The sequence below is a fragment of the Pyxicephalus adspersus genome, chromosome 11 (assembly GCF_032062135.1).
Source record: "Pyxicephalus adspersus chromosome 11, UCB_Pads_2.0, whole genome shotgun sequence".
NCBI lineage: Eukaryota > Metazoa > Chordata > Amphibia > Anura > Pyxicephalidae > Pyxicephalus > Pyxicephalus adspersus.
The window spans coordinates 23,727,998-23,800,086 of record NC_092868.1 but is presented as its reverse complement, the minus strand read 5'-3'; the positions used below and the strand labels follow the sequence as shown (position 1 = coordinate 23,800,086).

At 40.6% G+C, this 72,089-nt stretch overlaps 1 protein-coding gene and 1 long non-coding RNA gene across 2 annotated transcripts in view; both read right to left on the bottom strand.

The window, feature by feature from the left end:
• The window catches only part of LOC140340358 (galactoside alpha-(1,2)-fucosyltransferase 2-like), a 10,133-nt gene extending 5,174 nt beyond the window's left edge, over positions 1 to 4,959 (bottom strand). The window contains exon 1 of the mRNA XM_072425484.1: positions 1 to 4,959. This exon is cut by the window's left edge and continues 161 nt beyond it. The gene's annotated coding sequence lies outside the window, so the exon portion shown is untranslated.
• Positions 4,960 to 30,663: 25,704 nt separating this feature from the next.
• On the bottom strand, positions 30,664 to 66,786 carry LOC140340959 (uncharacterized). Its single transcript, XR_011922771.1, has 3 exons — positions 66,667 to 66,786; positions 52,587 to 52,649; positions 30,664 to 31,286 (listed from the first exon to the last, which is right to left on the bottom strand). It is a non-coding gene; the product is annotated as an uncharacterized lncRNA (long non-coding RNA).
• Positions 66,787 to 72,089: the final 5,303 nt, after the last annotated feature.

The window sequence follows — 72,089 nt, the reverse complement described above, 5'->3', positions numbered from 1 at the left end:
ATTCTGGGTGTGGCAACCTGCTTTTCCTGGTTCCCTCTAAGATAGAAAAGAGTACAAGAAAACTGGTTTCATGTTTTAGTTCCCTTTTGTCTACAAGATAAGCATCATTAAATACAAAAGAAATATGACTCAAGGAAATTGAGTTCAGGGATTTTAAATACCAGTAAAAAGTGGAAATGCGTCAAAAGTACAGGTGCATTTTTCATGCATCAAGCCCCATTGAGAGCCTATTCAAAATAAATAGGCACATTATTGTATGCACAATAACAAATTATTGTTGCATTATTATGCTAAGGTATGAATAAGTCCCAAAGTAATTACCTAAATTATGTTTATTTCTGTTGTCAAAATACAAGTGTAGTATTAGGCCTACCTATAGAAAGGTATGACACAGTGGACAGTGGATTATGTTTGTAATCATTATCACCTAACTGCATAAATGCTTTTTTCGATCTGTTGTATTTTTTATAACTAAACATAGTTACTGTATCAGTTTTATAAATCTCTACAACACAATAATCTGACAGAAGTTTCAGCCTGTACCCAATATATGCTAAAAGTCTTTTGTCTGCAATTCCATTTTGATTTTAAATTTACTAGATTGTATACATCAATAATCACATTCCTTTATTCAGGTAATTCAATCAATTAGAGTTGCACATAATATTACACAGTATTTATATAATGCTGACTGCTTTACAAAGTCCATTGTCATATCATTAACTGTCCCTCAAAGGGGCTCACAATCTAATGTCCCTACCATAGTCACATGTCATTAACGACATCTAAGGACAATTTTTTAGAGAAAGCCGTTTAACCATTTTTTTGGGATGTGGGAAGAAACCCACACAGACACGGGGAAAACATAAAAACCCCTTGCAAATAGCATCCTGGCCAGGATGGCACCTGTGACCTAGTGCCTCAAAGGTCAGAGTGCTAACCACCGAACCAACCATGCTGCCCATGCACATATGCAACAAACATATATTCTCAGTGTGTTTTTTTTTTGGGGGGGGATTTCCATAATGTAATGAATGACCAGAGAAACAATTTTGATTTAAATAAACTCATCAGCATGTCACATATATGGACTTTATTATTATATCCAAGCCTATGACAAAGTTGAATAATGAAACTAACTGAGTAGGACTTGAGGGACAGATCATCACATAAGGCACACGTAAAAAAAATTGTTGCAGATTGTCTTAATGTTTTTACCAATTAATCTTTAAAATTGTATTTGAGATGCTTTTAATTAGGAAGTCAATGTAATCTGGCGAGTTTTCTTTTTTGAGCAGTGTAGGATCACATGGAATATTAGGATTGTTTTTCACATTCAAGGGATCAGTTTCAGTGGCAATTACAACACACAACGTTGTTTAGGTGAACGAGAGACTTTATTTACAAGAGATACTTTAATGAATTATATATAATGCAAGCTGAATCACATTTTCTTATATTATTTTTTTGAGTGAAGTTAAATCATTTTAAAATCACATTCTTGTTCATGTTAGTAGAGTTCAGTTAGTAGAATTTACAGATATAATTTATTTTATTAGGTGAAATGTGAACTGTTTCTATGAGACATAAGTAATTTAGGTACCTTTTTTGGTTATCGCTAAATTAGATGCTGTAATAAAACAGTATATATAAGTTTTTTTTCAATTTATACCAGGACATTGTTTTGGTAATACATTTGTTGTATATAACTCTTTTCTATCAGGACACACCAGCAGGGCTATGCAGTAGAGGTACTGTAGAACTGCAGAGTGTGCACTGATAGTGCACTGGTAGATTTGAGATTGACATATCATCCCTTTAAAACCAAACATATAAGCATTAAATTAGTGGCTGAATCATATGGTAATCAGATTAAATTACTTTCTCACCTGGATTTATTAAGCTTGGAGCCTGTGTAATACATGTGTATTCAGTTATATTGTGGATTCCAATGTGCTAGTGAGGACTGCACAAGGAAGTTTTTGAGAATTCTGAAAGTTTGCACTCCACCCTATGAGGTATTTGTGTGCTCAGTTTTGAAGAGATAAGGCAGCACCCAAAGTTGAGTTCATCCTTAGAAAATTATTTACAATGCAGCACAAAGTATTTCCTGTGTAAATCAATAGCCAGTGTATTTGCCAGGTAGGAAAGATATTTAACTTTTAAATTTGTGGGCTGCTCAGGAGCCACATTACTAATTTGGTACTTAAAATTTAAAGTATGGACACTTCATTTTGACTCTTCAAAATGTTAGTAATATTAGAGGATGAGTGCTCTACAGTATCTGTGCATACTGATTCGGCGTGGCTCATCAGTGTCCCTTTCAGTTGCAGATAGCAGAATTCTAATATCTGTACAGGGCTTTACCCCACCTGATACTTCTTATCTTATCATCTTTCTGATCTCTTCCCCAGCTTGTGCTTACATTTTAGGGTGTCTCATCCTCAAGGCAATTAGGGTAGTCATCTTAGGCCAGGGGTGGGCAAACTTTTTTACTCAGCGGCCACAACCGGACCTAACATTTGCCACTAAACGTGATGTCATGATGGCATAACCCTGCCCACTCTCCCATCGCAGATCTGAGCCTGGGATGGGAGAGTGGGCGGGTTGTTCCACCCACTTCCCCGAGCCCGGAATTTTAAGCGGGACATGGTCCACGGCTCTGGCCGGTGCAGCCCCCAGCGGGGTCCTTCTCCTGACCGTAAAGAGCCGCAGATCGCGGCCTGTTCTATCTGACCTGTTGAACTCTCTCTCTTCTTTAGCGGAGCTGCTGGAGTAGAAAGAGTTTGACGGGCCGCATAAAAAAGCCTAATGGGCCGTATATGGCCTGGGGGCCGTAGTTAGCCCATGCCTGTCTTAGGCCCTCTAATTTCTAAGGCACCGTAAGGTACAACAGAATTCTGTTGACACTGTCTTTATCAGCATCATGTTAATATGCCCCATTACCTCAGATGCCCTCAGGTGCCATATACTGAACCTCCATAAAAGGCCCCTGAGGGTGTCTGACTAAATAGTGCAAGTCACATTACCCAGGGTAGAGTATTACGTGATGCCTAATGCTCTCTTTGACACTGACACACATATTCCACCTGCAGGTAGACTGTTAGATAATTGTTAGATAGTCCCCAGGTGCCAGTTATGGAATCATCATTTTATACCTGTGCAGCACTGCCATTCAGTCCAGGAGTCAGATATATGGATGATGGCGTATGTCAGAATCCTGCACCCTCTAAATGCAGTCGCTTCCTTTTACCAAGAGAGCACTCTTCTATTGTACATTATTATATTGTGCCCGAAATATGGGGGTCTTGAGCATAATAAATTTGAATTGGGGTCCTAAAGGCATTGTCTTGAAGCCTGGAATCCAGATCTGTGATTATGGATTATGGCATAGGGAGGGGGATGAAAACTGCTCTGTTAACCTGGAGGTTGTGGATGATGGCATTGAAGCTGTTTTGTCCATTGTATTGTGATGAGATTGTACAATAGAGACTGTATGGCCAACTTAAATGACCAAAGAAAAGCAGTAAGAATCTTGTAACTGACAACAACTGTTAAACAATATCCTGATGTAACAAACTGCTTCAAAAGCTGGAGCTTTTGGATTAATAAAACAAGTAACCATCAGGTACTTTGAAATAGAGAGGCCTGCATTAGCACAAGCTATTTTGCCAATATAGGTTTTTTTCTAACATACAATTCACCAAGGCCCAAGGACAAGTTAAAGAAAGGAGATGAATTGAAAGGAGAACTAACCTACTAGCTGACCAAGGTGGCCAGGAGATGCAATGAAAAGTTTTCTGGGCTGCCCACTATTTTATTGCTGGATGAAATGCATTGTCTTAACAGCACAGTAATGGGGTCTTGGTAAGGAGGTACTAATAATATGGGGTGGCATGGTGTGGCCAGGAGCAGAGCTTAGTAAAGTTGTAAATTTAGGTGCAGATTTCTAAAATATACTGTTTAGCTTTAGTATGGGAGGATTAAAGCAAATAAATATTTATACCTTCCTCAGTTCCCCCACCTCTCACCTCCGACATACAGCAAGTCTCATGAAGTCACATCTATTCTTCAATCATCAGTCTCCCCTTCTTTGATGTCATCAGATCATCAGTGGTCCTACATTATTTATAAGGATATTGAGAGCCCTATGAAGAGTACCACCTTTTAAATATTTATATGAATGTACAGAATCAATTATTTTTGTGTGGGTTGCCGTTCCCAACCAGTGGGGTCAGGATATCAGGTCCCAACCAGTATATCAGGTCCCAACCAGTGGGGTCAGGATATGCAAACATATTTTTAAACTTCAGTAAAAAAAACAAGAAGAATACTTTTTTTTACCAGGAACATTTTCTGTTTATGGCACAGCAACTAACAACAGTATAATCGACTGGTATAAATGACATTTCATATCCTCTGGAGGAATACATAGGGGTTAAACATAAAAGAAACATTTTAGAGAACCCTTCATGTCAGTATAGTTTTATTATGATCTTGATAATGCTACTCATAAAACATCATTGTTTACCATAGAGCACCAAGTGTATTTAAATAGTGACATAGTGACATTTCCTGTAAAAACATCTTAATATTGACCTGCATGAAAACCTTTTAAGTATTGAAAGCCAGGTTAATCTGAAATTAGGGTAAACTAAAAAGCAAGTTTAATAACAAATAAACAAACATAAAGGCATGGAAAGGTGGAATCAACAAGGTTCTGGAAACACTTGTCACTTATTTTGGTCTATGCTGCTTTCTTAAGAGGTATTTTTTTCCTCCGACTAAGGGCCTGATTTATTGAAGCTCCCCAAGGCTGGTGAGAATACACTTTCATCAGTGAAGCTGGGTGATCCAGCAAACCTGGAATGGGTTTTTTGTTAATGTCATTTGCTATTTGCTAGCAGATGCTTTGAATCCTGTACCAGATCCATCCCAGGTTTGCTGGATCACCCAGCTTAACTGATGAAAGTGTATTCTCCCCAGCCATGGAGAACTTTAATAAATCAGGGCCTAAGTGTTAAAGGAGTGAAGGAAGGATTTGTGGATAATTTTATTTATGCAAAGTACTGACCCACTATGTGCATGTTGCAGAGTTGACTCTGTGGTGCCTTTTAGCATAGTAATTTAGTAGTTAGCAGTTATAAAAGAGCTTATGGGCTTCCTCTCAGATTGATCCAGTTTGATGAAAATCCAACTTCAGACTACCCCTTCCTATATATTCTCCTATCCCTTTTTAGGCCCCTTGACTGTATTATTCTATTTTATTGTTGTTCTATGCTGTTTTAAGTACATTTTCTAAATAGTAGCTTCATATGTTGTGTCTTCTTCCTCTTTGTTCTTCTCCTGGAACTAGTCTGTTCTGGATATTACAGGGAGTAGCACTAGTATGATGACATCTGCATGACTCTCTGCATTATTTACAGGGTGGGCCATGATAGCTTTGATCACAGTATTTATTTATTATCATTGAACCCAGACAGCTAAATTGAACCCAGACAGCTAAAGACATCTTGTGGCATTGAAGAGGCACAGATGGAGCAGTTCCTGAGTAAAGCTGAATATAGCAACTAGAGAATTGTTTTCAGGATCTTGGGACCCTCTAAAAACATAGCTAGCCCACATCTGTACTTAACCATTAGCATCTGAAAATGATGCAAACAACAGTTAAGACAAAACAAGTAGGTAGAGGACTGTCAGGGTAGGAGTAGGCCCCCAAATGGCACCAACCATTTAGTTCTTGCTTGCTTCACAAATTTTGATGACAAGATTATAATTTTATTATTAGGCATACCTAATAGACTGACTTCTAAGTAGGTATTGTGGAACAAAAAATGCCATGAAGTGCATCAATTCTGTAAATTACACTTGATTACATATTGTATAAGGAATATCTATTAAAAGAGTGTATACCTACCTTCTTATTGTGCATATGTTCTGTCTGTGGTTTAAGTAAAAAATATATATTTTATATGTTTTCCTGAATTAGATCAGCCACTTTGCAATTTCTGGGCATAATCAGCGGGACGGGAGTCCCAATGTGTCCACAGGGAATCCTTATAATCCTATGTCATTATAGCGGGCATTAGCTGTGCGGGACCCGCACGGACCACGCCCACTCTGATTCCAAGAACGTGCTCTGTGCGGGGCCCACACTGACACCCTGGTGAGTGTGTGCTCATTTTCAACTCACCAAATCTGGCCCTCTTTGCAAGAAGTTTGAACACCCCTGGCTTAGGGTGTATTTTTCTATCAGGTCGGAAATGTAGGTGGAACAGGAGCTGTGGAGGGATTTGAAGTAAAAGCACAGGAGCTTGAATTTGATTCTAAGACGAAATGGAAACCAATGAAGAGAACTACAAAGAGAGGCAGCAGAAGAGGAGTGGTGGGAAGGATGGATAAGTCTGGCTGCAGAATTCATGATAGATTTTAGAGAAGGTTGGGTTAATGTAATACCAGAGAGGAGGATGTTACAGTAGTGCAAACGAGAGATAGGAGCATGAACAAGTAGTTTGGTGGTCTCTGAGGACAGGTAGAGGCGACTTTTGGAGATGTTGTGAATGTGAAAGTGGAAGGACCTGGAATCAGGTAATGCCAAGACAAAGTGCTTTAGGCGAAAGACAAATAATAGTGCTAATAACAGCTAAAAGTATATCAGCGGGAGTTTTCTCAGCCAGGGTTCTTTGAAAAATCACCAAGGGCTCTATTTATAAGTTATTCCCCTGTAAATTCGCTCTAAATTTATTCATCATATTTTTTTTAGTCATTGTTTTATTAGGAACTGAACAGAGACGTGTAGAGAGTTTCAAACACCTGTCAGTGAATTTCAGATGAATTGACAGGAATAATTTATAAATAGAGCCCCCAGAGATTATTTAGGCAAATACCAATTCATCCCTCTCAGTAACCACTGACATCATAATGATATGTCTGGAGGGTTGTATTACCTCTGGCCAACAATGTGAGGGGATTCTGTTTACACTGATCACTAATATTAGTGACCTATGTTGACCAAAGTAAAAAGACCTTTAAATGCTAAACACCTGTATAATAAAATCTCAACAGTCTGAGTTTCATTTCTGACAATTATTATTATTATTATTAATAATAACCAGCTAAGCGATAAGCCCGACCTTGGTACGGGCTTAAAAAAAATTACAATTATCGATAAACCCGAACTTTTCTCACTGTATGAAAATTCAGTGAGAAAAGTTTGGGTTTATCGATCACTTACCTGGTCCCGCTGCGATCATCCATCGTCGTGTTCCAGCGTCATCCTCCAGCGTCGGGTGCCCTTTCCGGGAAGAAGAAGCCGGCCGGCGGAGAAGAAGAAGCCGGACGGCTTCTTCTCCCTCCGTGCGTGTACGTCGGCGCTTACGATGATGTCGGCGCGTGTGCGGGAAATTCAAATTGAAAGTCATTCAAACACATTTTGTATTACTGCCTTTCTCTGACCCTTGCAAACTTGTTGTTAACTGCCCAATGCTTGTAAGCCTCTAATTTATTTCCTCCTTCGTAAACATTACTTAAGTATAATAACTGAACACACTGTATTAAGAATTTTTTCATATGTTTGTTGTATTTATGTTACCCGAAAAAAATATATATATATAAATGCTGTTAATACTTACATTGCACATATTTTTTGTAATATACTACATAATATTATGTAGTTAGGTTAAAGACACACCCAATTGTCTAGAAATCTATGAAATTTACAAAGAGATGAACCCTGATGGATTGAGAATTCTGATTTTCCTGTTTGAAAACAATTTAAAGAATTTACAAAACAAACAGGTTGGACAAATGTTTAGATATTTTGATCAACCTTTTCTTAGAGCATGACAAAAAGTTTTGCTCATCTCCACCAAAAATGAGATGTGTGAATTGACTAAAGAGTTGCAAATGTTGATGTAAGTCTTTTGAACCAGCAATTGGTGATTTAGAAAAAAAAGGGTAACATTTATGGGGAAAAAGCTAAATTGAAGAGAGTGAACAGATTTTTCAGTAGTTTAAGTTTGCAAATGAAATATGAAGGTAAATTGAGATGATATCCCAAGGCAAATCTGTTAGTAAAGGATAATTACTTAGTACAGATAAACATGTTGATATTTTACTATAAAGCAATATAGCCAAATCAGAGAACCAAAGGAGGCATACTGCATACTGATTCCTTTAAAAATTCACATTTTTGCAGGACATTGATTTTTTAAAAATGAAAAAGGGTTCTTATGATGAAAAGGTCTTATTTAAAATAAATAGGTTGGATAGGCAAATTCTAAGGGATTCAATGAATTCAGAGCAGAACCTATTAGAGCTATTGAAACACATGGACCCGGAGATTTCTCCACCAAAAAATGTTTTAATGAAAGTCAGATTTATAAACAGACTCTATTGCCCTGATTCATCAATGAAATCCTTGCTCGCTGGATGCACGTAAGTTCGCGCTTCCAGCGAGCCGGTTTCCCGCGGTCCGGAGTCGAGTGCGCTCGTACACTCGCCCCCTCACTGCCAGCCGGATTCCTGCCTTGATAATAATGAGCAATAGGGGTCGCGAATCTGCCAATTAAGGCGATTAGATTTCAGCTGCTATATATATATATAAATATATATATATAAATATATATATATATATATATCTCTCTATACACACACATATACATAAGAAGCAAACAAAAGAACGTGTGTGTGCTTGTGACTTTTGTGGGAAAATCTAGTCCGATGGCTTCGCGCGCGAACAGTTGCAAGATAGTCGGGATTTACCCACGAGCGGCTTCTCCGATCAGGCATCGGAAGATTTTATATAGGCGCCTATGTAGAGGAGTTGAACTCGGTTAACTCTTGCATAACAGAAAAGAAATGAGTGATTTTAAAATATGCTTTTTTTTTTAGCGCACATACATGTTTTAAACATTTGAACAGCACAAACATTTTCGCCAGTGTAAAGCTGCCAGAGATGCGCGGCCCTGGCCGCGAGCTCATTCAGTTGCTGAACTGAGCGACGGCTTACGATTTCGGATCGCGAATACGAATGCGCGAGCGAGCTTACGATTTTGCTTGATGAATCAGGGCCTCCTTTAGAACAATTGGAGGGGTTTTAAATTACCATCAGGAACTTTTTTTTGTTACATGTGGTGTGAATTCTCTGTACACACATATCAAGCAGCAATTCAAATAGTAAAGTATGTAAATTTTTTACAGTTTGGAAGGACCTGCCACTCTCTCTATTGGGCAGAAGTCACCAAATCAAAATTATTAGTTTTACCAGACTGCTGTACCTAATGCAAACTCTGCCATTGCTAATAAGACATATGTATATACAGAAACTGGAGGGGGGATTTTCTTAAATTCCTATGGAAAGGGGGCAAACCTTGCGTAAGTTTCTGGAAAAAAAAATTTACCTAAACTTAGGCTGGGGGGAAACCTACCCAATATACGCATATGCTACTTGGATCCTTTCAAGCCCTACACCTCTAAATAAACAGAACATAGTCCTATGGGACATGATTATAACGTGGCAGGAGACAAAAAGGATGCTGGGTCCAGGCCCAGTGTCACCCAAAATGCCCATCTGTTCCTCCGGGGCCTATCCCAAGGTGGTAGACTCCAGTACATTCCATTTGTGGTAAACAAGAAGGATAACCTCGCTGACTGATGTATTGGACCCCAATGGTCAACTAAGGGGCTTTCTATGGGCCATATTGGCTTCTTGAATGACCTTCCACTCACAATTAGGTATTAATCGTCTCTTACAAGAAGCTGAGCGTTGCAAATTGCTGTCATGGCTTTAATGCTCCATTAGGGAACTAACTACCCTCCTCTGCCCAATAAATTGATTTGGGCCTCCTTGAAAGAAAGAACATTGGAAGACACATGGCTAATGATACAGGCAGGCTAGCAGAAAACATTAAAAATGGTATGAAGTGAGAGCTGGAGAAACAGTTTAAAATGATACACAGAGCATATAAAGCTTTTGAAATCGCTCCTAGCATAGATTGACAAGACATGCCGAGGGTTTGTCTGAAATGTGGCATGGAGAGTCCTAATTTATTTCAACTAATATGATCCTGCCCAATCATTCATGATTGAGAGGTCAACCCCTTCTGCTTATTACATGCCGGGGCACTGGAAAAGTCCTGGCAAACAGACATACTAACTAGATGCAATCTAGTTAAGTCGTATAAAAATTCATTGAGGGTGTTTCTCTGGGACAGAATAGCTGATCTTAGAGTACACAGGAATTTATGTATTGGGTCTTCAATATAATGGCTATCTGCCAAGTAAGGTGTACCTTGTTCACTGTATTTTGTATTCTGCAACTAATGTTTGCTCATTTCAATATGTATAAGACAATATGGTATTAGTATACCTAAATGTAAAGGAGATACACGATTGGATGGAACAAATGCTAGTTTGAATGTTCAAAGAGTTATTTTATTTATTTCATTTTTACATTAGACTGCAAGACAACAATGTATAAGTTGTAATGAAATATTTAACCCTTAAAATATGAAATGGTAAAAAGTGGCAATTTTCATCTAGCAAAGGATCAAGAAATCAAAATCCTCCCCTGAGCCAGTAAAAAAAAGATTTTAATTGGGATCCATGTGGAAAATCAGGCGTAGACTGTAGTGGCATAGCAGATGTAATATAGAGAGACGCTCCATATAATTTCCTTTTTTTTTCCCGCCAGACTAAAAGTGTATCGTGAAAAAGCAAATTAGTCCTGACCTCCACAGGGATATGTCGGAACGGTGTATGGAGCAGTCTGAGTAAAGACCAAGGTAGAACAGTTGATGTTTTCAATTTGACATCAGTATAGTAAGAGGAGCCATGCCACCAGTCCCTAATATGTTGTAGCAAACAGGAAAGATTATATTTCCTTATATCTGGGAAATTTAGACCCAGTTGTTCTTTGGGGTAAACAAGTTTATGTCTGGCAATACGCGGTGTCTTGCCCTGAAAAAAGAAGAAAAAGCCGATTCCAATTTATTTACATCCTGGTGCCTGAGCGGGAAGGGTAAATTTTGAAGTGGGTAAAGCAAACGGGCAAAACTCACCATTTTTATAAGGTGACATCTCCCCATCAACAAAAGCGGAAGCATCTTCCAAGTTGTTAGCTCAGGTATAATTTTGTGTATTAAGGGCTTGTAATTCAAATGGTACACGTCCGAAATTTTATGGGTCACTTTAACCCCCAAATATGTGAAATAAGGGTGCCCCACTGCCAGGCCTATTTGTCTCGCCCAAGAGTTTAAAATAGAGCAATGAGAAGATTTGAGAAACATTATCTCGCTTTTATGGTAGTTAATTTGAAACCCCGATAGAGTACCAAAAAAAGTAATAGGCTAAATCAAATTTTGGAAATCCCTTCTAGAATTATCATCCCACCAATTTCAGTAATAATTGAGCTAGGGGATCAGCCAAAATCTTGGACAATATCTTTACATCATGATTAATAAGTAAAATAGGTCTATAAGAATATTTTTTGCTTTTTATGTATAACTTTAATATGTGCCATATGGCCTGACTCTCATTATAGAGAGATGTTAAAGGGGATGACACATTTTTCACTAGGATTTTGTAAAATTCAGACGAAAACCCGTCAGGACGCTTGATACCTTTTACAAGCTCTTTCCGGGTTATTTCAGCAATTAAAAAGGCCAGATCCTCTTTAGAGAGTGTTGGTAACTTTACCTTATCAATGAAATGTTTGCTCTGAGCTAAATCAGCACCTGAAGAACAGTATAATTGTTCAAAATAAGTGGCAAAGACTTCAGCAATCTCTTCGTGGGTTGAGTATTGAATATCTTGAGAACTTTTAATTCGAGATATCTGTTACAGAGTCCAATATCCTTTGGCTAAATTGGCCAACAATTTACCTGACTTGTTGCCATACTTAAAGAATTTATCTTACCTGTACGATCTTATAGTTGCATTATACTGTTTAATCCACAGATCACAATGTCCCTTGGCTTGTATCCAATTAACACGATCTGGAGCAGAAAGAGTGGAACAGTACTGAACATGTGTCTGTCTCGCTTGAGCACAGGACTTAATATAATTTTGTAACATAGTTTTCTTCAAGCAAATGACATATGCCATGATCCAGCCTCTGAATACAGATTTTGCAGCATTCCAAAACAGCATTGGATTAGATTCATGAGCCTCATTGTGATAAACATAGTCCATCCACCAACTTTGCAGATTATAATGGAATGTCTCGTCCCTAGCCAGGTGAGATGGGAAACGCCATACGAAAGCAGTGGGGCTTGAGGAACCATCATTGAAATCCATAGATACTGTAGCATGGTCAGTAATGACAGGAGGGTAAATATCTGTATCATCTAGCTTCAGCAATAGATTCGAAAAAACTAAATTATAATCTGTACTTGAAACTGTAGCGTGAACAGCAGAAATGTCAGTAAAGTCTCATTCCAGTTGGTGAAGATGGCGCCAAGCGTCAGTTAAGCCCATAGCTTATAGATGTAGAAGAAGCTTTAGGTGAAGGCTTTCTATCCTCCAAATTGTTTACAGTAGCTAGTAGTCACCAGCTACGATTTTTGGAGATCTAGGTAATTGGGATAAAAGAGTGGTCATCTGTGAATAGAAATTTCGATTTTCCTGGTTCGGGCCATATAACGCGACAATTGTCAAAGTCCTGGAGGAGAATTTAAGGGTGATGGTGGCCCATCTACCCGTAGCACAGTCCTGCTGCTTTGTCAACACTGTGTATTTGAGCCTTTTGTGTAAAACAATTAAAATGCCAGCCTTACAGCCATCAGCAGGGGAGCCCCTCACCAACCCACTGCCTAGACATCAGCGGGATGGACGGTAAGTGAGTCTCCTGGAGAACGACTAAACCTGCCTTTATTTCTTGAGATGACGTAAGATTTTGGTACGTTTTTGGAGAGAACGAAGACCCTTAATGTTCCAGGTGACAATTCTCATTTAGAATGGGTCCCAATTAAAAAGAATGTAGAAGTGATGAAATCATGTCAGCATTAGATGTCCGGCCATCCCAGCCCAGCAGCCAGACACCTTTAAAACACTCAGCGACTTAAATAGGTAGTTTCAAGCTTGTTAGAGGCAGACAATGCGAACCAAAAAAAAAATCACAGAAAAGGGAACAAAAAATCAGAAGAGGTAGTGACAATCGAAACAATGTTGTGGTTTAGAAAATAAATCTTTTCTGGACCTCCTTTTTTCCTGATATGTGAACTTGAAAAAAACTTAGAAATATAAGTATTAATATCATAGTAACCTTTGCACTTGTTGAGCAAAAAAAGAACAGCTTCGGCTCTTATATCTGGTGACCTAAATAGTAGATAGTATTAAGAACATATAAACATAACTGCCAGTGGTACAACCATAGCAGCATAGCATGGAGAGAGGAAAGGCCAACTGTAATAGCACAACAATATCTCCTCAACAGGAAATTAGTATTAGTTCAATACTGAGCGAGTATTAGATGGATGTGGGAGGGAAGGTGGAACACGTAAGTTAGAATCAGAACATAATTGATCAAAGTTAACAGAGAAATTAGAGAACAAATCTTTTACAAAATTAGCAGCGTCTTGCGGTTCTTTGAAGTTTCGGACCTCTTGATCAGGTAGGAATATTTTTAATACAGCTGGGTACAGCTAGTAAGGCAAATTTTATACTCTTGTCTATAAGCGATTTGCATATAGGAGAGAAGGCTCTACGCTGCTTGGTTGTTTTAGGAGAAAATTAGAGAAAATCAAAATCCTTGAATCTTCCATTTCAAAATTATCAAGGGAATGATATGCCTTTAAAATTTGAGTTTTGTCATGGAAATCCAAGTATTGCATTATAATTGGACGTGGGATCGGTTTGTTTCTCTGAGGTGCACCAATTCTTTAGACACATTTCACTTTCAAAGGGGTTTTAAGGCCAAGGGTTTTCCGCAATGCAACCAAGCAGAATTTCTGTAAATCCGCTGATTTAACAGACTCAGGTACTCCTATAAGTCTTATGTTAATCCAATGAGTTTGGTTCTCTGTCAGTTAACTTGTCTGAGAGTATGTTATATTGGTCCGTCGTCCACTTCTTTGGGTCCGAGTGGTCAATAGATCATCCTCTAGTTAGCTAATTCTTTGCTTTAAATCAAAGATTTCTCCTTCATGCTTAGCAAGAGATTCTGTGATAGGTTGTAGCTGAGAGGCGATGGTATCTTTAACAGTGGAAAGAAGGGTAGACTGCAGATGTTTAGTGACTTCTTGAGCTAGCTTTTGATAATCTAAAGAGAGGGAGGGGGCAGGGGGGGAGGAATGTGGAGAGTCAGTCTCAGAAGCACGATCTGACACCGTCTCTCCCTGCAAGGCCCTCTTTATGGAATGCTTTTGATAAGATTTCTTCATGTTTCCAGCCGCGGATGAGGTGGTAAAATTGTCCATGTCACGCTGAACGAAGGAAGTAAAAACCAACTTGTTCCTATCCAGAAACCAGAGGCATAGCAGGAAGTTTAGCAGAAGATTCTGCACCAGAGAGCCAGAGCAGTCACACTCTGCAACCTCTCACATCGGGGCCAGAACTGGAAGTACCATTTGCCTTTTACAAAGAAACCATTTGGTACAGGTGCCTTCCCGAATAAGTAAAATATGAGTCGTAACCACAGGGGAAGGCGTGGCTTTGGGCAACCTGCCGCACCTAGCAGAGGGCATACTCCCCGGGAGTCCGCCACTGTAGGACAGCAGCAGCAGCCAACCGTTGGAGGCAGCAGCACAAGTTGTCAAACAGGTCTGAGATGTGTTTGGAGCACCAGTACATGGTAGATTTATTGAGAGGGCGTACTAAAATCATACAGCCACGTCACAATGAGAGTATTTTGAACTGGGTCTCGGGTCTCAAGTGCAGCAGGCTCTGTTCTGCAGCGGGCTTTTCTTCTGCAGCAGCAGCAACCAGCACAGCCGTGACAGGAGCAAAGACAGGAGTTAGCGTGGCTGATGTGCCTGTACCTCCCGATGACTGTTTCTTGTTGTTTGACGAACAGCCTGAGGATCTGTCATTGCGAATTTCAGAGCAAGAGGCAGACTTTGAGACCCTTGGAGAGTGTTGTCAGCATATGCTGGGCGAGGGTTCTGCATCAGTGGCTGCATTTGCAGAGGTTGGCTTAGATGAAAATGAGGATGATGATGACCCTAATGTCACCTGGGAACCACCGATGCGTGTAAGGGCTAGCAGCAGTTCCGAAACAGACATAGAGGAAAGGCAGCAGCAAAATACTGGGGATGGAAGGGGCCACAAATCTGCCTCATGTGAGTCCTAAAGAACACACAGACTAGGAAGCACAAGCAGGGAACAGTCAGAGACAATGTGACCATGGGGAAGAGGGAGCTGGAGCAGATGCAGGGCACCCAGCAGACACAGAGGCAGGCAAAGAAAAAGAGCAGCGGAGTGGTTGCATGCACCTCTCCAGTGTGGTTCTTTTTCACGCTGAAAGACGATAATGGGTGCGTAGCAATCTGCATCCTGTTCCACAGGCAGATTCACAGAGGACAGGCCAGATCACATTTGGGTAAAATATCCCTGCTTTCCCACATGCGCATGAACCACAAACCAAAGTGGGAACAGTACTTGCATTCTCTTGAAGGAGGTGTAGCCACGTCATTGTCTCTTCTCTTCTTCCACCTCAATTGACTCCTTCCATACCTCCAACTGTCATTGCTACTACGTCTCAGGAGGTTGGTGACAGCCAGACTTCAAGCTGCGAGGAAGTATCAGCTTTTGGCCGCAGGTTTAGTGGCGTCAGACGACGTTTGTAGTCGAAAGATGGGTACTCCAGTAACCCTTTCAGCTCCCAGTCCCTTCAGCCCACTCTACCGGAGTTCTGCGCAAGGCATCGGGCTATGGGCTCAACCAACAAAAGAGTCATCGAACTCCATTCACGTCTAGCCAAAATATTGGCCTTGCAGCTACTGCCGTACAGCATTGTGGACTCTTCAGCTTTTCGTGACCTGATGGCCTGTGCCGAGCTTCGGTGGAATATACCAAGCAGGCATTACTTCTCCCGCACAACTTTTCCCAGTTTACATGCACATGTAATGGGTAACCTCTCCTGGGCATTGGCATTCTCGGTGTCTAGTCTAATCCATGTCACCCTGGACAGCTGGTCAACCAGGCACGGAGTAGGATGCTACCTGTCCTTCACCGCTCACTGGGTGGCCTTGCATAGCTCAGTGGGTGATAGTCTGCAAAAGACATTGCAGCACCTGTTACCCCTGCTGAGGGGTATGGTGGGAAGGCATGGGCCACCCCAGTCCTCTCCCTCTTCCTCCTCCTTCTCCTTCATTCCTTCTACCGGCAAACCCTCTCTTTTCGACACTCCTCCTGGAAGGCCAGCAGCAGAGGACACTGTGGTTAAGTGGGCACGCCACTATGGCTCCCTCAAGCACACGCGTTGCCAGGCAGTGCTGAAACTGGTGTCCTTAGGGGAGAAAAGTCACACCATCAGAGAACTTCTGTCCGCTATGCAAAGAGAGGTTAAGGCTTGGGTGACACCCTCCAGGCTCACAACAGGCAATGTAGTGTGCTATAACGAGGCCAACCTTGTGGCCGCACTGCGCAAGGCCCGCATAACACATGTGCCCTGCTTTGCGCACGTACTGAACCTTGTGGTGCAAAAGTTTCCCCGCACATACCCAGGAGTGCAGGACTTACTGAGACAGGCTCGCTCCATCTGCAGCCATGTACGCCAATCCACTACTGCCGCTGCGGTGCTTAGCAAGATCAAGCGCCAACAGAGGCTGCCACCGCAGAGACTGATTTGTGACACTGTGACTAGATGGAACTCCACCCTGCACATGCTCCAGCGTCTGTGTGAGCAAAAGCTAGCCATCCGCCATTACTTGGTCAGCGTGGTGCATGGAGTTAGCAGGGCCCTTGGTACAGCCACACAACTGAGCTATTTTACCAGTGACCAGTGCAGATGGAGACACTGTGCAAGGTACTGGCCCCCTTTGAGTTAGCCAAAAACATTGTGAGTCAGGAGCTGTCATGCTGGAATGATGTCATTCCCATCATCTTTCTGCTTGATAATACCCTGTGTGGCCTGATGGAAAGTGGTGATGGGAGAGGAGGAGAAGAAATGTAGGAGGAGGATGAGGGTGACATTACACTCCAAAGCGCACAGCCAGCATCAGGAGGAGCAAGAAGGGACACTGGCCAGCATCAGGAGGTTCAAGAGGAGCAGGAAGATGAATATGATGATGAGGGAAACCATGTTTCGGCTGCTGGACAGGACCCGTCCAACCCGCATTGGATGGTGGGTGATGAGGAGGAAGATGTTTTGGCGCCTACTGAGGGACAGAAGGAGGATGAGCCCAGGGAACTCCTCTTTCATATGTGTGTCCACATGTTGCGATGCCTACGGAGGGACCCCAGCATTTGCAGCATCAAAAACCGGGATGATTACTGGCTGGCCACCCTTCTGGATCACCGCTACAAAGTCAAAATGTCAAAGTTTCTACCCTCCCCTGCACAAGAGAAAGGAAAGGTGACCCGCCTGAGGAGAATACTATGCGACTGGCTGTGTGAGGAGTTCCATGCACCAAATTCCACACAGGGAGCTCAGGCGGACACCTCTTCCACCGAATCCTCCTGTAGTGGCCCCAGCAGCAGCAGCATCAGTGGTAGTGGCAGCAGGCTACACACATCCAAAAGTGTAGGCCAAGGAAGGGGGGATTTTCTGGATGCCTGGGGAAACCATCTCGGCCACCTCAAACAAGTGAAGTGCAGGGGCATACCCATCGAGAATGGATGAAGCACTTGGTGCACAATTACGTTGGCTCTTTTCTGGCTGTTGGTGGTGGTGTTGATGACAGCAGTTATGAGGAGGATGCCTGTCCAGACAGTAGTGACGCCAATAATTTTTGGGTCAACAGACTTAAAATCTGCCCGCAGTTGGCACAGTATGCCATCAAGCTGCTTTCATGCCTGGCATCCAGTGTTCTGTCCGAAAGAACCTTCAGTGCCGCTGGCGGAGTGGTAATAGACAACAGATCACGACTGTCGCCGGAAAATGGCAATCACCTCACCTTTTTGAAAATGAATGAAAGCTAACAACGATCATATCCCTGCTGCAGATGTCACTGATTGACTGACACAAGGACTCACCAGGCCAACCAGGATGCCTCTGTGAACCCACACTGCTCCTGTGCTGAGTCTGTGGCTGCCTATCACCAAACACCCTTTCAGCTGAGCCTGCCTCGGTTGAATTTTTCCGCTAGATATTGCAATGTCCAGGGGTGGCATTCTCGCCAGTGTCATGCCTGCCATTGTGCCAGCTAGCAATTTACTTTACATTTCTGCTGCTTCCAGGAGGCCAACAAACTGCAGATGAAAACCCCCAGTGCTGCCACACAGATAGGTACAATTGCCTTTGCTTAATTTTTCAGCTAAGTATTGTAAGATTGAGGGTTGGCATTCATGTCATCCACTTCATGATGCAAACTAGCAATATCGTCTACCTTCCTAATGCTTCCGACACCACAGACCACAGCAACAGTGCTGCCGCACAAAACATCTTGGTCTGGCTCTTCTATGTTTAATCACAAATTTCCAATATTTGCATTCACACTTTGAGTTGGCATTGACGATGCACTACACCAAGCTCTAGATGCCAGTAACAAATGTGGTCCCCGCTCCATCTCAGGGCCCATCGCCTCCTCCTGATGCTGTTGTTGCTGCTGTCTGGCCAGTACTACATTCACAAAATTGGAATTACACATTTCTGAGTGTCATTGACGATGCACTACACTCAGCTCTAGATTTCAATTACCAATGAACTCCACACTCTGTCTCAGGGCCCACCGCCTCAGATGTCAGTTACCAATGAGCTCCATGCTCTGTCTCAGGGCCCACCGCCTCCTCCTGATGCTGTTGCTGCTGCCGCCTGTCTGTACTCCATTCACTATAATTGTATTGCACACTTCTGGGTGTCATTGACAATGCACTACACCCAGCTCTAGATGTCAGTTACCAATGAGCTCCACGCTCTGTCTCAGGGCCCACCGCCTCCTCCTGATGCTGTTGCTGCTGCTGCCTGTCAGTACTTCACTATAATTGTATAACACACTTCTGGGTGTCATTGATGATGCGCTACACCCAGCTCTAGATGCTAGTTACAAATGCGGTCCACACTTCGTCTCAGGGCCCACCGCCTCCTCCTGATGCTGTTGCTGCTGCTCCCTGTCAGTACTCCATTCACTATATTTGTACTACACACTTCTGGGTGTCATTGACGATGCACTACACCCAGCTCTAGATGCCAGTTACAAATGTGGTCCACACTCCGTCTCAGGACCCACTGCCTCCTCCTGATGCTGTTGCTGCTGCCGCCTGTCGGTACTCCATTTACTAAATTTTGTATTGCACACTTGGTGTCATTGACGATGAACTACACCCAGCTCTAGATGCCAGTTACAAATGCGGTCCACGCTCAGTCTCAGGGCCCACCGCCTCCTCCTGATGCTGTTGCTGCTGCCCCCTGTCAGTACTCCACTCACTATAATTGTATTAGACACCTTGGGTGTCATTGATGATGCACTACACCCAGCTCTAGATGCCAGTTACAAATGTGGTCCACGCTTCTTTTCAGGGCCCACCGTCTCCTCCTGATGATGTTGCTACTGCGGCCTGTCAGTACTCCACTCACTATAATTGTATTACACACCTCTGGGTGTCATTGACAATGCACTACACCAGCTCTAGATGCCAGTTACCAATGCGGTCCATGCTTCTTTTCAAGACCCACCGGAAGTTCAAGGAAATTTTCGCAATACTGTCAGAGGCCTTCTCGCTCATCCCTACTGATCATTAAGGAAGACTAAATTACGGAAATGCTACCTACAGTAGATGGTTTATATTTGTTATATAAAGCCCTGTTTCTGGGGTGTTTGCAAACATGTTGAATAAGGATTAGCTTGCTTTAACTTTGATGTAATTGGCAGCAACATGCATCTTACATAGATATCAGATTCTGAATAACTTTTTTTATAAACAAAGTACAATCCATGGTGTCAGATCCACCACCATCACACCCCTGTTGCCTACACTACCTGCCTGTCCTGGCGAGACTGTGCATTCCCCGTAGACCTTTCCCAGGTAAACTGTAAAATGACCTATCTTAACTACCTAAACTACAAGTGGATCTATAAAATTAGTTGTTCAAAACCTGTACTTTCTTTAGGTAAAATAACAATCAAAATGAATGTTTTTCTGCAACAATCTATTTGTTACAGACTCTCCTCACATGTCTACCTTCAGCGTTTTACACTTATTCTGTTTGACTTTTCTTTTTGTTTGTTTGGAACCATAAGCATACGTGCATTATACGTGCAAGGTACACTAAATTACCCTTATGATTATGGTGGATTGCTTCTCCCTGATATTTCTCTATACCATAAGGTTGGTCATCTGATTAGAGTGGTGAACTGGTGCCATCTTTCAACTTTAAAACAGTGTGTGACTTTGGAAAACTCTTTCTTCAATATTCCCCTGGATGCCTTTATGTGGCTTCTAATCTCTCTTAGAAACAAGTTGTCAGACCCATTTGCCATTTCTGTGTGTAAATTACCACAGCTAGCAAGTACTTTGCTAGCTGTGGTAAGCTAGCATAGTTCTGCTATGAAATAATTACAGTTGGGCTAAGATAAGAAATTATATCAGTGACATAATACTATAGTAGTACCCTAACCCTAAAGAAAAGGAACATCAAGTAAAAGAAAATGGCTTTTTTTATTACAGAAGAAACTTATATGTGTTTTTTACAAAGAACGATTTTTACCTTCATCCTTGAAAACAGTTTACACTGTAAACTGAGCTGTGCATCACAATACTGACATCTGCCAAGTGGAGATGAATATCCTCCTATTATTGGCCAAGCAACATGGGTAAAAAATAGTATTGTTTTAACACTTTAGGTGAACTTTTCATTCATAAAGTGTATGTAGGCTTGGTATTTTGTAAATACAGTTTATATCCAGTTTTTATAAATGCCTGAAACAGATCATTCCCCTGCTGCAGACTTGCTAAAAGATTACAATGTGGGGTTGAATAATTCCAATATACCAACCTTAGGCTTAGTCTACATGGACGTTTTCCCCAGCGTTCAACCTGAGTTTGAAATTCCAATGCATTCCAATGGGCTAATCCACACCAGGCCGTTTCCTTGAATCTCATTTTTGAGCAGTATAGAGAACGTTCCTTGCAACGTTTTTAAAACCAAAATGTGGGAAACCATGAGAAAACGGTGGAAAATGCTTGAAAACACTTCCATTAAAACAATGGGGCTTTTAAAAGCGTTTTAAGTAGGATTTTGCAATCTGGAACCCCCCTTCACTAAGGAGACTCCCAGATCTCCGCCACCTCACCCTGGGGAGGTACATAAAACCCCTACTCATTTCCTGAAGGGGTTAAAACATATTTTAAAAATAGGATGAGGGTTTAATGTTAAAGTATTTTATTGAATGAGTGTGTTTTGCGTAACTTTTTTTTTACAGGTTATCCCACAATGACAAGATGATTCCTACAGCTGCATTCATGAAATAAAGACAGCCGTGGGACTCCTGACAGTGTGGAATCCCTGGGCATTAGAGGGCAAATGATTGGCTGAGGAAAGAGAAACCCTGATGATGGTTGAGCCGTCATCAGGGTTTCCCTTTCCTCAGCCAATCACGGAGCACTAGAGGTGAATGGGGAGACTTGTCCTCATTTGCCCTCTAGTGCCCGGGGATCCCACAGTGTCAGGAGTCCCACGGCTGTGCTCATGTCATGAATGCAGCCATGGAAATAATCCTGTCATTGTGCGATAACCTGTAAAAAAAAAAAGTTTAAGTTACACATAACACACACATTCAATAAAATACTTTAATACAAAAGACTTGTCTTATTTTTTACACATATTTTTAACCCATTTCAGGAAATGATTAAGGGGTTTTGTGTACCCTTGTACTCGTTTCCTGAAAGGGTTAAAAGTAAACCTTTTATAAAGAGTTTTTTTAGCGTTTTTAGAGACGAGCTAAAAATGCATATAAACATGGTAGGAATGTTTACATGAGTTTTTAAAACGTCCATGTAGACCCGACCTTAAATTTTAAGTGCAAGTTATAAAACGCTAATAAAAGTGCATAAAAAAACCGCAGTAGAAACGTTTTCATTTAAAAAAAAAAAAAACATTTTTAAAAACTTCCATGTAGACCCACCCTTAATGATCAATGAACCATATTTCCATCTGCTGGAAAAGTATTGCATTACCATTAAAAATCTAACTCAACCATACGTTTTTTCAGGACAGCTAAATTCAGTTTTTAGGACTAAACAGCAACTTTAGAAAACTAATCAACACAACTAGCAATATACTAATACTGTTGAAAAAACATTGCAGTTATGGAAAAATCCTGATATTATGTTTATAAATACCTGAAACAGATCACCTAACTATTAAAGAATTACAAGGTTACAATGTTGTGGTTAGTAGTGGGAGAATGGTTTTGATTCCTGTAATTATTGAGTCACAAAATTCCCACTTGGGATCATCTAATGACAAATGGATGTTGACACCAATGTGTCTTGAGCTTACCATATTTTTCGCTCCATAAGACGGACTTTTTTTCCTCCAAAAGTGGGGAGAAATGTCTGTGTGTCTTATGAAGCGAATATTGCCAGCTGGCTGCAGTACCTTCAGCGGCCACCGGGTGGCAGAGGTTACAAAAATCTCTTTACATTCCTATATAAAACAACAGAACAATTCAAGTGTAAAGCTGCGTACACACGGCGAATTTTTCTCGCCCGATAATCGGTATCGGCCAATTATCGGGCGAAAATCTGCCGTGTGTACAGTCGGTCGTCGTCCATCGTCCGAGCAGTCTTTTCTCGTTGGAAAGGATCGTGAAAGATCCTTTCCAACGAGAAAAATTGCAGGTGTGTACGCAGCTTAAGGCTTAGTCCACACGGACGTTTTCACAGCTTTTAACCTGAGGCTTTAAAAGCCCATGTTTGAAATTCCCATGCATTCCAATAAGCTAATCTACACTAGGTCGTTTGAGGCACGTTTTTGAGTGGTAAAAAGAATGGTCCTTGCAACGTTTTAAAAATTTAAACGCTGGGTAAACGCATGAAAATGCTGCCATTGAATTCAATGGAGGTTTTTACAAGCGTTTTTAAGCTTTTTATAAAAGCTTCCATTGAAAACAATGGCGGCTTTTATGAGCAGGCTTTTTTATGAGCAGGCTTTGCTGATTTTTTAGCAGGACCTACAAGCCCCATTTAATAAGGAGACTCTCAGATCTCCGCCACCACACCCTGGGGAATGAGTACAGGGGTACATAAAACCCCTTACTCAATCCCTGAAAGGGTTAAAATATGTGTAAAAAATAAGACAAGGCATTAATGTTAAAGTATTTTCTTGAATGTGTGTGCTTTGTGTAAACGTAAACTTTTTTTTTACAGGTGATCCCACAATGACAGGATGTTTCCCACGGCTGCATTCATAACATGAGCACAGCCTGAGGGACTGCTGACAGTGAGGGATACCTGGGCACTAGGGGATAAATGAGGACAAGACTCTCCATTTACCTCTAGTGCTCAGTTATTGGCTGAGCAAAGGTAAATCCTGATGACGCTTGAGCCGTCATCAGGCTTTCCCTTTCCTCAGCCATTCAGCACTAGAGGTGAATGGGGACAAGTCTGCCCATTCAAGTCAGCTCAAGCGTTATCAGGATTTCCCTTTGCTCCGCCAATCACGGAGCACAGCAATCAGCAGGGCTCTGCTATGTTGACAGCCCTGCTCTCCTGATTGCTCCTGCAGCCCTAGCGGAACTGTAGTATGTGTTCTTGGATACAGAACACATCACAGCTCCTCTAGGGGTGCGGGACCAATCAAGAAAACAAAGTTGTCAGCATAGCAGAGCTCTGCTTATTGCTCTGCTCACGTGATTGGCTGAGGAAAGAAACTCCTGATGATCCACCTATAGTGCTGAATGGCAATCACAGAGTGGAGCAATCAGCAGAGCTCTGCTATACAGAAGCTCCGCTCCCCTGATTGCTCCCTCAGCCCTAGCGGAGTTGTGTTATGTGTTCTTGAATGCAGAACACATGTCAATGCTCCTCTCGGGCTGAGGGAGCAATCAGGGAAGTGGAGCTTCAGCATAGCAGAGCTCCTCTCCGTGATTGGCTGAGGAAATCCTGATGATGCTTGAACTGTCATCAAGATTTCCCTTTCCTCAGCCAATCACTGAGCACTAGAGGTGAATGGGGAGACCTGCCCTCATTTGCCCTCTAGTGCCTGGGGATTCCACACTGTCAGAAGTCCCATGGCTGTGCTAAAGTTACACAAAGCACACACATTCAATAAAATACTTTAACAATAAAGCCTGTCCTATTTTTTACACATATTTTAACCCTTTCAGGGAATGAGTAAGGGGTTTTATGTACCCCTTTACTCAATCACTGAAAGGGTTAAAAGTAAAACCTTTGTAAACGCCTATTTAAAATCACAGCAAATCGTGCTAAAACACGTCATAGGCATTTATAAGAGTTTTTTAGCGTTTTAATGACAAGGTTTAAACCGCTTGTGAAAGTGCATAAAAACGCATATAAATGGGGTAGGAACCTTTTACATGCATTTTTAAAACCGTCCGTGTAGGCCCAGCATAAGACTTAGTCTACACCAACGTTTCCCCAGTGTTTATCCTGAGGCTTTAAAAGCTCATGTTTGAAATTGCCATGCATTCCAATGGGCTAAACTACACCAGGGTTTCCTTGAGGCATGTTTATGAGCTTTATCCTAACGATTCTTGCAATGCCTAAAAAATTAAAACGGTGGGTTAAAGCTGGAAAATGCCCAAAAACGCTGGTAAACGCTTCCATTTCAAAGGAGTTTTAAGCACCTAAAACGTAAAGCAGTAGAAATGCAGGAAAACGTGCAAAAACCTGAGAAAACACGGCAAAGGCACGCTTTAAATCGCTAATAAAAATGCATAAAAACTTAGTAGGAACATTTACATGCGTTTTTATAAACGTCTGTATAGACCCAGCCTAAGGAAGTAATACAAAGCAGAAAAAAAAAATGTTAAATCCACTTTTATTGACTACCCTATCCTATTACATAAAATGAAACCTCATATGCAATGGCCATTAATATAAACCAGTTTGCTTTGACAAACACACATTGTAAAGAATATAACAAAGTGTATTGGAAACATCACCTGAAAGTTCAACCTTTTCTCACATTAGTAACACTCCAATAATTAGTTTACAATTTCTTTCTCTCAGATACATGTTATTTCAAGGTGCTGCTCTGCACCCACCTTGTACTTGTGAAAAAATCCTACCCTTCCTATATCAGCAGCATGAGAGCTGTGTCTGTCTCCCAGCTGCTATCATTATCTCAATGTGTAAACCTTCATATCTCCCACACTGATTGTTGTAGAAATTTGAAACTTTTAAGGAACACAGGGGACCCGAGAGCTGATAATAAACTTAATTTAAACTTAAAAATTCCAGGTTTATACATGAGGGATAATGACAGCAGCAGGGACACAAACACAGCTCTCATGCTGCTGGTGTACGAGGGGTAGGATTATTTCATAGTGCAAGGTGCACTGCATAGTATAGTACTGGTTTAAAATAAGTGCTTTTTCATGATAAAAGTTCAACCTTTTTAAAAACTGATACTTTTGATGCCTGCTAAATCCTAACACCAAAATCAAACTAAATCTCAGATCCCCTGACCTGAAATGAATCCAAATTCATTCTTTAAAGTTCATTTTACAAAAGATTGTAAACAGGCATGGTAGGTTTGTTTTATTGCATGACTTTTCTGTAATAAGGAGCCCACCTCTTCCACTTTAAATAACTCATAAAGTTTATTGCAGTATTTCTCAATCAAGGTTCTGTGGAATCCTATGATTCACACAGAGGTTAATAGGGGTTCCTTAAGCCAATTTGTACTTCCTAGGTCAGTATAACTGTCACCAATGATCCTTTTGTGTATCATTAGGGGACATCTTTAGAACTGGACAGCAATGTAGGAGGCATTCTCTTAGTGACCACCACACAAAGTAATTATAGTAGGGTTTCCCCAAAGACTACTGCTACATTTATCACTTTTTGTGCACGAAAACAGAGCACAGAGCACTTCTCATCTGTTTTATTTAATTGCTTGCAGCTAGATGCATTAGGCTTTTATTACTCTTGCCATATCATTATGTAAAGTGCAATCTTTCTCTTCTTTTGACATGCACTAGTGTTGGAAGATATATTAACTTAATATAAAATATTTACCAGCTTTATAATATAAAAAAAGACAGGGCGGGCATATCACAATCACGAGTACAAAATGTTTGAAAATAAGTGAAATGAGGCTTATACTACAGGATTTTATTTCTACAGATGTGAATAAAAAAGCTTACAGCAAGTCCCTCCTAAGAGAGTTCAGTAAATGTAATTTCAAGTTGCACTTCCTTCCTTTGGAACTTTGTTTTGCAATATACAACAGCTTTCATCAGAAAGATTCAATGCCACATTTTCTACTTGAGCAAAATATGTAAAGATAATGATGTTTCAATTAAGACTGTAAGACTGATGCAGAAAAACTTGGGAAAAGAAATTGAGCATGAATTTGGAGACACCAACAACCAATTAGTTAGTAAAAAAAATTCATTTTACTAAAAATTTAACATGCATTCACCTTGGGTAGCAATTCCACTTATGTGATAATTTCCTCTTCCTAAATTGTATCTGTTTTGTGTCATACAACTCATGTACTGAGTTTGATTTTTTAATTTTATTTTTAAGAATTAAAGAGTAAATACAAGCCCACTATTGCATCTCAATATTTTCTCATCGCCTCTCATAATGCATATTTAAATGAGATAAGATAATTCATTGCCAGTGTATATCTAATCAAGTGCACCAAAACGCTACAGGAAGACCACCAAGTGTCCTAAAAACATTTTAAAAAATGGAGCATTGGTATAGTAGTGGCAAGGGCTCATTTTATGCAGCTTGGGGGGGCAACATGAGAATTATGCAAATCCTCTATCTTACAACCATCTGGGGTCTCTAAAGCTACGTACACACTTCCAATTATTATCGTCGGAAAACGAACGACGAACGTTCCTGCACGATATATATGAACGATCGTATAGCACCGATCCTGCACAGAGAGGTAACGACACGATCGTTCGTAGATATTGTACACACAATAGATACGATCGTTTAAGCGATAGAGGAACTATGTGCACGACAGGAAAGTGAACGGACATTCGTTCATCACGCATGCTCAGACCATGAACGATCAACGAACGACCGTACACACGAACGATGTTCAACGATCGTCGCCCAATCCGATCCGCCGGTCCGGTCGTTCGTTTCCAACAATTTTCCTCGTTCGTCGGCGTCGTTGGTTACTTTTTTACCAACGATTTTTTGCCCAATCGATCGTTCGTCGTTCGATTGGAACGATAAAAATTGGAAGTGTGTACGCACCTTAAATCCTGCTTACAATCTCACAGAATCACATTTATAGGTTAGTAGTTAAAAGAAACATAAAGAAGCATAAATTGTCTTAACATTAGGCATGTCACTTTAACAAAATAAAAAAACAGAGCTGTCATAAGCTGGTTTTCTGGGTAAAAGGTACCCTGAGCCTGCCTATTTGCATGGATAGACAACTTTCTTGGTAACAAGGAATTAGTTAGCCCTTATTAATATGGTATATAGGTATACCTTTTCAAATATCCTGTTGAATTACATTTTAACAGCGGCACTGACAAGCCAGAAAGGTCAGGCCAAAAGACCTTTGGAGGGTTCTTACTAACAAAAATAGGTATGCTGGGGAGGCAGAAAGCTTTGGGAGGGAAGGGAGTAGAGCTGTAAAAGGAAGAGCACAGAATGGTGGGTTTGAAGGTAAAGCAAGCTTTACAAGATGGGGATAGTGGGCAGCCCAGCACCAGTGCTTCTGTAATAAGAATTATTGCAACAGTGATGGTGCTACTGCTGCTTTCTGCATGTCTGTAATGGGTGGTAGAGCATGAACCATTTGCAAACAACCATTAATCATTAGATTAAAAGTATTTCCCTATATCATTGCATGGTAGCTTCTTTCTCCCTTGATAGATCCAAGAGGTTGGCCACCTAGTAATTGTTTTGAGGCACCCTATGGGAGGATATTTGGATGAGAAGCAACATAAATCCCCTCATGTGGCTCAAACTGTCTACACCTGATGGCTTAATAGCACAATTGTTTCTTCTGGCTTCTCCTATACACAAATATTGGCTGCGGTTCACAAACAATTGAACATTCCTGGAATAGTTTGCCCTCCATTCCTCACCTTTCAAGGGTGAACAGTCCTCTTTTACTCTATCTTGTCCCGTTTATAGCAAATAAAATAGCAAATCACCCTATGCTGCTGAAAGCAACTTTACCTACATTGTTGACACTGTTCAGCTGGTTGATCTATAGAACAACAGGTCGTCCTCTTCAACCCTACTATCTTTCTCCTCCTGTGCTGCCAGCTTCCTGAGCCCCAAGAGTTTCTGTGTCACTACTACCTTCTTGACTACCTAATCATGACTGACAATTTTTGTTGTTTCATTTGTGGTGTTAAAATGACATGTCATTTATAGTTACTTAAAATGAGCGAAGTGCACAAACTACAAAGTGTCTAATGCACATGTGGCTCATGACAGCTTATTGTTGCAGGAGGTGGTGTGTCGGTGCTGCACGCCTGCGTCTAAAATAAGAAGAAAAGCACATTTTCCTGGTCTTATCTAGTAGTGGCTGTGAACCACGTCATCGGCTGGTACATTATACACATTATGCTTCCCTGAGCTAACAAGCTTGATGGTGATGCTGATTTCATTTTCCAGCAGGATTTGGCAACTGCCCACACTGCCAAAAATACCAATACCTAGTTTAATGACGATCGTACCATTATTTATTGGCCAGCAAAACTCACTTAACCTAAACCCCATAGGGAACCTCCATGCCATGATGCATTGATGCAGTAATTCCTGCAAAAGGAGTAATGACAAAATATTAGGTGCGTACATGGACATACTTTTTAGTAGGCCAACATTTCTGTATTAAAAATCATTTTTTTATTGGTCTTCTGTAATATTGTAATTTTTGGAAATACTGAATTTTGGGTTTTCGCTACCTGTAGGCCATAATCGGCAAAATGAAAAGAAATAAATGCTTGAAATATATCACTATGTGTGTAATAAATCTATATAATATATGATAGGTTTTATATATCTATATAATATATTCACTTTTTGAATTGAATTAATGAATAAATCAACTGTTCAATGATATTCCAATTTATTGAGATGCACCTGTATATGGCAGCAGTGTCAACATCTGTGCAAGACTAAATAAAAGCATTGGACATGAGGGCAATGTAGGTTGTATTTTATTTTCTGTTCCAAAAGCTTCATGATGAAAGGCCATGCAGTATTACAGTAGAATTTGGAGTGCAAGTGAGTGATGATAGCACCACTTCCAGTTTCTGGTTGGTGCTTCTGACTCTGCAACTGTGTCCTTCATCATTACTGGAGGTTGTTAGTGTGATACATAGGGCGATTACACCCTGCAGCAAGCACACAGAGTAGTTTTTATACTGTACAAGTCTCCACAAAAACAATATAGTTTTCTGCAGCAAACAAATCAAACTAAAGCATATAGGCCACTATCTCTGAAATAACATCTCCAGATAAAGCTGCTACTCAATCTACTACTCGTTTAACCACACTCTTTATTTGGCCCTGGATAAAGTTTCCCCTGCCACTTCTGCTAGCCCATCCTGCTAACCCTCAACCCTGGCACAACAATCGCACCAAACATCTACAAACGACTGTTTGTGCAGCTGAGCGCAAGTGGAGGAAATCTGGCCTCAGTGTTAATTTCATGGACTACAAAGTCAGACTACAACATTTTAACACTGCACTCACTGTCGCCAAGCAAATGTATTTCTCCTCCATCATATCTTCTCTTCTTAACAATTACCTCCCTCCTAAACCTCACACCTGACCCCACAAGACATTGCCACCTACTTCAGAGATAAAATTGTCAAAATCAGTTATGATGTCGCTGCTTACCATGCCTTTAATAAAGTGGTCAATGACCTCAACAGAGCTAAAATCTTGGAGAATAGTTTAACATCTTTATTCAACAAAGATATAGGACTGTAAGAGCTAGGATCCAATGGATCCAATGTTTCAGAAGAACTTTAATAAACGCTAGACGTCCAGATTCTAGATAAGAGGTGTGAGAGTACATGGAGTTGTACAGTGATAACAAAGATGGTGTAACCTCATTGATTAAAATTTTGTAAAACTCAGATGGAAAACCATGTGGGCCAGGTGCCTTATAATTACCGGAATTCTTTATTGGCCTGATTACTTCTTCTTCCATTATAGACCCATTTAAATAGTTCAGTTCCTCCTCAGTTAACTGTGGAAGACCTAAACGGTCCAAAACAGTCTTTCCCTGAATAAAATTTGTGTTTTGAGAAGTGTATAAATCGTCATAATAAGATGGAAAAATATTAGCTATATCCTTAGGTGATTTTTGAACAACCCGGTGCTTGTCCCTATAGCTGTAATGTGTGTGTGTGTGTGGGGGGGGGGGCTCTAAAACCTTTTGCAAGATTGGCCAGCAACTTCCCAGTTTTTTTGCCGTATCTAAAAAAACTCCATCTCACTGTAAGATCGAATAGTGGCGTTGTACTGGCCAATCCAAAAATCACAGGATTTTTTTGCTTGCATCCAAGACTCCTTAGCAGAGAAGGACAGTGAAGATTTATACACCAAGTATACCTGCCTGGCGGTATGACAAGCGGCACAATATTTGCGTAAGGTTTCTTTTTTAGTTGAGGAAACATGCCATTATTTTACCATGAATGACTACCTTGGCCGTCTTCCAATACAGGTGGGGATTGTTGTTATGTATCATATTGTGATAGTCAAAATCATGCCACCAGTACTTTAACTGATGCTGAAATTTCCCATCCTTAGCCAAATAGGCTGGAAATTGCCATATAAACTCGGTTTTACAAAGGAAACTATTTGTCAGAGTCACAGAAACTGGGGCATGATCCAAGATCACAAGGGGATGGATAATAGCAGAATCAATTTTTAACAGGAGGTCATCAGAAAGTAATACCGTATCCAATCTAGACGTGGTTGAGTGAACCTGGGATACATGCGTAAAGTCCTTCTCCAAGGAGTGAGATGCCTCCAGGAATCAGTCAGTCCAGTCCCTGTAAGGAAAGAGAGAAACACTTTATCATTGGCGGACGTATGACCCTGCTTGGGTGGTGGTGGGATCCTATCCTGCAAAGAACTGGGTATGGCATTAAAGTCACCAGCCACAATAAAAGGCACTTTGGGAAGGGATTGCACTGTAGTAAGCATATTATTATAAAACTTTTGATTGTCCGAGTTAGGACCATAAACCGCTAGGAAGGTGAAAGCGTGGGCTTGGAGTTGGACCGTCATGGATGCCCATCTTCCCTCAGAAACATCACAGGACTTTGAATTTATGGAGACTTGAAGCTTCTTGTGTAGAAGAATGAGTACTCCAGCTTTTCGGCCTGAGGCTGAAGCCCCCCATACCTCTCCTACCCAATCTTTAGCCATCAAATGAAAGTGGGAAGCTGAGAGGTGGGTTTCCTGAAGGATAGCTACATCCGTTTGTAATTTCTTTAAGTGGCGTAGAACAGTAGTGCGCTTGGTGGGGGATCTCAATCCCTTTACATTCCAGGATATAATTTTCATCACGGGGTTTATGGGGGGAAAAGAACTATACTTGCTGGAATTAAATATAGGAGCAGTCCCGTGTCATCGTCCCAACCGAGCGGCGGCACAGCGAAGATGATTCATTCACCATTTGAAGAGATCTGTAGGATGCAGAACTAGGACAATGACAGCAGCAAGGCGTCCGTGGACATTAATATAATTGGCATACCCATGAGCAAAACAAACAGCTAACAAAGTTGTCCCATAACATAATACTCTTAAGCGACTTCCTTTTTTCCTAATGTGGGGTATAATAACAGCATAAACGGCAGAAAACAGCATCAGGCACAAATGAACTTTCAGTCTTCTGTTTTTGCCATCTTTATGCATTCCATCAAAGAGGATATATTCACACTTATGCAGTGTGAGCAAGAGAAGAAAAAAAAAAACCAACAGAGACCACCAGCTCCATCCAACAGATATTGAACTAATGAAATGGGGGCTCCTTGTTAGGGGCATGTAGAAAGTCCCAGCTGGTCAATACGGCCAAGAGAACAAGCATTTAGGATTTTGGGGACCTGGATCTCTGTGACTGGTCATATTGCTGCCTGGGTGGTGTAGCAACCGGGGTGGAGGAGGGTGTGGAATAGGGCAATGCTTTCACTATTTCTGCAGCTGCCAGGGGGACTGTAAATATCTTGGCTTCCTGATCCGGAATAGAGAATTTAAGCACTGCTGGATACACAAGTGCGAAGCGTAAATTTTCGTTGATGAGTTGTTTGCAGATCGGGGAGAAGGCCCGGCGGTTTTTTAGTAGTTTCAACGGAGTAATCAGAGAACAACATGACTCCGTGATCTTCAATACTGAAGTAGTCAAATCCCCAATATGCTCTTAAGATTAGGAGCTTATCATTGAAGTTATGATATTTGACTATGATTGGCTGAGGTAGTGCTTTATTCCGCTGAAGAGGGCCTATCCTATGTGCCCTTTCTATTTTCATAGGGTGTTTTAACCCCAGAGCTTTAGGAAGCGTATGTGAGCGGATTTAATGGAGATCTGGTGCTTTATATGACTCAGGAATCCCGATAATTCTCAGGTTACTACGGCGGTCCCTATCTTCCAGATCTATCATCTTATCTTGCAACAGCTGGTATTGGTCCCCCAGTTGCTGGTGTTTAGTATGTGTACTAAGCAGGTCATCTTCCAGGTCACGAATGCGCTATTTCTGCCTCATGATTTTGTACTAGCTCTGTAATGGGCTGTAAATGTATTGCTAAAGCTTCTTTAATATTCAAAAGCAGTGCTGGTTGGAGGTGCTGAGACACCTCAGAGGCAAGTTGTTTGTAATCAATAGAGGGGCAGCGATGAGCAGGGCTGTCAATCCTACCTGGACTGTGTGCTTCAGCCTCATGGTCTAATATGGTGTCAGCCATCTTAGCTTGTGCAGCATTTTGAGGACTGGAAGCCGGCTATGAAGCGATCCATCGGTACCCCGGGAGCAGAAGAGTGTGATCGCAGCGTGTGACTCACTGCAGCGTGAAGTCAGAGGAGCAGAGGGACTAGATGGAGCCGGAGCCGCATCTCACACTGCTCCTCACATCGGGCGCCGGAACTGGAAGTGGTCACAGCTTTTTAGCTTGTTTCCACATAGGCTTGTTTGCAGCCTACCAGCTGCAATTCCACTCCCTTGCCTGAGAACACACCTGTGCTATGAATAGCAGACCTCCAGTCTGCCTGTAGCCAAACCTCTGGATGCACCTGGGTGGAATAGGAACCTACTCCGAGCACCTTCTTTCTATTCCAGAGTCCTAAAATAAACTAACCATACCAACCCCTTGTACAGTTACTCTTACTACCAATTGGGGGCAATTCAATAGCATATTGCAGGTAAATATAATAAATATAGACCAATATCAGATAAGTGAATAGATTAAGTTCTGTACAGAACCCTGATTTAAGTGCTCTAAATAGTGGGGGGATATATCTCCCATGCAGGACCCATACCTACAGCAGTAGTGGAGAAAAGTGGACAGTGTCATCCAGCTACTTTCATTGTGGAGACAAATTTGCATTCCACAGAACTAGGTGGAAGATAATTCCCCCATCCAGAAGTAGTGTTGGTGTTCAAATTCGGGTCATCCTTATGTCGGACCCGAATATGGCAGTTCGAATTCAGGTAGACCCAAACCGAATATCATGTGTTCGTGTGTTCAAATTCATCCCTCCCCCATAATGCTAGGGCCCTCCAATAAGAGCAGGGATGCTCTCCATCTTTGTAGTGGCAGGCAGGCGATTGCCTGTCTGTCACCGCATGCCGCACAGCCAGCCATTGGCCTATATAAGGCCAGGGCCTGCCTGCATTTACCACTCCTGACAGAGATCTGCTAGCAGACACAACCTCTCTGTGCTGCTTGCATTGTCAAAGTGAAATAAAAATAAGTGCTGTAGCTAGATAGTTAGACTGTGTCACACTCACTATTAGTCAGACAGATAGTTGGATTGTACTGTATTGCTTCAGTCCTGTGATCTACTGTACTCAGATAGGTAGAGTGTTTCACTCTTAGTCAGATAGATAGATAGTTAGATAGGTAGGTAGATAGATAGATAGATAGATAGATAGATAGATAGATAGATAGATAGATAGATAGATAGTGAGTCAGTCACTGTGTTAGCCAGAGCCAGGGTACCCTGACGGTGTGCACACTATCACACTTGTACTGAGAGACAGTCAGACAGACGCAGTGACGGACCTCACATTTGAATACTGTGCTGCATATTACAAGCTTTGCTGCTGAAGCAAAGTGCCACATGCAACACACACAGCGCGCATGCATTTTTCGGGTACCCCCCCCCCCCTAAAAAAAAAACAAAAAAAACTTTACTTTAAATTTACTGTAAAACTTTACACTTTGTGAAGCAAATGGGCTCCAAAGTATTTTGCAGGGTGTGAAGCCACAAAAACATTTCAACTATGTCTAGCCAAAGAGGAAGGGACAGCTTTGGCAGGGGTGGCAAGCAAAGCAGTATGGGTTTGTTTTAAACTGCAGACCAGAGAACAAGAAGCCAGCGGGTCCTTAGACATTTTAGAGCTGCTGGTGGTGGTGAGCGTCCATTATTACCGCACCTTGAACAACAGGTAATAGAGTACATGACCTAGCCTGGGTCAAGTGATTGAACCCCCTCTTCCTCCCAGTTCCAGACACAGGCCTCACAGGGGTCTCAAACTATACTCCCTGATTTACCTGTTCCTCCTCGGCTGGAAAGTCTTGTGTACAGCAGTACGTAGAGGAGTCTCACCGAGGGGTTGGAGAGGCGGAGCAGGACACATTCTTTAAAGACGCACAGTTGTTTCAGTCATCTGATGAAGAGAGTCAGTTCACAGGCTTTCCCTCCTCTTACTTTTCACCCCAACACTCTGAGCCAGACGAGCCACTTCAAACTGTCTCCAAAATGCCACTGCTTCCTTTGGGCACATACAGGGAAACTGTCTCTTCTAATGATGATGATGAGGATGTCCTTGATCCGACATGGGCGAACAAGGATATCATCATAGGCAGGAAGATAAGGAGGAGGAATAAGTGGAGGAGGAGGTTACATAGCGCCCTCAAAGGGGGAGAGGGAGGAAGAGGGTAAAAGCTGCCAACACTCTGCAGTCTTCATGTACCAGTGAGGCAAGTCATAGTCGTCCATCGTCGGTAGCTGTCACCACAGCTGTGCCTCAATAACCGCGACCACGAGCACCAGCTCCAGAGCATCTTTCGGCCCAGTTCGCAGTTCCCCCGTGTGAGCATTTTTTACTGTCCATAGTGATGACAAAGCTATGGTCATTTGCAAACTGTGTGCTCAGAAAATAAGGCAAAAACCCAAACAAACTTGGAATAAGTTGCATGGGCACACATTCAAAAACCCACCATCAGCTAACCTTGCAGGAATACCTGGGCAAGGCACAGAGCTCCGTTGACCTGTGCCCCAAAAGCAAGCTGTTAGATCTTCCTCCGCTGCCTTTCCTCCTTCTGCCACCAAAGTTCCTTGTGCTGCTGCCAGCAATTTGAGTGGGGCATGTAGCCGAGCATTACAGCATCCACCAGCGGTGAGAAGGAGCTGCAACGCAGATCAGCTGGTGTTTGTCGCATTGCTAGCACTCAAGACCAGGCATCATTGCCATCCCCCACACCTTTTACCCCATCCTCCAGTATTTCTGTGGTTAGCATTAGCAGCATCCAACCTTCCTGGAGTGCAAAAGGAAATATGGCCCAAATGACCCCAGAACAAAGCTAATCAATGTGGCAATTGCACAGCTGATTGCATTTGAGCTCCTCCCTTACCAGTTTGTGGACTCCAATGTGTTACTTTACGTTAGGCATTCCTCTGCGTGAACCCACAGTACGTTATGCCTAAGCGGCAGTATTTTGCACAAAAATGTGTTCCTCCTGTGCAGGAGCAATGTGTCCGTGGCCTTGCAGCACTCTGTTTCTGGCAAGGTGCACCTGACAACTGACAGTTGGTCGTGCAAGCATGAAGAGTGAAGATATATTTCCTACACAACTCACTGGGTAACTTTGGTGGCAGCAGCAGGAAGGCCTGCATACCTAGCTCCGCCCAGAGTACATCGCTATGCAATATCCCCCTCAACCTCCACTTCCACCTCCCCCTTTGACTCGTCTGCCTTAACCTCTTCCTCCAGGGATAGTTTGCAGTGGAGACCCAGCACCTCCCATTCACCAGCATCTGTTCACCGTCAGCAACAACCTGCGGTTTGGTATTTTGGTGCAGAAGTCAGACGTTGTCTGACGCAGCCCTACGTTTTGGGAAACTCACACATGTACCTTGCCTGGCCCACGTAATGAACCTCATAGTACAACGCTTCCTTTTGGAATTACCCAGGCCTCCAGCTGCTGTTGCTGAAGGCCAGAAAGTTGTCAGCGCATTTCCGCCAGTCGTACACAGCCAGTGCCAGATTGGTGGATTTACAGTGAAACCTCAATCTGCTGGTGAACCAATAAATTTGTGATATGGCCAAATTTTTATTTATCAAAAAAGAATACCAATACATACTAAGAGAAAATTTCATTTAGACACAGACTAATATACCGTATTTTCTGGCGTATAAGATGATTTTTTAACCCTGAAAAATCTGTGTCAAAATCAGGTGTCGTCTTTTACGCCGGGTACCAATACTTACCTGCAGCTTGCTTCACGTCCAGCGTCGCCGCAAGTCCTCCTTCGCGTCCGACGTCCTGTGCAGCTTGCGCAAGTCCTCCTGTGCAGCAACGCGAGCCTGCACAGGAGGACGTGAGCCTTGGATTGGCTCTCCAGTGGAGAGCCTGGATTGGCTCTTCACTAGAACACGCCCATTCATTAAAGGAACGCGCCCATTCATTACTTAGAACTAGTACTGTACTGTTCCTTCTGCCTCAGTTCTTGCACAATAGCCATGAATGCCATGTACTCCATATCCTACTCTGCCCCTTCCTCCCCTTTCTCCAATGCCTGCAATCTCCTTCTCATCCTCTTCTATCCCCTCCTCTTCCTGTATTTGAGGTACACTATGCCAAGTAGGCATGCATGTCCGAGATGATGTTTGAAACGTCATGTCTTCCTGCTGCGTCCACTCTGTGTCGTGTCCGAGCTCCACCATCATCTGTTACAGCAGGCATATGATAGGGATATTGTCACTGACACAGACCTGATCCCTGCTGATCATCCTGGTCACCTCTTCCAAAGGTGCCAGTGCAGTAGTCCTACAGTAGGACTTGTACAGTGCACAAGTCCTCAATTTGCAGCCACTCCGCAGGGCTGAAGTAAGGTAATGTAGGTAAGCGTCTCAAACAAACAGACTCTGCCACTTAATCCACCACCGCTTTCTGTTGTTCAGCCTCTGCAGCATGTAAAAGGTAGAATTCCAACTTGATTGAAAATGACATAGGATGGATAAAGAGACAGAAATCCCCCATGCCTCCCAGGCACTCCATTCTCTCCTATAAAACAAAATTTGGGTATGTGTACATCTAAAAAAAATTTTTATTTACTAAAAAAGAATAACAATACATACTAAGCGAAAATTTTATTTAGACACAGACTAATATATTTCCATCTATTTGCTATCAAAAAAAGGCCCACAGACTCCTCCTACTGCTGCTGCCGCCTGTCAGTACTCCATTCACTATAATTGTATAACACACTTCTGGGTGTCATTGATGATGCACTACATCCAGCTCTAGATGGCAGTTACAAATGCAGTCCACGCTTCTTTTCAGGGCCCACCGCCTCCTCCTGATGCTGTTGCTACTGCCCCGTCAGTACTCCATTCACTATAATTGTATTACACACCTCTGGGTGTCATTGTTGATGCACTACACCCAGCTCTAGATGTCAGTTACCAATGAGCTCCAAGCTCTGTCTCAGGGCCCACCGCCTCCTCCTGATGCTGTTGCTGCTGCCGCCTGTCTGTACTCCATTCACTATATTTGTATTGCACACACCCAGCTTGAGATTCCAGTTAACAATGTGGTCCCCACTCCTGTGAGGGCTAAATAACTTGTAAAAGAGTTGTGTAACTGGCTTATTTTTTGACTGAAAGACCCCCTCAGGGCCTGTACTCTAAAGCCTGTGTATGGCTTGTAACAGAGCTTTGAAACCTGGCGGCTAATTTTCAGACCCGAGGAAACCTCTCTAGGCCTTCTCTGCCTCTACTCTCAGGGGCTAGCATTCCCGCCTTTGCAGCACTAGGTCCTAGGCTCGAATCCCAGCCAGGACACTATCTGCATGGAGTTTGCAGGTTCTCCCCATGCCTGCGTGGGTTTCCTCCGGGTACTCCGGTTTCCTCCCACATCCCAAAAACATGCAGTTAGGTTAATTGGCTTCCCCCTAAATTGACCTTAGACTACATTAATGACATATGACTATAGTAGGGACATTGGATTGTGAGCTCCTTTGAGGGTCAGTTAGTGACACGACTATTGACTTCGTACAGCGCTGAGTAATATGATGGCGCTATATAAATACTGTGTAATAATAATAATAATACTCGGCGGCCTATATATGGCATGTTCCCTTGACCGTCCAATAAAATGTCCTTGCCAGCACCATAAAAACGCCTTTCTGATTTTTTTCTTGACTTGTATAGTGTTGTGCAGAGGTGTCTTTTTAAATGTATTTTTTCGCTGTAGAAGCTCTACACAGTCCAGAACAATAACCCAAATTTTTCCCCCATTGACTTTAATGGTGTTCGAATTCGACGTTCGATCACCCGAACAGTATAGGCCAACTTATGTGACACTACTTATGTGACACTAAGAAGGTGAAAGGAAGATTAGGAAGATTCAGCAATGGTGAGAGACAGATGCCAGTGACACCCAGCTGCTCTGTTTGTGGAGAAAAATTTGCCTTCCACAGAACTAAGTGGTAGAACTTCATAGGGCTAATAAAGCATGTAGTGTCCCAAATTGCAAATACTCTTGCAAATGCCCAATTTTTATATGCTGCTGACAGATGTTTGAAACAACAATGTTTTCTCAGAAGGTGAGTTATGGAAGACCATCCAAATGGCAAGCATCCTATGAACACACCCAGTGAGGAGCTGTAGCTTTTCTTGTATTGTTCCCCTATCAGTTGAGAAAGGGGTGTGGTGGCTGTCAACAAACTTTTTAGCCCTGAAATAGAGAGCTAAAATATTTCTTCAGACTGCTTTTTGTTTTATTCAATATTTATAAAATAGAAGAGTGCCCATTTTCATGTCCTTAATTTTTTGTATTATTTTGCAATATTGGCACAAAGTGGCTTTGCCAAAAAGTGACACAACTGGGAAATAATAGTCCTCTTTTAGAATTTTACAAACTGTGTTACTATAAAAAGGAGGACAAGCAAATTGCAATGAAATTTTATGGGGGTTTTCAGAAGGATGACAATTATTTCTTTCTAGAACATGTCCTCTAAATAAAACTCCCCACGTACAACTGTAAAAACATTCTTACTTCTGAAATGAGTACATTTGAGTGTGTCGGATATAGTTTTGCCAAAGCTAAAATTATAGGAACTTCAAAAAGATCATGTGCACAAAAAAGATTCAGATGTAACAAAATCAGATATAATAAAATTGTATTTTATTTATTACTCAAATATTTAATATTCTGTTTTTTTGTAGTGCAATATAGACTGCACTACATGAACTAAGTTGCACATCAGTGGTGTCTAGTGTATTTGGGATATACCCATATTTAAATGATGGTTTACAGGGCATATTTTTTTCAATACCACAAAGTTGCAGTTTAATATTACTGTATTTTGACAATTTGGCCCTCATTTAAACTAATATTTTTCCTTTCTGCGCAGATGCAAAATGTTACTTTTATTTTGTTACAAATATTTTATTAAGCATTTTGCAAAATAAAATAAACATCATTTTATACAGATTACTATACCATAGGAACATACAACAGAGTATAAAGTAACCAGTACTTGTCAAAATGTCAAAATGGAATTACATACATATTGTGGGAATTAGCTGGACAAATGGTAGGCAACTAGCAGGATTGGATGCCAAATCAGGGTTTTATTGCAAAAACAACAAAAATTGTCCCAAAAGGGTGGCTTAACTTCAGCCGGTTATAGATCAAAGACATAAACACTTATCTCCAGCGGTCCTGTGTACTATAACAGTCCATTTCCAACAAAAAGGCAGAAAAATCAACTAGGTCACCTTGTTTGTAGAGTCTTGTCTCTCTCTCTCTCTTTCTCAGGAACACAGTGTAGAGGAAGGTTCTCAAGCCCCCTCCAGTAGAGTCTCTTTTCCTCTCCTGCTCTCTGGCAGCCATTCCCTTTTTACTCCCTCTGGGAGCTGCACCTGGACTCTTCTCCAACAGAGGGGAAAACCCGGGATGGCCTGCTAGAGCAGCCACACTGAAATCCCTGGAATTTAGAGCATTGAGATCAGCAACCTGCATGGCACATATCTGCCCTCTAGTACCTTTCCTGCTGGTTGCCTACATATCCTCCCCCTCTGTCCAAGGCCAGGGGACTGGGCACTTGACCCTGACAGACAGTGAACCCTTGATAAGGCATCAGCATTGATATGATGCTTTCCTGCCCTGTGCTCTACCACGAAATTAAAGTCCTGTAGCGCCAGGAACCACGTTGTCACCCTTGCATTGTTCCCTTTATTTCGGCACATCCACTTTAAGGGGGCATGGTCCGATACCAACCGGAACTTTCTACCTGCCAAATAGTACCGTAGAGCCTCGAGGGCCCACTTTATAGCCAAACACTCCCTCTCCACAATCGAGTAGTTTCTCTCACAGGAGGTGAGTTTTCTGCTCAGATATATAATGGGGTGTTCTTCCCCATTTACCTCCTGTGACATTACTACCCCTAAACCCACCTCTGAGGCATCGGTCTGGACAATAAATTCTTTTTAAAAATCTGGTGTTATCAGCAAAGGCTGACTGCACAGAGTTTTTTTAAGGTTCTGAAACGCTTTTTCTGCCTCCTGAGAACACTTGACCATTACTTATTTTTTTCCCTTTTGTAAGGTCTGTTACCGGTGCTGCAATGGAGGCAAAGTTTGGGACAAATCTGCGGTAATAGCCAACAATCCCCAAGAATGCCTTCACTTGTTTTTTTTGTCAAAGGCTGTGGCCAATTTTGAATTGCCTCCACTTTGTTTACCTGTGGTCTTATTGTGGCCTTACCTACAATATACCTCAGATAGCGAGCCTCCTCCAACCCAATAGCGCACTTCTCAGGGTTAGCAGTAAAGCCTGCTTTCCTGAGAAAATCAAGTACTGCCTGTACCTTAGCTAGATGTGTTTCCCAGTCTGTGCTAAAGACCACAATATCATCCAAGTATGCTGCTGCATACCTTTTATGGGGCCTCAAGACCCTATCCATTGATCTCTGGAAAGTGGCAGGTGCCCCTTGTAACCCAAAGGGCATCCTTCTATATTGAAAGTGTCTGTCTGGGGTGGAGAAGGCAGTCTTTTCTTTCGCCTCCTCCGATAGGGGAATCTGCCAGTATCCTTTGGTGAGGTCAAGTGTGGTAATATACCTAGCTGGTCCCAACCTTTCAATCAACTCATCTGCCCAAGGCATAGGATAGGAATCACATTTAGAGACTTCATTTAGTCAGGGGAAGTCATTGCAGAACCGCCAGGTCCCATTTGGCTTAGGCACCAATACAATAGGTCTGGACCAGCCGCTTTTGGACGCCTCAATAATCTGCAGATCTAACATACGCTTTACCTGTATGGTTTAATGTTTATCGTTACCTTGGGGTCAATGACTATGTCATGCTGAATGATATCTGTAATGCCTGGCAGGGCTGTAAAAATATCCCTGTTCCATTGTAAAAACTCCTTGCTTTCTTGTTTTTGGGGTTTGGACAGGGTGTCACCTATTGCAACCTTTTCAATATCTGCATCAGAATTCCTTAGGGGTTTTGTGGTTGCTACTAGGGACTCTCTATCCTTCCAAGGTTTGATTAAATTTACGTGATAGAGTTGGATGGGCTTTCTTTTCCCAGGCTGATGGATTTTATAATTTACATCTCCACTTCAAAAGGACCTTGCCACTTGGCCAGAAATTTGCTTTCCACCGTGGGAACCAGCACTAGTACTCGATCACCCGGGTTGAACTGCCTCACTCGGGCTGCTCTATTGTATACCCTGCTCTGGGACTCTTGGGCCTTTTGCATGTGTTCCCTCACGATGGGCATAACACTGCTGATGCGATCCTGCATTTGAGCCACATGCTCTATCACACTTCTGTACGGTGTAGCCTCACTCTCCCATGTCTCCTTGGCGACATCCAGCAAACCCCTGAGATGTCTCCCATATAATACCTCAAATGGGGAAAAGCCAGTGGAGGACTGAGGGACCTCTCGGATGGAGAACATGAGATATGGCAACAGGCAATCTCAGTCCCTCCCATTCTTTTCTACTACCCTTCTCAACATCCCTTTTAAGGTTTTATTGAACCTCTCCACAAAGCCATCTGTTTGGGGATGATATACAGAGGTTCTTAGCTGCTTAATTTTCAGTAATTTGCAGAGCTCTTTCATAACTTTAGACATGAAAGGTGTACCCTGGTCAGTCAGTATTTCTTTTGGTAGCCCAGTTCGGGAAAATGCATGAAGTAATTTCCGAGCAATGCATTTGGAGGAGGTATTCCGCAGCGGAATTGCTTCAGGATACCTGGTGGCATAGTCTAGGACTACCAAAAAATGTACTGGTGGCCTCGGGCAGACTTGACTAATGGCCCCACCAAATCCATAGCTATTTGGTCAAATGGAACCTCAATTATTGGCAGGGGAACCAAGGGGCTCCGAAAGAGACTCACAGGAGTAGTTACTTGGCAGGTTGGGCAGGGCCTACAGAACTTTTCAATCTCTTGGTAACAACCTGGCCAATAGAACCTTTGCAGGATTCTTTCCTTGGTTTTGTCAGTCCCCAAATGACCCCCAACTAAATGAGTGTGAGCCAAATCAAGGACCATCCTTCTATAAGGTACAGGTACCACCAGTTGCTCCACACTTTCACTCCGCACCTTAGTAACACGATATAGCAAACTGTTGCTTACAGCCAAGTGGGGAAACCTTTGATCCGCATTAGACTCCTGAGGTACTTCATTCAGTACAGTTACATTTTCCTATGCATGTTTCTGAGTGGGGTCCTGTAACTGAGCAGTCCCGAAGTTCTCCCCTGACACTTCCAAGTCCGGGACATTCTGCTCAGGGTGAGACGCCTCACCCTCATCCCCAGCCAATACTGCAAGGGGAAAACTGTCCGATATATCCATGGTCACCCCTACCGCATCTGTTCGGGCCTCCTCCCCTAATGGAACTGGGCTGAAAGAAGGTGACCCGGCAACAGGCATATCAATACAGTGGGGTTTAGACCAGAAATCCCAGAATAAGGGAAAATCATGTCCCACAATCAACGGATGTGATAAGTTTGGTACCACACCCACTTCATGGGTCACTGTCCCGCAGCCAGTCTCTACAGTCACTTTGGCCAGCGGATAATGCTTAGTGTCCCCATGAATGCAAACAACCCCCACTCCCCTTTCAGGGATTACCAGGTCATGAGGCATGGCAGAGCGTAGAAGGGTGACCAGGCTACCTGTGTCCAACAAGGCCACAACACTAACCCCGTTTACCTGGAGTTGATGCTCCTGGGGACCTGGTTCCTGCAGGAGTGTATCGGTGCAGATAGGACGAGCGACCATAGAGAAGTGGCGGGTGGCACCACACTCCATTGGCTCCTCCCCCTGGGGACAGTGTGTTGCAATATGCCCCAGTTGCTGACACTTCCAGCAACGCTGGAATCAAAATGGGGGGTTACTTTTCTTAGACCGTCAAAGCTCTTTCCCCTGGCGGGTCCACCCAGGCTTGGTCGGCTGGCTTGGTTCTCCTGGTCAGATGTAAAAATAGCTTTGGAGTTGGATCTCTGTAAACGAACACCGGAGAACCCCATAAACTGCTGGGGTTTACTTTCAGGCCTCAGACAGGTCTTTGAGGTTGTAAACCGCTCAACAAGTGCCACTAACTGATCCAGTGTTTTGGGGTCTCCTTGAGCGACCCATCGGTGAATGTCCGAAGGAAGTCCGCTCACATAGCGGTCGAGGACGATTCGGTCAACCATGTCTGCGGGACTCAGTGTCTCAGGCTGTAGCCACTTGCGCACAAGGTGGAGCAAATCAAACATTTGGGAGCGGGGTGGCTTATTTTCCTCAAACTGCCATTCAAGGACTCTGCGAGCCTGTACAGGTAAGGTGACTCCCAGCCGGGCCATGATTTCTGCCTTAAGGACATTATAGTCTTTGGCCTGCTCTGCCGTTAGATCAAAATATGCCTTTTGCGGCTCCCCAGTCAAATAAGGCGCCAGAACTTCAGCCCATTCAGCAGCAGGGAGTTTCTCCCTTTCCACAATCCTTTCAAACACTGCCCGATAAGCCTCCATATCGTCATCTGGGGTCATTTTTTGCAAAGCGCGGTGCACTGCCTTTTTCCCATTCATAGTCCCAGATAACTCCTCCATATTCTTTGACTGATCTGACACCTTTTGCCCCAGGACTGTGACCTGTTCCAGCAACAGACGATTGGTGTCCTGCTGGGTAGCACTGACCTGCACCAAATGCTTTAATAGCTGCTCCATGGCAGGGGCCTCGCTGTGCAGTAGCAGCCTTTATCCAGGACATATGCAGGTTACTGAGTCCAAGAAAAAAAAAAAAAAATTTATGCAGCCGTTACCCTTAGCAACCACTGTGCCCGCATTCTCCACCATATTTGGGAATTAGCTGGACAAATGGTAGGCAACTAGCAGGACTGGATGCCAAATCAGGGTTTTATTGCAAAAACAACAACGAAAATTGTCCCAAAAGGGTGGCTTAACTTCAGCCGGTTATAGATCAAAGACATAAACACTTATCTCCAGCGGTCCTGTGTACTATACCAGTCCATTTCCAACAAAAAGGCAGAAAAATCAACTAGTTCACCTTGTTTGTAGAGTCTTGTCTCTCTCTCTCTCTTTCTTTCTCGGGAACACTGTGTAGAGGAAGGTTCTCAAGCCTCCTCCAGTAGAATCTCTTTTCCTCTCCTGCTCTCTGGCAGACATTCCCTTTTTACTCCCTCTGGGAGCTGCACTTGGACTCTTCTCCAACAGAGGGGAAAACCCGGGATGGCCTGCTAGAGCAGCCACACTGAAATCCCTGGAATTTAGAGCATTGAGATCAGCAACCTGCATGGCACATATCTGTCCTCTAGTACCTTTCCTGCTGGTTGCCTACAATATCAACACTGCACAAAGAAAAACAGTGTAAACATATCATTGGAATATATTCAACTATATGTCTTTTTATGCATTGGATAATATTGCACATACAGTTACTGATGTAATGTAACAACAGGTTCTTAGTCCAGGGGCTCAGATGGCCGACTTCCATGAGGCCACTGGGCCCAACCACCAGCACCACACCACCCACAAAAAAAAAAGAGGGAGGGTTTGAAAAGGGGAAGAAAGAGAAGGGGGGTGTAGGGAAAGGAAGCACTTTACCTCATCAAACCTTTTATCATATTTTCAGGAGCAGTGTGTCAAATGAACCCTGAAAGGTAAAATTAATCCAAGGTTGCCACACGTTTTTAAATTTCTCATCGCAATCCAAGACCAGGGTCGCCAGTTTTTCGTTCACAAAGCCCTTTTTCATATGGGCTTTCACCTCACCAAAGTTGACCTGTGCGTTCTTCCAAGCCCTGGCAATAATAAGTTTAGCTCCCATAAATATATGAAGCAGTAAAGTACGTACCACTCTCGGGTAATTCCCTTATGTATAACTGCAATAATCCCATGGTGAGTGCTGGCTGTAACGTGAGACCCAGGATTGAGTTGGCTTATCGGAATACTGCTGCCCAATACTGTTGGGCACTAGTGTACTCCCACCGAACATGATACATGGAACCTTCTTCACCCAAATCTTGGAAGCTTAGGGGGAAGGAGAAGGGGTAGATCCCTGAAAGATGGAGCAGTGTCAGGTACCACCTAAACAAGACTTTGTATGTTGTTTCCACTGTAAGGGAGTTTTTTGAGCATCTGGCCGAATAGGCCCAGGCCTTCCATTGTTCCTCAGAGAGATTTTGCCCCACATCCTTTATCCAAGCAATGTAGAGTACAATGATATAAACCCCTTGGCATGCGGATCATCCCTGCATGCTCGTTTAAACTCAGTAAGGCTGTGGGAGGTAGGATGAGCACGGAGCAATGACACCTCAGTCTGGTGGGGCCCCATATATATTTAAGCACAGCTGCCTGCAGTTTACACACAACTGCAGGAGGGACCAAAATTGGAAGGACCCTGAAGAAGTACAGGAGCTTAGGGATGTATGTCATCTTGATAGCATTGATCTTGCTAAACTAGGATATGTGGAACAGGTGCCAGGATTCCAGGAGGGAGTCCAGTGACCTCAGTATGGCTGGGTCGTTGGCTTCCTAAAGAGTGCGGTATGATGATGTCAAATGAACTTCCAGGTACCGAAGCCTGGTTACCCAGGTGTGGGAGGTGTGGGGAGAGGTTAGTGTGAGGAGAACGTCATCCACAAAGAGTATTAATTTATGTGTTGTCCCCACCACCTTTATGCCCTGAACATCCACCTGTCGTTGTAGTAACTGGGATAAGGGTTCAATTGCCAGTATAAAGAGGATGGGTGAAAGGGAACAACCCTGTCTGGTACCCCACTGCAGGGGGTAGCTCCCTGACTCAAAGTCACAGTACTACACCTTGAGAAGCGAGATGGGCCTGTAATTTGACCATAATTGATGGTCCTTTCCAGATTTGGATATCATAACCACATGTGAGGCAAGCATATTGGGATCAATTGCCCCACCCTCCTTAGGAGCATTAAAGAGCTTGGTAAGGACAGAATTTAATGTTACCAGTGGAAAAATTATTACGTCACCGAGCTACCACATAGGAACCTGCCACAGCTACAACAGTAATGAAATGAGATTTATAGCTCTAAAACAAATTATAATTTGTTGAGTGATAGAGGCGGGATTTGGAAAGAGAACTTTTAAAAAGAGACGCCAAAAGGATATGTCAACTAAAGGCTACAAAATAATTTCCTGGTCTTAACAAAATTATCAGTTTCAAGCCATTTTTTTAAGTGGAATGTAATCTATGCCTGCCTCTCTTCCCCTTTTTTTTTTTTTTTCAGAGAGAGCAGAGCCCCATGTTTGTCCACTATATAGGTGGGGGGCCGTGGGGACATTTGGTTTAATGACATTGAGATCCGCCTGTCTATGGACATTTGTTGCGCTCTCTGTGTCCTCTTGAGCGTCTTTCTCTTGATTTGGCTTCCGCCAAAAAGTGGAGGAGCCAAGTGAGGGAATCTTTGATGTCATTCCTCATATGGTGTGGATTGAGTTAAGGCACGGGATCCCGCCCTGCATCTCATCACAAAGACGTGGGTGGAGAGATCTGCTTGAGACGCCTGGTCCAGTCAGGCGGCTCTATTTAGATTTGGGCAGAAGCGTGGACAGAGGATTAGCACCGGAGACACATGCACCAGGGACACATACAACAGAAGTGGTGTTTGCAAAACTTTTGTCAGCACTACAAGCCATTTTGATGGGAAGCTTGAATAGAGCTAAGTGTTTACATAGATAATATCAATATTAGGGTTATATTAGGTAAATACCTGAAATGGGCATGTGAATCTAGTTTATTTGAATATATGCTCCCTATTTGTCAATATGGGGTAAAATCAGATATACACTTAGCTCCATAAATATTTTGACAGAGACAACTTTTTTCTAATTTTGGTTCTGTACATTGCCACAATTATTTTAAATTAACCAACTCAGATGCAGTTGAACTGCAGACTTTTAACTTTAATTCAGTGGGTTGAACAAAAAGACTGCATAAAAATGTGAGGAAATAAAGCCTTTTTTTACACAATAACTTCATTTCAGGGGCTCAAAAGTAATTGGACAAATTAAAAAGCTGAAAATAAAATGTTCATTTCTTATACTTGGTTGAAAATCCTTTGCTGGCAATGACAGCCTGTAGCGTTGAACTCATGGACATCACCAGATGCTGGGTTTCCTCCTTTTTAATGCTCCGGAAGATCTTTACTGCAGCGGCTTTCAGTTGCTGTTTGTTTGTGGGCCTTTCTGTCCAAAGTTTAGTCTTCAACAAGTGAAATGCATACTCAATTGGGTTCAGACTAGGTGACTCACTTGGTCAGTGAAGAATATTCCACTTCTGTCTCTGTCTCTGTCCAAATATTTATGGACCTAAGTGTACAACAGAAGAATAGTTCCCTATTTATTAGGGGTCACTAATTAGTGACCTATTATATTTTTACTCATTATAGCTATGTGTTTATACAGATATATATATATATATATAAGATATACATAGCTGACTTATATATAGACACACAATATACATATAAAGTACGGAAAAGAGATTGCCCCTTATATGTTTTTGGACATTTTGAAATATAGCTGAAAAGTCTAAAGGCAAATGTTTTTGGGTGACACCCTAGGATGTCCATGTTGTGAACTCCTGGTTGCTGTTTTCCTGTTTGGCTGTGTTGTTTTGCAGTCTATGACTCACACTTTTCATTTTTGGAGGAGGCTCCCACCTATGAGTGGTTTAAAGTATGTTCTCCATTAGATTGGTATGCATTTATGCAAATGTATTGAGAAATTTTATTAATACCAAATTGGTTACTTACTGGTATTGATGTAATTGTTGTATTACTTATGTCCCGACACCTTTCCTGAAGAAGCGGTATCACCTGCGAAACGCTTCGAAATAGAGTCTATAGGACTATGTGAGACCATACTGAGATATTTATTCACTTGTGTGAATCATTTTTACTTGTATTTTAAATGTAAAAATAAAAGTTTTATTTTCTTTTTGTTTTATTATTAGTGCATTGAAAGTCCCTTTACAAAAGTGTGTGATGCAATTTCTTGAATAAAGACAGAAGTGATCAAATAAGCACTTTTTCTGTAGAACTTGGCTGTGTATCAATCTGATCCCAGTCTTTTGTTTAGGGTGTGTTTATTCATTCACTTAGGAGATAGTTTGAAGGCTTGAGCTGCCTGGTCATACTGTTGCTCCAGTTTTTTTACTACCCTGTTCCTCTCTTTCTTACGATAGGTTGCTAGTTGGATTAGGTGGCCCTAACTACCACTTTAGGAGCTCCACAAAGAGTGGAGGGGTTTTGCATCGAAGAAGTGTTGAGGTGGAGACACAATGTTATCTGCTGCCTAAGGTTCTCTACATCCTCCCTCTGGGAGGACAATGGTATCAATGTGGGTATGTAGTTTATGGGGGGCGGAGTAGTGGGTATATTCTTCATGTAGGGGTGGAACTCCCTCCACATGTCTGCCAAGCCAAACCTATGCAGAAGCTCCCCGAATTCTTTGGAAGCCCCTGCACCACACTTTGGGCACTGCTGGTAGAACGGTCTAAGACCTGGTGCAGAAACAATTTGGAAATCCCAGCAGTATGACTGCTCCCCTCCGATGACTTTGGAGCAGGGACAAGATCTACCCGAGAAATAGGATTTGGCCCCTGTATGGTGCATATTATGTCAGTATGGTTACCGCCGCATCTCCAATAGAGCCCTGAATCAGCAAGTACCTGCCTAACAGGTCAGCAATTTGTTTGGTACAGTGGAACTTGAGTCCCCTCCTAAAAGCGATCAGCACTCTGCTTTGCTTTGAAGGGGGGCAGGCCCAATAAAAGAGTGATATTGGGAGTGCAGTGCAAGTGAAAAAGTAGGTCTCCTGAATACAGACTATGTCCACCTTAAGGAACCTAAAATATTGGAATACCTTTGTGTGATTTACAGGCGAGTTCAGGCCCTGAAGATTCAAAGAAACTAATTTAAATTACATCGGTCATGTAGGTATGTAGCAGGGGAAAGGAAGATAACAGTGGGGAAAAAGGGAGGAAAAAAAAAGGATAGGGGGTTTGTGGGAAAACAGGTGGTGCTGATGATATGTCTCATGCCCGTGGCCAACTCTGTTGCTTTGCATAGAAGGCACATAAAAAGCTTCAAAAAAGATAAGCCGATAGCCAGTCCCCCTTCAGCCATAAAGGGGTCATGTGCTCTCGGTATAGTAAGGACTGCATAAAGCTCATAAAGCTATCCCAGCCCCCTCCGCCCTTGGGGAAAGAAGGCAGAAGAGGTCTTTAAATCTTGGAGCATAAAAAGGGGACAGAAAGGACAGTGGGGAAAGTAACAGGGAAATACAAGGTGCAGAGGTGCAAGGCTCAGGAATCAACATGTCCATATAACAGTAAAAACATTGTAATCTAGGTAACAGACAGCATTAGGTGATTAACCCCAAACATTAACTCCAACATCTGTGGGGTCCCCCCAAATATCTGTTTATGCACACACTGCATTTTATAGAACTGAGTTACATATTTAAGATGGCAAATGAATGCAAGCCAAATGACAAACCAATAAAAGCGATCAAATATCGCCAATCCCACAGAGTATATTCATTACACAACGTGGATTTATCCCACAGATAATTCAATGTGTTTCAATAACCTTCTTCAAGAGTGTGAGTGTAAACAGTAATCAATTTCAATGGAATTTAAAAAAGTGAGTATAAAATTTCCCAAATTCATGAATACAACACAGCAGAGAATTAACACCAATTACCAAACTACTTACAGCATGTAATGACCTGTCATTATACTGTGACTACCACATTTGAAAAAAGGATGCGCACCGTAACTAAAACAAATCAACCCACAAAGTATCCATTAGGAATAGTCAGTTCAATTTTAAATAAATAAGAAAAAAGAAAAACCAGAAGCTAGACTCATCACAACCTGGTGGATGCTCCTGATGTCATAGGGTGACTTTCTCTGGAGCATCATAAAACTCATTAATATGGTACACCTTAAAGACCAGATCAATTAAAAGCCATACATAAAAACATAACATACCTCAGTAAATGAAAGAATCATCCTTTAAAAGGCTCAGCGATAATGTGAAGTTCAAGTGTGGATCCCTTATATGCTCAAAAGGCACACGGGTTTCAACCAAGATAACAGTGGGGAGGGACTGAGCGCCAACCGCAGCGTTGCACTCAAATCTAGAACACAGCGCAACTAGCAGAGCAAAGCATGAGGTGAATCGGCAATCTGTGCAAAATATCCGGTATATCACAAAATCTTACGCTAAGTATACCAAGCAGGTAAATATGTTTTATTTCAGAAGGTACATCTCCCGCCAAAGATCCTGCCTTCCGCAGTTTATAATTGCAAAACTTTAGTTTAAATCTCAAGGCTTTAAAAATAATATCATTTAGTGTTTCCCTAAGGTCTGACTTTTTAGAGATATGAGATTGGGATGCATCCAGTTTAATACATGTGTAACATTTTGCAATCTAGAAAGGGGGACTTTTCTCATGAGTTTTAAAAAGTCGAACAGCTGTTTTAGTTTTTTTCACTTTGATTTTATAGCTTCTTTAAATGTATCATGAACAGGAAAGGACCTGATCTTTCTTCTTGGAGGCTTTTGTTGTCTACCTTTTTCTTTTCATATTCGTCATTTCTTATTATTCGTAATAATTCATAGATTCAGCAATTCACACCAGTCCCACTCCCCCCTTTCTTTCATGACCCACTTAACCCACACAGTCAGCTTCATGCTCTCTGGGGTCTTCCAGGCTAGAGTGGGGGAACACAGTCAAATGACCCCTGTAACAGATTTTTAACCTGTTATTATTATTCTTGTTAGGCCATGAAAACACAAAGAATTGAGGCAAACAAGATGGTTATGCCTTTTTAAATGCTGTCCTTAACGATGATTTGGTAAAAGCCCATGTAAAAGCAAGGGTACCATTGGATGGTTAAAATATTCTGATGTATAGATAAGTTTGAAAGGGTGTAGGCTTCATATAAAAAGATAATTATTAGACTCAAATTATGCATTTCATGAATATTGGTCACTTTGTTAGAAAGAAAAATGACAATTTATATAATAAAATAAAAATTAAAGGTTTGATCAAATATAAATATTTTTTGAAAAAATAACAAAAGTTTGAGTATTTCAGACCATCCAGGGCAATTTATCTTACTGCATGGAGAAAGTCACAAGCAATTAGTTTGAAATGGATGGGTCCCCTTTTTTTATTGTTACTGGAAGACTATAAAAGATGGTACCCCCTTGATGTTGCTAAATTGAATGGCCACACTGAATTAGCATATTTCCATCTTGAACTAAAGTTACACTTTGAAAAATTTGAAACCAGACAAGGCTTTGTTGCATACAGGAACTGGTAATAGCCCTTACCTGCCTTCGTTTTTTATGTCGGAAATTTCAAGACGCACAGAGAAATCTGGTTGTTATGTCATCCTGGCCCAATCAATCAAAATGGCGGAGGATCGAAATAAGGAAGAAAAGAAGGAAGAAGAGGTTAGCAATCATGATGGAACAGAGATAGGAGAGTATAAAGAGGGTTTAGTTTTGCTTTAGGCTCAGGCATATGAAAATTACCATTATTATTATTATTATTATTAATAAACAGGATTTATATAGCGCCAACATATTACGCAGCGCTGTACATTAAATAGGGATTGCAAATGACAGACTAATACAGACAGTGATACAGGAGGAGAGGACCCTGCCCCGAAGAGCTTACAATCTAGTAGAAGAGCTTACAATCATACATTCAGGTCTCAAAAAAAAAATTATTTTATACACATTTATATCCCTCTATACTTTAAATTAGTGTTTGCCAATGTATAATAGCTTTGTACCGTTTTTATAAAAAGCCAAGATATACCATGGTCTTCCTGGTGTGTTTTTTTTTAATATCAAGAAATGCTTGACATGTACACATTAGTTATGTAACATATAGTTACATAGTTAAGTTGCAAAAAGACATAAGTACCTCATTTTAACCACTAGGGAAATAAGCATATCACAGAAGAAAAAAAACTGGTTCAATTTGCCCCAACAAGGAAAAAAAAATCCTTCCTAATACCATGAGGCAATTAGATGTTCCCTGGATCAAAAGTCTCTGTTATCTTTACTTTAAAACTTTATTACCCAGTTATATTCTGTACCTCTAGAAAAGCATTCAGCTTTTTCTTAGAGTGAGGGAGCATATTTCCTATTTTTTACAGACCTTACTATGAAGAATCTCTTCCTTACCCAGAGATAAGAGAAATTTCTTTAGTCCAGATGCGAAGAGTGCCCCCTTGTCCTTTGTATTGATTTTAAAGTGAATAATTAAGAAGAAAGTTCTCCTTATGGACCACTTATATAGGGTGATCATATCCCCTCTAAAACGTCTCTTCTCAAGGGAGAATAGATTCAGTTCAGCTAATCTCCCCTCATAGCTGAGCTCCTCCATTCCTTTTATTAGTGTAGTTGTCTTTCCCTGAACTTTCTCTAATTCCACAATATCCTTTTTGTGAACTGGTGCCCAAAACTGGACTGCATATACCAGGTGGGGTCTGACCAATACTTTGTACAGGGGCAGGGTGTGTTCTGATCTCTGCAGTCTATTCCTCTTTTAATACAAGAAAGTATTTTGATCTATAAAAATCCCCAGATTGGCTGCCCAATAAAACAGTGCATCCAGGTCTGCTTGTAGATTATAGACATCCTGTATGGACTTAAATCCATGACAGTTTGGTTTCATCTGCAAACACAGAAATGGCACTTTTAATCCCAAACTCTATATTATTTATAAGGACGTTAAACAGTAAAATCTCAACACTGAACCCTGGCGTACACTGCTAATACCCTTGGGCCATTCAGAATCTGAATCATTATTCACTACACTCTGGATGCAGTCTTACAATCCAGTTCTCTATCCATTTACAGATTGAAATGTCCAAACCTATAAACCCTAATTTACATATTAATTGTCTAGGGGGTACTGTGTCACATACTTTTGCCAAGTCCAAGTACACTATATCAACTGTTAATCCGAGTACCCTGGGAACAAATACTAAATAAGTATTCAGAAGATCTGATGCACTTACTAATTCACCATTTCGAAGAAGAACTATTAGAACTCGATCAGGAATTATATAATCTATAATTTTATCACACAAACATCATTAGCTCCTCCATTTTTTTGGAGAAATTCAACGATCTTAGGAAAACCTGAGAAAATGTAATACCTCCATAGTAAACAAAAAGGACAAAAAATTGCAATGAGACAAGTGGGCATCTATTCACCCCTCTGGCGTTCTAATTCTGTCTGTATTTTCATGCAAAAAGTGTTACATTGTTTTGCATGAAAATATATTTTATATTGTAGGCTTATAATTCTTAGGCATAACTCACCGAAATATGTCCAATATTTATTAAATTCAATAATAAACTTTAAATAAAAAAAAATCACAAAAATCTGCTAAAAAAGGTGCATAAAAATAGTGAAACCTGTAATATAAATGTACAGTAGCATATATTATATATATATATATATATGTATATAAAATATACAGATTTCCTTGTATTGGACTTAATAAAATTATTTTGTATTCAATTCAATAAAAAATTATTTGAATTTCCTGCTGCGCTTCCTGCACGAACCAAAGCATTCTTCGAAGTCACTGGGAAACCCAGAGAACATCTTTGCAGTCGCCAGGGGAAGATCGAAAAGGGAGGACGCTGCCCGAGTACCTGGACAGACAAGCAGGACGCCGGAGGATGCCAAAGCAACAAGGTGTTTTTTTTTTTATTGTTTTTGGCGACCCGGAGTGTGACTCAGGATTACCACCCCGAGTCACACTCGGGAATAGCACTAGGGGAGTTAATAAAAAAGCATACAAGTGGGAAAAAACCCCTGGGCTGATTCCCACCAACACAGATATCAAGTCCAAAATCAAAGACAGACCCCCATTCTAAATCTATCTAAATCTATCACTCAACATTTACTGAATTAGAAATAAAGCACTGTATTTCCCCTTTGGTATCTGGAAATAAATTTCAGGACCTGATGGGTTTATTCCGAGATTTGACAAGGTATTTCAAGAAGTCCTATTGCCTTTTATGGTATGTGTGTTTAATGTGATCTCTTCCTCTTCGGGGCTTTCCTGTCTAGTCCTTAGAAGGTCATATTTCAGTTCTGCCCAAACCTGGCTGAGACCATACCACCTGTGGCAATTACCAGCCCATCTCGCTCACTAACATTGATATCAGATTATACTCGAAACTTCTAGCAAACAGAATGAAACCCTTATTGCCTCCGGTTGTTCATCTAGATCAGGCTGGCTTTGTGACTGAACGGGAAACCTGCAATGATTTAGTGAAAACCACTTCCCTTATTAATTGGGCTCAGAAAACGAGTACACCTAATTGTCTCCTATCAATAGATGCTGAAAAGCATTTAATCATGTTTAATAAATAATAATAAGTTGGGTAATAATAAATAATTGGCTAATATTTAAATAATTGGCTATTCCTTCAAGAAACTCTGATCCAACTGGGACTAGGTCCTGGTATGTTAGATGAAATCCAGGCCTTATATACTGGTCCTTCAGCACAGGTCCAGGCTAAAAGTTTACTATCAGAACTCTTTGGGATACATACCCTTTGGAATACATACAATGTTGTACATTTTAGTGATGGAACACCTTGCTACAGCTATAAGACAGAATTCTGATATTAAAGGTATTGTGGTAGGAGAAGAACACTGTAAACTATCCATCTTTGCAGATAATATATTATTGTATGTCACCTCTCTACACATATCTATTCCTAAAATTATGCAAGAAATAGAGAGATTTGAAATACTGAACAATTTCAAGGTGAACTATGATAAAACAGAGGCTTTAAATATTTCCATTCCAGAACCACAATTGACATCTCTGAAGAGGAACTTTCCTTTTCGCTGGCAAAGTAATTCCAATAAATATTTAGGAGTATGTCTCCCCTCAAAATTAGTTGATATTGCAAACGTTAACTATAAACCCTTATTATCCAATATAGAAAATTTGCTTAGGTCATACCAAAATCTCTCTCTATCTTGGTTGGGAAGGATCAATGTAATTAGGATGGATATTTTGGCAAAGGCCCTATTTTTTTTTTACTGGTGACCCCACCACCGCATTTTTCTATACCTCACATAGATTGGGTGGTTTACTCCTTATTATGGGGAGGACAGAGGGCTTGGATTAGTCGCCAGATGCTCACCGAAAAAATATAAATGGAAGTTTATCTATACCTGACTTTAACTTATACTATAAAGCTACTAATATACATAGAATTGTGGATTAGACTCATAATAGAGAGCATAAGGTATGGGTCCTTCTTGACGAATATATGGCATCCTTTTAGTCACCTCTAACTCCTTGGGTAACTCCACAATCTAGAACTAGATCGGTATACACGCCCCCTACGGTTACCCAGACGTGGTCTCTATGGGATGATTTATTAAAAAGAGGCCTATTTTCTACTAGACCAGGCCCGATGCTCCTGCTATCTCATAACCCTGACCTTTTAGCACTCACCCAGGTACCACTCATTTTATTAGGTCATGGGAAAGAGAACTGGGCTATGACTTAGAGCTAGAGCAAATTATAGACTTAGAGCTAGAGCTAGACCATAGACTTAGAGCTAAAGCAAATAGAGAAAAATCATTTTGTTATCCACCGGCTATCTAGATCTGCCAGGGATCAGCAGCATTGCTTTAAGAATTTGGTCAGATGGTATAGATGTCCGCAAGACATTCATAGATTTGATCCTTCTTACTCTCCTACAGGTTGGAGTTGTGGAAGTTCTATTGGATCAATGCTGCATATCTGGACTTCGTGCCCTCCAATTACTACACTATGAAGGAAAATGTTTAATATCTATAACGTTACAACTGAGAACTTAGATCCGCGCTCAGAAACTACTATGCTAGCCTTACTACTGGGTTCCAATAAAGCTATTAAAAGAGGTCTTCTCCGCCTTTCCATCACTGCAGGGCACTGAGTAATTGTAAGGCATTGGGGTTCCCTTGACATCCCTTCTATGGTGGAGTGCTTGAAACAGATGAATGATATTGCCTATACAGAGCAACAAATTCTCTGGGAAGAACTAGGCTCCCGAGACTGAATGTAATCGGATATTTGGGAATTGTTTAGGGCATCTGGTGATTTGAAAACCTACCTTACATAACAAAATTCCACAGGCTACTTTTCTTTGTACTGGGCAATTCTCACTGATATGACTCCTTGGTGTGGAAAGGTATTGAAATTTTTCTGGGGCATGTTGGTACTGCCATTTATGCTTATTATGGTGCAATAATGTCTGAAGGTATGCTACTGATGGGTGATAGGTCTTCTCTCTCTTTCTTTCACTTTCTCTTACCTCTTTCTTTCTCTCTTCTCTTTTTTTCCCCTTTCTTCTGTTTTCAGTACCACCCCCCCCCCCCTGTCTTTCCATTTTGTTCTTGTTTCCATCCACTTCTTGTGTATTTATTATGTGTAATTTGTTTATCCACCAAGTGTTTGCCACTGCTGTATATATGTAGGAAACATCTGACTGTATATTCTTTTATTTTTATTATGATTTAGTTGTTCTGTATGTTTATAAACTCTCTTGTGTGAAAACTAATAAAGACAGATTATACATAAAAAATTTGGTTTAATAAGCCTACCCAAAAACCCTTACCATATCAACCAGATATATACAAAGACTTTAAAACACAAGAATTTAGAACCTTAAAAGATCTCCATGAATTACTAATGGAGAACGAATCATCACCTGTTGACGATTTAGCCGAGAAAATACCTCCGACAGACATAGACCCCACACTTCTACTCCGAAGGAAACCGAAGTCTAATTTTTTCCCACCAATCTCCATGAATCCCCATTTACAAACTTACATTGATATAACCACAAAACAATTATTGTAAAGTAATTTGGAAACAATACCCTACAATAAGAATTTCTCTGAGGCCCGCTTTAAAGCCCCTAATAAACTAAAACAACAGAAAAATTTAGTTAATAAATCCCCTGATAAGGGAGGCAACATCATTGTTTTAAATGTAAACCATTACCACAAAATTTGCGATAAAATTTTCAACAATCAAGAATAGTATTTTATCATCCCCAACAATAAAATACTGGAATTTAAACAGGAGTATAATGAGATTATTTGGCAGGCCTACTCTGACAACACCATCAATAAAAAACAAAGGAATACTTAACCAACAAAAATCCAATACTACTGACATTCTATATATTACCTAAGGGACATAAAAATCTATTGCGACCTACTGGACGCCCTATAGTCCCAGGGATTGGTACACTGGCAGCCAATGCCAGCGAACTTGTTGAATTTAATTACGCCTCCTGGTCACTACACTTCCATCCTATCTCCAAGATATAATTGACACGCTCAAATTAACATATATCACATCAGTCCCACCCAACACCATAATTGTCACCATGGATGTTGAAGCACTCTACAGTAGCATTCCACATGCATTAGGAATTAAAACCATATCCAAATGCCTCCATACAGCCCACCCAAATGTTCATAAACACAATAAATTTGTGATTTCATTACTCACCTACATCCTGAATAGAAATATTCTCATTTTTTATGGCAAAATATATCTCCAAACACAGGCCGTAGACATGGGCACGCGATGTGCAGCTTCATACGCGAACCTATTCCTGGGTGAATGGGAACATCGCCTTCTTTCTAACCCCAACACCAACTCCTTCAAACAATACATCCTAATGTGGAAGTTTTACATCGACGATGTCCTTATATTCTGGACAGGGCCAATCACACTACTAACAGAGTTTTTCAACTATATTCAGTATAATCAATTTAATTTAAAATTTACCATGGACTACAGCAGGATACAACTACCCTTCCTGGACCTGTATATTAGAATTGATGACAATCACAGAGTTACAACTACCTTATTCTGTAAACACACTGCTGGGAACACAGTTTTACATGCCGATAGCGTGCACCTAAAGAGTCTCCTACAGAGTATACCATTTAGCAAGACTTCTACAACAAGGTTACTCTAAAAATCTACTAAAAAGATCATATCAAAGAGCTTTAAAGCACCAAGGAACTGATCTCATCTCTAAAACACATACAACCCAAGAACATTCCCCACCTACTACCTGTGTCATTACAAGATACAGCAGAAACCACAACTTCATATATCAAACTTTAGCTCAACACTGGCACATTCTTAAGTTTAAACCCAAAACCTGTACATTTATTGGATAAAAACCTATGCAAACCTATACGAAATCTCATTCATTTAAAGATCACCTTGTATCTAGTAATCTCCACTCAAACTCCCAAACTGAACCTTTACCAAACATCCACGGTACCTTCAAATGCGGTCATTGTAACCAATGTCAGTGGATTAAAGAAGCCCTGACTATTACATTACCTAATGAAAAAAACCATAGAGGACACTACCACATAGACGGTTCCAAAAGTAATTTATTTGATTACGTGTACATGTGGTGCATTTTATGTTGGAAAACAAAACAACCCTTTAAGATGAGTCAGCGGTGACTCACTTGCAAGGGAAGCCGATGGAATAGGAACATGGTTGTGCTGTTGGGCTGTATGTTCTTATATCTGTTTGACGACTGAAGGACATGAAATTTAGGATCACTGTGATTTATATTGAAAACTGAAAAATATTACTCACTAATTAACTAAACGGGATTTGAATATACCATTGCAGCCATAACCACCTCCTTCCTTGCAACATTTTTAAATAAGAGAGCTGCTGGAAGTACAAACATCAGACTTCTCCTCTCCTTCTTGCTGAAGAAGCGTTGAGAAGTAATTCAGAATTTAAACCCTTTCAGGGCATTCTGTAAGGAGCGGTCATTATATACATTGTGCTTTATGTATTTGAAATGATGTTTGTTTTTAATGTTTATAATTTTTAAAATTTTGTTATTTTTATAATATATTGATGGTACTGGCTTTAAAAGTCCCGTTTAAAATTTATGTCTTTCATCGCATATCTTTTCCTCTTTATGAAACTCTCTAGTATCTTTTAAGTTAAACTTACTGGTCTGTAGTTACTTGGTAATGACTTTTCTCATTTTCCATAAAAAATAGAAACAAAGGCTTTGAAATATCTGAGCTTAGCTTTTTGAGGACATGTGGGTGTGTAATTTCTATTAATATATATTTTTTTAATGGGGTTGGTTTTATTCTTTTTTGCAATCTGTTAATTTTCAAATGATGAAGGTGATCTTTATTTTTATATTTTGGAATGCCCTTTTCCTAATATTTATGCTTTTTTTACATTAGATGTGAGCCACATAGGTTTTAATGTTAGCATTTTAAACTTATTAACCATTGGAATATGTTTTTTCAGTGTGTTTGTGAAGAACAGACTTGAAACATTCCCATTTCTGTTCTGTGTTCTTTGAGGACAATATTCCCTCCCAGTCCAAGTCATAGAGACTTAGAGCTGCCCTTAATAATGGAAAATTTGCTCTCATAAAATTGATTGTTTTTATCTTTCCTGTTTTTGCTTCCTGTTTGCAACTTACAATAAATTAAATTCTGATATGGTCATTAAACAAATCATATTATGGTTTATGAAAATGAAATAAACTGTTTTGGTAAATCTGTTTATATAGGAATTATAGCTTGAATAATCTGTGTTTATATAATATTTTTTCAACAGGGATATGTACCCACTGGGATACAAAAGTGGGTTTAGAAGCTACAAGTTCTGCATTCAGAGTTAGCTTTATTTTTGTTTTTCCTGTTACACACGGAGAACTTGGTTATAAGCAGATTCAGCATTTTATTAGCCTGTTTTTGTCTGCAGAAAACAATTGAAAGGTTACTTTTATAGGGGAAATGGTTCCTGTTCCAGAACATGAAATAACCATCTGTACTACATAGATTAATCTATATGTAGGGAAATCTTAAATTTGTGACCTCATTGAATTTTGGTAAATTAAGCTATTTCTTGACCTAGTAATTTCTGACAGGTCAACAATAAGAAAGCCTAATTTACCTACCTAAGTTTGCGGTTTTAGGAAGACACGCCAAAGGTCAGTACGGACAGCAAATGGAGAATGATGGGATGAAAGCAAGTCAGCAACAGAAAATCGAATACATGCACACCCTAGCAGGTACAAAACATTACACTATTGTGTAGGGTCCCACTGGGCTGGAGAAAACAGAAGGAAGGAGTGATGAGTAAGCAGCTTTCAGTCTCTGACTTGACCCATGCATAGACTACTAAAAAAACAAACCAGATATATTTGATCACAAATTGGGATTTTTTGAAAATGGCATTAGAAAAAGTATCTTTTTGTAATGAAACACAGGAGACACTGGAAGCAATAGGCACATGTGACAAAAGAATATCCAGACAGGGAGAAACACTGGATCAGCACCAGGGAACAGGCTGGAAAACAACAGACTGGGCAATAAGGGGTTAACACAGAAGCTGGACAGGGGAAACATTGAATTAGGCAACAGGATTTGTGCGTGTACAGAAACTTGCTCAGCAAGCTAGGGGGCTTGGCACTAGTGGAGACATGTGTATGTGAGTGCTGTGTCTGAGATAGCTAAATAGCCAGGGATGATTAAGAGGCTTTTTCCTGATTGGCCAGAGAGATGGGTGAATCAATAAAACTTGGAAGAGCAGGCATGCCCAGGGTAAGAACTGCCTGCATGCGCAGGAGAGAGGTGCCTGCACTTTAGCGAGGAAGAGGTAAGTGTGAAACACAAATGATCATCTAGGTTTATTCTCAAGGTAATTTAAGGTTCTATTTATAAATTATTACCTTGTCAATTTTCTCTAGAAGCTTTCAGAATTTTCCCCTACACAAATATCTTTTCCTATTGTTACTGGTGTACACTTTTGATATTGGCCTCTAGATAGCAGAATGAGTAATTATCCATAATAGGAATTGAAAGGATATGCCTAGAGAGATATCACAATCTGTCAGCTAATTTCAGACAAATTGACAGGGGAATAATTTATAAATAGATCCCTTATTTTTTCTTCTTTTTAAGAAAAAATAATAATATCTAATAAATTGATATTATATTTATTTAATATGCCCTACAGCATTTTTGGTGCAAAGTATGAAAAAAAACTGGGTAAGCTGGAAATTACTGCCAAGCCAAAAGAAAGCACAGGTTAAATTCACAGAGGGGTCAGATTTAATGAATAGTCCAGGTCAAGTTTTAGGTAACCTGAAAATATGGCATAATACAAGCCAAAAGAGAAAAGAAAATAAATTATAATATAAATCCTGCCTAGGACTACCAACTGAATCTGTTTATTACATATGCTGTTAAGGTGTCCTGGCATCTTGGACCACCCAGAGATCTTCTGGGATACCTCTGTTTTACCTGTCCAGCCAGGGATATTTTAGCTTAATCAGTAGTTACAGAGTGGCAGAGTGACAAAAATACTGACAGGATTACAAGCATTACGTCCAATATTAAATTAATTATTTAAACAAATATACAAGTACAAATTTACACATTATACAGAGAAAGAAAGAAAAAACAAATAATATTGTCCTATTAGGAATTTTATGTTAACCATACATTATAAAAATAGGTCAGTACATACCAATAAACAACTGTGATATTACATAATAAAAGAAAAAAAAGACAGGTAAATGATTTTTAAGATTCTACCCAACATTAGGACATCCAAAAAAGAATCTTATTCCTTAAAATTAGCCATATATTTTTGTGTTGTATTATATAACTTTATGTGTCCAACCAACCCACCCATATGGAAGAGTCTTTCTATTATACAATCTTCAGTGTGAAATAAAAATATTAACCCTTTTATAATTCAATTTCGGTTTCAAATTTTCAATTTAAATGGTGGCAATGCTATCATTATTATGAATAAATTATCTTAAATTTCTTTAATATCTAAATTAAATTATCTTTATTAAATTATCTAAATTATTGAACACACTTTCTTCCATGGTTCCCATATCAGTTCAAATTTATCTAATGTATTCCTAAGAATATAAGTAATTTTATCATTAGTCATAATCCAATCCATTTTAGATTTGAACGGGTCCATTTGTATATCGCGGGATTTCCAAGATTTAGCTAGGGTGATCCGAGCTGCCAAAATCATCAATTTCAAAAGTTTGATGAGATTGAGATTTAGATGCTACTGGATACCTTCTGCTAAATAATGCCATTTCTAGGGAACCTTTTACCATTCTTTCCATCCCCCGCGACAGTTTATTGAAGATTTTATCCCAAAAGATTTGGGCAACAGGGCAGGACCACCACATATGTAATATTGTACCATTTGTCCCACATCCTCCAAAACATAAAGGAGATGTAGAGGATGAATTTTGGATATCCTTTCAGGAACCAAGTACCAACAAAGCATAACCTTGTATTTAGCTTCAACTAAAGCTGTATTTAATGATATTTTCGATACTGAATAGCCCATATTATTCCATTCCTCTTTGGTAAAAATTTTACCTTTGTTCCAGGATTTCATGTATTTCAACCTATTTACTGTTAATAATAAGGTACCATATATTATTGAAATTTGCCCCTTCCTCTCTATCGCTGATCCACAAGATCTTTCAAAAGGTGTAGGGTTTAGAGGGCACTCAACTCGGCGGATTTTTGAATATACGAAGGATCTAATTTGTCTATATTGGATATATTCTTTATTAGGAAGTTTTTGTACTCATCAAGTGTTCCAAACTTAACATATCACGTTTGTCTACAATATCATAAACTCAAATCTGTTGTTACACCACCAATAAAATTGATATAATTTGCTTGAAATAGTGAGTTATATGCGGGAGACAATTGAATCCCTAGATATTGAAGAGTTTGGGTTTCCCAACTAATTTTGAAATTATCTTTTAACTTTTTCAACTTGCTGAGTCGGCAAATTGATATTCAATGCTTGCGATTTAGCACGAATAACATGGAGTTCAGATATTACTTCGTATTCATCCAAGATTTTAAACAAGTTGGGTAGTGTGATAAGAAATGTATATCAAGATGTCATCAGCGAATAAAGCGCACTTATGTTCCCTCATAGCTCCCCTAATACCTGGATGTTCCCTAATTGCTATCGCCAGGGGTCCTATTACTGGAGCAAACAAAAGCGGGGAAAGCAGACATCCTTGCCGTGTTCTTAATGTTAATATTAGATGAATTAAAGCCTCCCAGCACTATATTTGCTATCGGCTTAACATATAGTGCCTTCAGTATATTTACAAAATAATTTCCAAATCCCATTATAGATAAAACCTTAAACATATATAACCAGGAAACACTGTCAAATTCTTTCTGAAATACATCCAGTATTTAAGTGAATACAAATAAAAAGAGATCCCTAGATTTACTTTAAATAAAACCTATCATTAAAAAAATGTAGTTGCCATGCCACATATTTCAACTAAAACCATCTCATAAGAATATTTGTGCATTTACCACATTTCATTTGGTTCACACATTTACCACATTTGGTTCATTTATTTACCAAAATCAACAAAAATTCATTCAATAAATCCACTTAACAAATGTGGTAAAGGTTTGATTTGCAAATACAATCAAAAGTTTTTGACTGTATGCATCTGCTCTGACAGGTCTGCAACTTCTACTGTACCAGCAAAATTAGACTAACCACCTTGAAAGATTTCCATCTCAAATCAACCCACCAAAACTGAACCAACTTACAAAAATTGATCCTTTGTGAAATTGGGTTAATGTCACCTTTCCCTGAATCTGACTCTTCCCTTGATATGCAGTATTTGACATAGTGTAAACGTAGCTAACAGTCAATCTATATATACTACACTACCTTATCGCTCATCTATGCATCTTAGAACCACTTACCTGCACATTAACAGACCGTAAAATCTTCATGATATACCCCTGAGGATACCTTAAGAGGAGAAATTTGTCGGGTAAAGACACCACATGGTTATGTACTGAATTGTGACAAGTAACGAACGATGTTGGCACACATCTAGCCATCAAATTAGGATCAACACCTATGCCAGCATACTCTGTCTAGTATTTTTATCACCGAGAATGCCTTGATGAAACAATCAGGGTAAACAGTACATTATGTACACTGTGACAGCATTGATAAATGTCTTGAAACTGTAATGTATGTACGACTAATACATTAACACTTTGCTAAATTAAACACCTCTTCTGTGGTTTCTTAACCCATTGTTCTGTTCATCCAATTTTACAATATAACTTTGATTCACCTGTTTCAGATTATAAACCAATAATTTTACTTCTTACAGTTGAGTATTACACAAAGGAAGAAAACAAACTTAAATGTGCAAGTTTTTTCAATATCTCGACCACAACACAGACTTTCACAAATCTAGTGAGATATTTACTGTTGTTTTTGTGCAATCAAAGCATGGAATTGGGGTACAGTTACGGACAAAGCTACTTGCATGTCATCTGACACATCAAGTCAATTTCCCCACTTTGATTTCAGATTCAATATTGCACACATGTATAAATGTATGCAATAAATAAAATGAATACCAGTACTCAGGGATTAAATCCCATACCCCCAACATTTGGTTGCCATACCCCCAAAGGCTATGGATACACCCTGTTAGGAACCCTGCTCTAGAGAAATCCTAGGGTTTAGAAACACTGCTTTATAGTAACCCCCCCCCCCCCCTTTCAGTCCTTTCCCAGCAGCTACATAAAAGTTATATAGTAAGGTAAAGGTAGAAATAGTGGAGCTGGGCCAGTACAGAAATTAATTAGACATTTCTAGACAAGAAGTGGGTTATGGCATGCAAGGAAAGAAGGGGCTGTACTTGGAAATTCTGGAATATTTCCGAAATATTTAAAATTTTTAGCATATTCAAAAGCATATTACAACTGAAAAAAATGTTTTTATGCAATACTGCAATATACTGTCCCTAAGAATACCTACATGACTGCCATACAGCAGAATCCTGCCAGCACTAATACTTGGTATTTTCCAGATATGTTTTGTGGTTTTGCTTTGTTTCATTTGGTAGTTAAATAAATTAGGCCCTTTCTAAAACATATAAGGACATTCTGTGCTTCTACTCCTATTTAGCACTGGACAAATAAAGTAACATCTACATTAATTAAAATTTGTGTGCAACCTTTTGATCTTTCTTTACACAAAGGAAAATAAAGCACAAAAGAAACTGCTAATAAATATATCTGTTTAAGTTTAAACACAAATGTGTGCCACAGCCACCAACAGAAGGAGAGAGTAATTTGATTGTGAGTTACACTGCATTAGACGCCTATTCACAGAAGCATTGCCATACTTTATCTTTCTTTACATGTGACATTCACTTTCAGTTCCTATTACTACTATTTTGCCTTAATGGATTAGAAATACAACTTTATGTGTTAACACAAAAGTCTTACCTAGATGGATTCTGTAATTGATGTTGCTCATATTCCATAGTAATGTTTTAACTTGCGTTTAACTTTTTATGTTTTTATCTCAAATACAGTTAGCATGCAGAAATACTCCACCTATATCCGTTTCTACACAACCCTCACATAATTAATCATTCAGAAAGTGAAACTAACTTGCATAACATTGTTTAGGTGTAAAATTACAATAAGCAAAGAATGCATAGCAATCCTTCACATATTGGCCAAGATTATTTTTGAGTCCTTAGTCAGCCTGGAGGTCTTTTAGACTGTTTTTCTGAGAAAATGTACACTATTGTTCCGCAAGGATTGTTCACAATGTTTTTTTTCCTTTCTTACTTAACAATATTTATTACGTTATTATGCCACAAACATATCATGTGAATTCAGAAGCAAACAAATGTCACTCATCCTATGATTTTAACAAGGGTTAGGCTTGTTAATACAAAAGGGAATGCTAAAAGAATTATTATACGGTATGATGTATGAGAATAAAAAATGAGTTATCCCTGGTGAGGCCTTCTCCTCAGAATGAGCAAACTAGCAGATCTCTAAAAGGCACTATTTGTGATATGTATAACTTGTTTTAAAACTGTTTGCTAAAAGGCAAGTACCATAATTTTTTAACAAAACAAAACAAAAGCAAAACATAATAATAATAAAACGTTGCCTGGGATTCCACGTCTAAAATTGGCCCAAGCAAAAAAAAAAAAAAAAGTGACAGATTTATATGGGGTATCAAGCGGATAGAGGTGTAGAAATTTCTTACTTTACGGGTGGAGTCTTGTTAAATTTGGAGAGATCTTAGGAGGTGGTCTGCGGGATGAAGGATGTTTTGGCATGTAAGTTGGCCAGCATCCAAAAGCTTTCTCCCTGTCCTAACAAAATTTGCAACTTATTCAGCTTTTTTTATAGAAACATCAATGCCAGATTATTGGGTTTGGGGTATGGCATGGTATTCCTCTTCATCGCCTCCAGTTGTATTGACCTAAAAAACTAGCGCTGACAACGTGAAAATTGAAGCACACAAAAAGACCATACCTCCTGACACTAACACACAAACTTGCAGGAAATTAGTTAGTTAAATTAGAGTTGTTCTAAGGGCCCTTTCCTCCTCTTTAACTGAGTACACAAAAGTGATACAGTGGAATGCTGGAAAGATCCAATACACTGCTGGTCTTGCTCCTGCTAATGATAACAGTATCTCAAATCTTAAATGTAAGTTTAGCAGCTTATTGAAGAATATGAAAAACACTTCCAGGGCAACAGGCCTGGACTAATTTTATATTTAATCTGAACATTCCTCATTGGGATGCCTGGGGCTTGTGTTTCTGCATAAATGGGGTTCTGAGCTCCACTAGAACATAGCATAGATAGAAACATAGATTCTTATGTTTAGGTTGTGATGGGTAATCGATAGCTACCTAAACAAAAGTATAAAAAAAAATCTGACAGTAGAATACAGCTCATATTTAGATATTACATATTTATTTTTATTTTTTTTTTCAAACCAATAACAGAGGAATTTGTAAACTATCAATTACAACATAATAGAAAATATCAACACAGGTGAATCAACATACCATATACTAACAAATTAACAATACTGAGATACAGACATTGGCCCTGATTCACAAAGCAAAATCGGAGGCTCGCGCATTCGTATTCGCAATCCAAAATCGGAAGCCTTCGCTTAATTCACCAACTAAATTTCAGGCGCTGGTGTTTTCTTGCGGAAGTTAGTAACAGACATGAGCTTGCTGCTGGAGCCGCGCATCCCCGGCAGTTTTACACTGGCGAGCTTGCATTAAAAGTCACTGTTCCCCTAAAAAAGCATTCTTTCTAATGGCAAACATATTACTATTAGCCCTAAAAAATAAATTTGTGCTGTTCAAATGTTTAAAACATCTACATGCGCTAAGAAAAAAAGCATATTTTAAAATGACTTATTTCTTTCCTGTTGGGCAAGAGTTATTTGAGTTCAGCTCCTCTACATAGGCGCCTATCTAAACGCTTACGATGCCTGATCAGAGGAGCCGCCTGGGGGTAAATCTTGCGACTTTCCGCAGGTGAAGCCTCGGCTTTGCCATCGGACTAGATTTTCCCACAAAAGTCACAATGACTTCTCTAGAGCTGCCCCAACTCTCTGGAATGGTCTTCCTCGTCCTATTCGGCTTGCTCCTACTTTCTGCTAATTTAAAAGAGCGCTCAAAACCCATTTTTTCAAACTTGCCTACCCGTCTTCTTCTGTCATTTGAAACCACCACTACTTCCCACCATTACATATCTCCCATCCTATTGTGTGTGAAATTCCCCCACCTACTAAATTGTAAGCTCTTCGGGGCAGGGTCCTGTCCTCCTGTATCACTGTCTGTATTAGTCTGTCATTTGCAATCCCTATTTAATGTACAGTGCTGCGTAATATGTTGGCGCTATATAAATCCTGTTTATTAATAATAATAATAATAATATTAATAATATTATTAGTATACATTTAAATGCATTTTGACATACACAAGTGAAATCACTTGTGGCACCACCTGCCTCCAAAATCTTTTAACTAGGGGACAACCCCAAAACATATGAAATAAATCTGTGTCAACTGTACCACATTTAAAACAATGGGGTGTCTCACTCAAACCCATTAAATAGGAACGGTGCGGAGAAACATGGGCACCATGAAAAAATTTGAACACCATTTCTTTGTACATAGAGGAGGGGATCACCCTCCAAGCTCTACGATAGACAGAATTTCTGTTGGGGACCTAGTCGGAAGAAACTCATGCCATCTACTTAAACCTGTACTCCTGTCCTCATAATTAAGTGTGGGTTTATAGGTTAAATAAACTGCTGTTATAGCTCTCTTTTCTTGATTTGGCTTAAACAGCAATTTATCCAATCTCTAATCTTTATCAGAAAATCTCAGTTTTATTGTGCAGACAAATGAGCGGACCCAAAAACCTCCCTTTCCATAAAGGGGTAGACACTGCAGCTGCATTGGCTTCTTGTCGTATTACCCGTCTCTCCTCAACCAATCTGGATTACCAATGGCAGATCTGGGTTATTCACTATCGGAAGGTGAAGGGTGGAGTGACTATTTAATTGAAAAAATCCCCGTATCTTGTGCCACGCTTGCCAGCCTGAGTATAAGAGTGGGTTTGTAATCACCTCAGCTGGGAGCAGCTCCCTGTGCAGATGTAGCATACATTTAAGGGCGTATTTCAGGAACATTTGCTGCTACAAAAACGTGTGAGCATAGTCGTTTGTATCATGTAGCCAATCCCTGAGATATCTCGCAAGAGCCGCCCGATTATACATTTCTACATCAGGAAAATTCAGCCCTCCATTTTTAACAGATTGGTGCAAAATATACATACTAACTTGTGCTCTCTTGCTTCTCCAAACAAAAAAAAACAAATAATCTATAAAATTCTTTAACCACCTGGCCGTTAAGCCCGAGCATGTTTGGGGTAAAAACTTTTGCAATTATGGTTAATCCCGAGTTTTTCTCACCAGGTGGTTAAATGTAAACAAATGTTATATTGCAATCCGATTGTCATACATTGTATGACAATCGGAATACAACTGAAAGGAAATACTTACCCAGTGTCCGCCGCTCCTCTTGCAGCAATAAAAGATTTGCTATTGCTGCTGGCATCTGCAGTGAGATGTGAAGCACAATGCAGAAATCTTGCATTGTGCTGTGCATCTCTCTGGAGATGCGAGCAGCTTTTAAATTCATGATATCTACTAGACCCTTGTTCAGACATATTTCTGTAACTTACAGGTCTAAAATGTAAAAAAAAAAATTTCATGAAAAACAGTGTAACGCTTTTGGTACAGAAATCTAGACATCAGTGTAACGCCCAGGTGGTTAAGATCTTGTTGACGGAGCAGGATTGGTAACATTTGAATAGTGTACAAATGCTTAGGGAACAAAATCATCTTAATCAAGCTCACTCTGCCCAGACAGAAAAGAGTAAATGAGGACCATTTTTGTAGTTGAGTCTTAGCAACCCGCCACAACGGTTTGACATTAGCATTGTACAATTTAGCTGTTTTTTTGGTGATTTGGACTCCCAGGTATTGCAGTTTCTCCTTGCACCACACCACCGGATATAGAGAACCCCAAACAGGTCTAGCACATTTAGTCAGGTGCAGGGCTTTAGATTTATCCAAAATAATAGAGTATCCAGAGACCGAGCCCTACAGGGTAAAAAGATTCAAAATAGCCGGGAGGCTAGTCCTTGGGTTAGTAATATAAAGTATTTTTTGTATATAAGTAAATTTTTGTGTGAGAGATGCGTAAAATGAACTTGAATTGCCTGTAGGGGCAAAAAAGGAACATAATGTGTACCTTTGTCCTGCCAGTTCCAACACTACTACCGCATATCTACTCTCCTCGTCTAATAGCGTAGTAATAACCTAATAGGGGAGATTTTTGTTCAGGAGAATAGCCACTCCTCTTTTCTTAGTGACATAAGTAGTGGCAATTGTGTCCCCAATCCAAGTGTCACGCAAAGTTGCAGTGTCACCTGTTTTCCAGTGAGTTTCCTGCAGAAACACAATATCAGGTTTTCTGCGTTTTAAATGTGTCAGTGCTTTTTTTACGCTTTTGGGGACTGTTAGGACCAGCCACACTCCAGGATTTCAAGCGTAAATTAGTTTGAGAACTGGTCACTATGTGGGGAGAAATACGTGGCAGGGATGTCATGGTGGTAACCAAGACAGAAAACAACCAGCAGATCTTTCTCAAAAAAGAGCAATCCCAATTCCAGCCAGTAGGGGTCACTCAAATCCTCTAACAAATCAGTAGTCGTTCTGCCCAAATATTCAAAATTACAAAATCTGTATCTCCTAACACCTGAAGGGCATTAATCACATTTATTTCACATTTATTTATATTCTAATCCCCCTGTTTTAAATATATAAACTCAAACCTCCAAAATGTCTTATATTAAACATTAAAATACACTGAAAGAAAATAGTCCTTCAGATAAAACATGGTACAGGGGGGTTCAAACATGCTTAACTAGCCATCAAGAGCCATAACGTTAAACTTAAGAGAAAAAAAAAAATAATACCAGCGTTTAGTGTCCATCCTATATCTTACGTTTCCTGGGAGCTGCGGCAGTCCCGATTAAAAGTCCATCGAAAGTTGGGGGTCACCAAACAACTTGTTTTCACCTTCCCATTGGAATCTAAGTTTTGCCGGGTACAATAAAGCAAAACAGATTCTTTTTTCAGCGAGAAGGCGGCAAACCAGTACAAACTGTTTGCGTCTTTGGGCTACCGATGGGGAGAAGTCCTGAAATAATAAAAGTTTGTCCTCACCCACTTTTAGGTCACGGTGCTTGCGATATGTTGATAGCAGCAATTCCTTGTCCAAAGCGTGAAAAAACTTTGCAATC